Genomic DNA, 72,089 nt, shown 5'->3' with positions numbered 1-72,089 from the left:
AATATGTTTTATGTAAGATTGGTCGAATAAGAACACGGTTTAAAACATAACATGCTATATTTATTGCTTCAGCCTAAAAGTATTTTGATAAATTTTTATCTTGAAGCATAGTTCTAGCACATTCTTGCAAAGTTCTATTCTTTCTTTCAACAACTCCATTTTGTGGAGCCGCTCTAGGAAAAGAAAAGTTGTGAGATACACCATGTAAATCACAAAACTTTAGAAAAGATTCATTTTCAAATTCACCTCCATGATCACTACGAATTTTAATTATAGATGTAGATTTTTCATTTGTAATTCTTCTACAAAGTTTGGAAAATTCTGAAAAAGCATCATTTTTGCTTTTTAAAAAAATCACTCATGTAAATTGAGAATAATCATCTATTATAACAAAAGCATACTTGCTACTATTCAAACTTTGAATTCTAGACGGTCCAAATAGATCTAAATGTAAAAGTTCAAGAGGACGTTTTGTTGAAACTATATATTTTGCTTTAAAAGAACTCTTGATTTGTTTACCCCTTTGGCAAGCATCACATAAGTGGTCTTTCTTATATGGTATTCTAGGTAGGCCTCTTACAAGATCATTCTTGGATAACTTGGAAATAATTTTAAAATTAACATGTCCAAGTCTCTTGTGTCATAACCATTGAATTTCATTTGAAACAATAAGACATTTTTCATTAAAAGTGGGTAACTCATCTAGATATAGTTCATACACATTGTTCCTTCTTTTACCTTTAAAAAAGATCTTTTTAGATTGAAAATCAGAAATTAAGCATAAATCATTTTCAAAAGAAACATGAAAACCTTTATCACATAATTGACTAATAGATAATAAATTATGCATTAAACCATATACTAAAAGAACATTTTCTATCAAGAGAAATTTTGGATTACCAATATTACCAATACCTATTACTTTTCCCTTGTTATTGTCACTAAAGGTGATGGTTCCTCCATCCTTATTTTGGAGGGTGGAAAATAACTCTGGCCTTCCAGTCATATGTTTGAAACAAGCGCTGTCCAATATCCATTTGCTCCTTATTTTGTGTACCTACAACAAAATTAGAAGACAAAGCATTTGACCCCTTTCTATTTTCGGGTCCATGAGAGTTAGTCTTAGGAACCCATATCCATTTGGATTTTGGTTTCCTTTGATAATAAATATTTTTTTTATAAAAAGATTTAACATTTATAGAATAATCATGTCTAGGCTTATAAGCATTATAAGTTTCATGATTAAATACATTTCTAGAAAATTTAGCTCTTTGAACAAATGGTTGAGAATATTGTCTTTGATTTTTCACCACATAGTTTGGTCTATTTTGAGTATCAAAGAAGCTATATCCCAATCCGGTTTTATTAACCGTGCGTCTTTGAAAACCAAGAAGTCTTTTTAGATTCTCTTTTCCATTTGTGAATTTGGTTACAATAGAAAGAAGATCATTTGATTTTTCTTTTAGACAAATTATTTCTTTTTGTAAAAAATTGGTTCTAATTCCAATTTCTTTTATCTCAAAAGCTTGGCAAGAGTTTTCCTTCTTGAGATCTTCTATCTCTTGAAGTAACACTTTGTTTTGAGAGTCAATAGTTTAATTTTCAGTTTTTAACTCCTTGTTTTTAGAACTTAGACTTTTAAATTTAGCATATAAATCATTAAATGCTTCTAATAACTCATCATAGTCGAATTGACTTACCGAATATTCTTGTGCTACAAAGCACATGTTGGCGACTTCTTCATTTGATTCTTCATCGGAAGAGGAGTCACTATCATCCCAACATGCTTGAAATGCCTTTTTCTTCTTGAATTGGTCCTTGGGCTTGATTTTGAGAAGAGGACAATCTTTCTTGATATGTCATGCCTTTTTGCAGTTAAAGCACTTGACTTCATTTGGATTGGAAGAATCTGCTTTCTTTATCTTTCTTTAAAATCTTCCCTTTTTGATGAATCTTCTGAATTGCCTTGTAATGAGGGCAATATCTTCATCTTCATCTTCTTCTAAATTTTCTGAGTCAGAAGTAGCCTTAAAAGCAAAAGATTTCTTCTTAGGCTCTTCTTCTTGTCTGTCTTGAAGTTGGATCTCATATGCCATAAGGTTACCAACCAAATCTTCAAGAGTGAGAGTGTTAAGATCATTTGCTTCTTCAATAGCAATGGTTTTTCTCTCCCATTCAGGAGTTAAACACCTTAGGATCTTTATTACTAAATCCACTTGTGAATATTCTTTTCCAAGGGATTTCAGAGTGTTAGTTATATCGGTCATTCTTGTTACCATGTCCGATATAGATTCATTTTGCTTCATTTTAAACAATTCAAATTTATGAACTAAAAAAACAATTTTGGATTTCTTTACCTTTGACGTACCTTCGCGAGTCACGAGAAGAGTATGCCAGATTTCATTTGCTGTAGAGCATTGAGAAATGCGATTGAACTCTACCTTGTCAACGCCATAATATAATGCATTCATTGCCTTGGCATTTAGTGAAGCAGTCTTCTTTTCTTCATCGGTCCATCGACTGAAATCAGTTGATGGAGTTTGGTATTTATCTGAAACAACTCTCTAAATATCGAGATTCATAGATTGCAAGAATATTGTCATTCTCACTTTCCAGTATTCATAGTTTGTTCCGTCAAAGAGAGGATGACGAACATAGGAGCATCCTTCTTTGTACTGAGATGTTGTAGTTTCCATGCTAGATGATGATCAAATCAAAATAATAGCAAAACTGCTCTGATACCAAATGAAAGTGCAGTAGGATCGAGGCAACGAGCACTAGAGGGGGATGAATAGTGCTTTTAAAAATTGTCTGCTGAATATTGACGGATTTTGCAATTTGAAAAGCAAACACACAAAGAACACAATAATTTATCCTGGTTCGGTGTTTCCCGACCTATATCCAGTCCCCAAGCAAAACCCGCTTGAGATTTCCACTATCAACCTTGTGTAACTACAAGATCATACAGACCAAATCCGGTGCCACTTTCAGTAACACACCTACTGAAAGCAAACAACTCCTTTAAACCAAGGAGTCCTTCCTTTTACAGAAAATAAGTAACAACTTACAATACAACCTATAAGCCCTTCTTTTGAATGCAAATGTGATGTAATTGGCTTTTGAGGTTGTTGAAACACTCTACTCACGAATTCACTATCTCTCAAAGGAATTTGAGTGAAAAATTGAAGTAAAAAATATCAAGTTAGTGAGAAAATAAATACTTGAATGAATAGGAGTGAAAAGCAAGAAGTAATTCAATTGGATTTTATGTTTTTGAGTGTAAAATGCACTCATATTTATAATTAAAAGTTTTCATACGTTGAGGGTATGAAAGGGTGTCAAAACAGTCCATTTTGAATGATCAAAACGTTTAAAAAACGAAAAGACACACCTTTTTGAAGTTTTAGGAAAAACAACAAAATTAGTCGACTGGAACAGTAGTTAGTCGACTAATAGTTAGTTATTAGTAGACTGACAGTTATCGTCGGTCGACTGATCTGTTAATTAAGCCGTTTGAAAATCTGAACTTTTGAAACTTAGTCGACTAGAGATAAAATTAGTCGACTGATAATATCATCAGTAGACTGAAAAACCTTTCAGTCGACTGCTGCTAAAATCTTCTGAAAAACATATATTCTGTCCGATCGACTGATAAAAGCCTTAGTCAACTGCTGTTAAATTTTTCATAAAACACATGTTCTGTCCAATCGACTGATAAAACCTTCGGTCGACTAATTTGACAAAAATGACTTTTTAGAAAATATGGCGCGAAAGGATTAGTCGACTGGTGAGTCTATTGGTCGACTAATAAACACGAAAATTTAAGAAAAGAGTTTTCTAAAAAGATTTTCATGAGGGGTTCTTTTAGAAAAGTTTTTCTAAAGACTTTTTAGGTGAAATACAATCTAAATATGCACTCTAAGTAAGGCTCTTACAAGAATCTAAGACTTTTAATGAATTAAACATTTGCACACTAGTCTTCAAACATTCTTCATCGAATTCTTCAATGTTTTCATTGCCTTAGCTGAAATGCAGTTGATTTCACTTGCTCATCATCAAAACCTTGTACTTGAAGTATCATGTACGACTTTATTGTCGTAACAAGACCCTCTATTTATAGAGCATGGGACTCTAGTCCTCTATTAAGAAAAATGAGTCTCAATTGATGTCAACCTCTAACAAAAATAAATTTTACTAAATACAATAATTACAAAAACATATCTCAAAAACTCAAATTACAAAAAACTTATTTGAAAAATCATAACTTTGACTTATATATGCATATTTACTAATATACTAATTGGGATCACATTGAAAGATGATTATAGGTGTGACCTTAATATAATGTGTTCACATTAGTCACCATTATGAGCATCAAAAAAGATTTGTTCACCAAGTACACAGATATACGGTACCAATATATGTCACATTGATTGTCTAAGACCAAAGTTCGTACAACCAATCATATCTTAAAGGCTACTAATGAGTGTGTTTATCAATCATTACATTTTCATAGGGGTACATACCCTTACGCATATCAAATTGCTTAACTGGCAGAGATACAATGTCGAGTCTACTGCAAGCATGTGTGCCACATGATTCATAATTTTTTGTTGAGTCCTTGAATGATTTCTTTATATTAGTGTTGTGAGTAGGTGTATCTCTTGAAGGTTTCATCTTTAAAAAACATTACTATGCAAGACAAAGTAGATTTCTTTATATTTGTGGATTTTATCAAAAGTTATGCAAGACCATATAAAATATCCAATAGGTCCACACTCCTTGTCTTATTTCACCTCTACTATCTCATGTTGCTATGTAGTTTTCATAGCTTAAACTAATTTCCTATTCCTGCATTTAATAAATTTTGGTTTGTCAATTCAAGTAGTTGGCACACAGACATGTGGTTCAACTAATGTTCAACTTGTAAAGAGCTTGTTCGAACTCATAAAATAAATTTGGCAAAGCTGAACATGAACACTAGGTGATCAACTCGACTAAGTGGGTGCAGGCTCATTAAGTAGTAATAAACATATTTTAGATATGTTTTACATCACATAGTATATATATAGTGTTAAAAAAAGTGTTCAGCTTACAAGTCACAAGCAATATATTTAGAGCCCAAATCCTATTGGCTTCAGGTTGGAAGGGCTATTTTGTTTTTGGTTTTTTTTTTGGAGTAAATGAGCTTGATGGATCTAGAGTTCAAGTTATACTAAGTCTAACTTTGGGGTAATGTATTTTTTTCAACTGAAAAATGCAATCAGATGTTTCGGGTAGTATATATAAGTGGGGAATGAAACCTACTCACTAGAAAACCTACCAAACCTACCCACTAAGAAACATTTTATCAGATTTTCGGTATTTTTGAAATTCTGACCTTAAAGATGCGATTTATGTGCTTGTTTTTATAGGAATCAGTTCTTGGAACATTTGATTCCAACGCATTAATAGATTTTTATAAGGTTTCAAAAATCAATGGCCTATAATTTTCATAAATTTTTTAGACTATAAATACCAGTTTTTTCATCCAAAATACACGATCCAAGTGTAAATTTCTAGTAATTCAATCATGCTGAACACATCTGTAAGGTCAGAATTTCAAAAAAATATCAAAAATCTGATAAAATTTTTCTTAGTAGATAGGTTTGATAGGTTTTCTAGTGAGTAGGTTTTCATTTCCTTATAGAAGTAATCAAGAATAGTAACTCATAACAGGGTTACAGGGCTGTTATAACACAGCAAGGTTGTTTGATTGCATGTAAGCACTTTCCAATTCAAGCAACTTATTAAAGTTAACGCATACCATCCTAAAGAAATCAAGTTTGGTGATATTCCATTGTTACTTCTAAGGTGTTTAGTTCTTTTCCCATCACCTGAGATCATGTCTTCCCTGGTTTATTCTCGATGTACAATGTGATTTCAGTAGTAATATTTTATTTCTGTTAAAAAATGTAATCAGATGTCTAGGGTAGTATAAGTGATGAGAGTATTAATTCATTGTAAACCGCAAAGTTGTTTAATTGCATGTAAGCACTTTCTAAAGCACCTAGCTTGTTAAAGTTAAAGCGTATCATAATAAAGAAATCAAGTTTGGTGATATTCTATTGTTACTTGTAAGGTTTGTAGTCTTTTCCCTTTATTTTAAACACGTTTAGGGACTTCCTTTTCTATAACAAACAAGTTATAGACTTAATTTATTGCAACTTAGGTGCTTTCTAAGTAGTTTATTAGTTGATTTGAAGTTCCACCAAATGAGCTTCAGTGAAGATTTTAAGTATTGGTATGTGATTTTGCTTATTCTAAGCAATTTAGCAAATAAAAGTTTTATTAACATGTATGGAATCCTCCTATGTTTCTTCCATATGGTTGGTAAGATGTGAGGTTTTGTTGATTCTTGAATCTCGATGGACCAAGGAGATCAACTAAATAAACCTGTCTTTGGCATCGAGGGTATAACAATCCGACCATATATCTTATTCAATAAGTAGAACACATTATAAGTATGAATGGATTTTATGCTTGCTATGTTTACTATACGTCGGGGTTTGTAGAGTGCTAGTTCCCCATCTCAGGTCGACTCTTCTAATGCTAAATTTTTTTAAATTTGTCATTAAGCTCTCCTAGCTCTACTCTATTTTCTGCTCTTCTCTACTTTGTTGTTTTTTGTATTGTATTATTATTTGTTTTTGTTTACTTATTTCTGTTGTTCTCTTTTGATGCTTTTGTTTAGGTTGATCTCTTCTTTTCATATGACTTTAGATGTTTTGCTTTCTTCTCAACATTTTTTTGGTTTGTTTTGCCTAAATGAATCGTGAGCTAGCTTTGTGTTGGATGAAACGTATCTAGGTTTTTAGGGATATTGATAACATTATGTACATTGTTGAGGTGCTTTTCTTTTTCTTTTTCCTTAAAATGTGGCTTCAATACTCTTAACTAGGGTTGTTCCTTCTGTCAATCTTCCCTTTTTGTCCATTTGTTTGTCTAAACTTGTGTAGAAAGGGTGATTTCTGTTAGGATGATTCCTATGGTATTTTTTAATAGTATAAAATTGTCAGTGTTTCTTATTAGAGTGAGATTGAAAAAGATTGCATCCATGCATGTTCTCAAATTTTTTCACGAAGTCTGGGATTTTTTATTGGATTTATTAATTTTTGTAAATAAATTGAGTTTTTTTGGGTTATTAGCTAATGATAAAATAATGCATCACATCAATAGATTGAATTTATTTTTAGGTTTTTTTTTCAAATACCCATAAATATTAGGGATTTTAATTGTGTATTTGTTTTATATAAGTTTTATGCTATTTTGGTATTTGAATCCAATTCGAGATCCATATTCGGGGCAAAAAATCATGATTTTAGACATACATTCATAATTGTATTTGCTTTTGGTATTTTGATCGAATTCGAGATCCATATTCAGGGCAAAAAACCATGAATTTTGACATACATTGAGTCAATTCAAGAAAAATTTTCACATTTGTATATCAAAAATATGGTTTGTGTATTTGTTTTATATAAGTTTTGTTTTTTTGGTATTTAGATCCAATTAGAGATCCATATCTAAGGTTAAAATCCATAATAAACTTGTTAAAACATGGATAATGGTGGATGAATCGAGTACTACGATCCAAAATAAAGTAATCCAACCAGCTATTAATCAACCAACAAACATTTGGAACACAACTTTCGTGTATGGTCAAAACAAACTTTGGACATAGTACAACACGTACCAAACCCTATAGGTTCCACGTATGGTGATAAATAAGAAAACCAGATTAATACATGGATCCAGGTATAGTTTGTGAATTTTCATACCAAACCTGGGCCGACTCTAGTTCCGATTAAGACCCACAAATTTTCAATGTAAAAATGATACAAATATTATTTTATCAGGTATGGCCCCATCTGGTTCATATAGTTCTTATTAGTTTTCTCTTGTGGTGGGTCTGATTAGACCGGGGTCCAGACCCGATACCATACCCAAAAATCAGGGCCAGGTCTGGTTCCATCTGGGTCCGAACCAAACCCGACCCATTAATACCCCTAGTCACAAGATCAATCTTGTGATCAACTTTCATAAGAATCAAGGTAAAAACAATCACAACTTTGTAGTTTTCTCACGTTTCACTAACCTTGAGAAAGTGTTGTGATTGTGATTTACAATCATAGGATCTTGAGAAAATCCAAGAATTGCAGGGCATTCCAGACATGTCCTTAGTATATCGTGGTCTCTAATTTATTTAGTGATACTTGTTCTAATGATTTTATACATGCCATAGCAAAACTTGGCATAACTTCTCAATTATTGTGATTGGTTTGGTGATGAGAAGGAAAGATTTGGAATATGGCTGTATCTAGTTTTAAATTAGACATCAGCCCAGTCTATATTATCTTATGACCTAAAATAATATCAGCCATCTCATGCAAGTTATTGGCATAAAAATATTGATATACTCAAAACACATAATATAAGATTTGGTATATAACTAGAACTGTCAGCAGATCATGGATTACTGTAATTCCTTAGATATTTTTAGTGCCTTGTCCCACTATGTTTTCCAACTAGGGATGGCAGTGGGGCGGGGCGGGGGACAAGGTCTCCACCCCCGCCCCGCCTCCCTGGCGGGGATGGATTTTATCCTCCACCCCCGCCTTCGTCCCCGTTTCATGTCCTCCATCCCCGGTTCAAACGGGGATGAGGCGGGGCAGGGTGGGGATATTGCGGGGATGAGGCAGGGACGGGGCGGGGCGGGGAAAAGTGCACGTCCATCCCCGCCTCCACCCCCGGACGGGGATGGATTTTAACTTTCGTCCCCGCCTCCATCCCCGTTTCATACCCTTCATCCCCGGTCCAAACGGGGCGAGGCAGGGCGGGGCGGGGCCCCGCTTTCCCCCGGTCCACTGCCATCCCTATTTCCAACTGACCCCTCCAAAATTACCCTAAGGAGGTGCATAAAAAAAACGGTCATACTCAAACTGGGTCAGGACCATTGAAGCCCAGGCCCAGGCTATACTATTTGGATCAGCTTGAGTGGGCCCATGGGCTTCTTAGTTTGGTCCATAGAATCTGAGTTCCAGTAAATTCTTTTTTAGTTATTTCTGATTTGATCCCAGACCTGACTGAAGATTCAACACCCCGTGTCCATTTCTGTGAAAATAAATGAAATTTCACCCGGAGTAGTCTCGTTTTGGAAATATCTTGTCGGTTGGGGGTGCCAACGGATCAGACTATGCAAGACCATGGTTGATCTAAATCCAAATTGAGATCAAATATGATTGGTATCTGAAATTGATCCAATGAAGTATTCCAAAATTGGAGCCGAGTCAGAGGTTTCTCAAACAAGGGATCTCAAATCTACGGTTCTGAAATCCCGATATCCCTTGGTGACCAATAACCATGAGTAGATGCATGATGAAATGGTTCCTGCACTCTTGGATCGTGGCCCTATAAATGGATCCAAACGCTGAGTTGGATCAAGTGCATGTCGATCCTATCTCAGTCCTATCCCTGCCTTACCCAAAGGTTCTCCATATAACTAAACAGAAACCTACTAGAGGTGAGAACCATTTATTGGAGTTGGTTCTGCCCACCAAGACCTTTGCTTGACTTGGATCCAAATCTAGATCCAACTTTGAGGGACCTGAATCCAGACCCAAATCCATTTTGGTCCACAATTTGTCCATGGAAGATGAGAAGAGGGTATTAGGCTGTCCTTGGTACAAATAGGTTGGATCCTAGTTGGATCAGGACACAGTTCCCATTTGCAACCGATCCAACCCCAGCCTCGAGTATAAACATGGGGGAAATTGGGGTTTCGTTGATAAAATCCATCCTGGTTAGGGATGCAAACTCTAGGGATTTAGTTCAAATTACCAGATCCAACATAATCAGACCTGACTTAATCTGTTTTAGTGCTAGATTTAGATTCGGATGAAAGAGGCAGTTACCCAGATCCAATTACCTACTTAAGCTACCTGGATACGCTTTTTACATGGATTCTGATACAGATGTTACTCAAGATTCAGATTCGGATTCAGATTTAGATTAAAACACTAAACCCAAACCCAAAACCATTTATCTAACTGGATCTGAAATGGTCTACTAATCCCAAGCAAACAGTAATTTGTCAGTTTGATATCCAAATCAAGCATGAATGATCCCTTCGCGAGGAGTTGGACCTTGACAGGCAATTTTCCATTACCGATCGATCTGGTTGGTCTGGACCTTGGGCCGTGAAGACTTAGCCCCTGAAATCGGACCCATAACAGACTAGTTGGATCTGATGCATTTTTGCTGTGGTTTTCAAACTGGTGAATCTTGACTTTGGGCCAACAACTAAGACAATACCAAACACAGCCTCACTTAGCTAGCCAGCTGCCTGAGTGGATCGGCTCAGGTAGCATAAAGAGCGTTTGGACCCTGGGATGTAGGGATGTCAATGAATCAGATTTTATCTGACAGCAGACGGGATTCAATTTCTTGCATTTGGTAAGCCAAAAACATATTCCGATTATAATCGGATACTGATATGGTTTTGACTTTTTGTTACCGAATCCGACAAATATTCGAATTTGACAAATATCCAAATCCGTTTATAAGTAAAAAAAAAAAAAACAAAAACAAATCTGGTATCAGCTCTTCACCATCTGAATTGGAATTTGAATCCATTTTTCCAACATCGAATTAGTCAGATATGGTATTGGCTACATCCCATCCAAATCTGAACCGTTCACATCCCTATTGATATGCCGAACCAACCATTTTTTTACACGGATCAATGATGAAGGAGCGGAGCGATTCATATTCGGGTCCATTGAAGAATGGATCTAGGATTTGAAGGCACGAACCAATGTGTATGGCCACTGAACTGGTCCAATTAGGTTTTAAACCGGCTTGAATCCACCCCGAACCGGTGTACAATTGGTCTGAATAAAGTCTGATTCCATATCGTGGGACCATAACCCACAGGGTAGAACAAAATTGTAAGACATGAAAGTGAGGCCTGAAAGCAAGTCTTCTTCAACTCAGGTCAGGAGCAGAGTAATACATATTCAGGTCCACTTCCTTTGTTCGATAATTTGAGATTTATTTTATTTTAGTTTGGATATTTTCTTACTTAGGTCATTGTAATGGATATGAAATCTTAATAATTGATCCATATCTCCTTTTAGTAATTTAATAGAATTAGGGTTTGCTTTAGTAGATTAAATTCACTATAATTACAATTATTTCTTTATAAAATATAGGAAAAGCCTAGAAGGTTAGATAGTTCAGAGTTGATTTGGAATATTGAACTTAGTATTTCTCTGCTTTCTTTTGGTTTTTGTGAATTGGAATAGCTTAACATAAAGTTTTTTATGTGAATCAAGGATCTGATTTGCATCAATTTGACAGTGCGTTTTCCAGCACCACCAAAGTGATTTGGTTTGGTCAGATATCTGATGCCTAAGGCAGGCGGCATGGAGAAGAAGTGTGTTTAATTTAATGACCAAAATGGACCTGGATCATGTTGCATCAGGTCTGGGTCTGGAGTCAATGTTGGACTGCTGACTGGAGGAAGGGATGTCAAGTGATTGGATTTGGGTAAGATATCGGTTTGAATCTCATTCAATTTGTCTGGTTCAATAGAGCAAGCAACATCTGATTAATGATAGGATTCAGATTTAGTTTGTAATCTTGCATCAAAATCTAAATCAGTATCCGATGGATAATTCAAACCAACCAATAGAATATATCCAATTAGCTAGTTGGATCCAGATTCGATATGGCTTTTTAAGCTGACCCTTAATATGAATATGTATCCAATTAGTGCATATCTTATTAGGTAAGACTAGTGTTGTCAGTATCGATGCAAATCCGCCTGGATCTGTCGATTGGTATCATATCGCCCAACCTCCATTCAGCTGATTTTTAATATTTTAATATATTTTAAAACATGTTCATATTTAAACAATTTTTATTAATTTGTAAAGATTTTATATATTAAAAAAGTAAATATGGTTGATTCAACTTGATTATTCGGCTCAGAGTATGAACTAATTGTTATCAGTATACGGTGCGTATCGGCATGTATCGGCTGATATGCATCGTATCGGTAGAAATTCCATATGCTGCAGTCTTGAATCGGCTATTTCTTAATAAATGTAAAAAATATCAAAAAAGCTTTTTAATATTATTTTAAAATTATTTTAATGATTTTAACACATCACGTTATGATTGACACCATAAATTTTTATTACTTTTGGGCCGATAGAGAACAATTCAGTTGAGTATCGGTATTGGCCGATACAGCTCAATCGGTGGCCCAACGATTTAAGGCCCATACTGATACTGACAACATTGGTCTGAACCGGTCGATTCTCTTAATCATTTAGAAAATCGATTCAGGACCGATACCAATTTTGTAAACACTGGGTTGAATTCAGTAAACATCCAAACTGGATATGACCCGTTTACGTCCAGAAGCTGCCTTGCATGGTCAGGACTAGGGGTGTCAATAGGTCGGTTTTACCAGGACCAAACCCTATAGGATCCCGGTATGTTGACAAATAAGAAGACCCGATTAGGACCCGGGTCTGGATCCAAAGGTCCGATTAATAAATGAACCCGGGTATAGTTTGTGAAATTTTATGACAGACCCAGGCCTGACCCGAGTTCCGATTAAGACCCACATATTTTCAATGTAAAAATGATAAAAAAATTATTATTTTATCAGGTATGGTCCGGGTTTGGTTCATGTAGTTCTTATCGGGTCCGGGTATGGTTTCTCTTATAGTAGACCCGATTAGAGATGAGTTTAAACCTGATACCATACCCGAAAATCTAGTCAAAGTCTGGTTCAGCCTGGGTCCGAACCAAACCCGACCCATTGACACCCCTAGTCAGGACCAATGTCACAATTCACGAAATGGAATTTTCTTCTAAGTTAAAATTTTATGTTTTCTCATGGAAATCTCAAAAAGATGTTCAACACAAAGTTTAATAAAGTTTAAGTATAAAAGTATAAAGAACAATAATGGAAAATTGTTGGTATGCAAATAATATCATAACAAAAACCTAAAATATTTTGAAAATATCTAGAATTTATCAAGATTTTATAAATGTTTGGAAATATCATGATCAGTGTTGATCAGTATCGACAGATTCGTTTCGTATCAGCAAAAAATAGATACAATACAGGTTGATTCAGCATATTTTTAAATAAATTTTAAAAAGGGTTTAAGATATTTTTTATGTTTAAAATATATTTTTAATATTTTCCTGACATATGTCATCTGCTACTTAAAAATTGGCCAATTCAGCTTGTTTCGGTTCGGAAATCAAATTGGCCGATTCCTTGAATCATTTTAAAAATCGATTCTAGGTTCGATACGATTTTGACATCGGATCAATGTTAGAATCGCATTAGACCTTGAATTAGTTTTCAAAACCATTTAAGCCATATTCGATATGATTCTGACATCGGATCAATGTTAGAATCGCATTAGACCTTGAATTAGTTTTCAAAACCATTTAAGCCATATTCGATATGATTCTGACATCGGATCAACGTTAGAATCGCATTAGACCTTGAATTAGTTTTCAAAACCATTTAAGCTATGTTTGGGAGTTCGTGTTGGAGAGGAAATGAGAGGGGTGACGGGAGGGGGAGAAGAAAATGAAAGATCAAGTTGTAGTCCTGATGCAGGAGCAGAGCTGCGTGCAAGCCCGTTAAATAAGTGATCCATGATTCAATTAAATCCCTAGTTAGTATTTATGACTTAGATTTTTGTTTTGGGTTTGCTTTTATATTCGGATCTTATCTAAGATTCGTTGAAGGGTTAGGGTTTTATTTTTTATGTGAGAAGAATTAGGCAGAGAGTAGAGAGTTGATGAATAAAAATTATTATAGCTTTTTAGTTTATTCATTGTTTTTTTTTATTTTTTCATTGTTCTTGCTTTTGTAATGTAATTTGAGTAACATTTTCTCATAAATCGAGCCCTTTCAATTTATATCAAAGTGATATGAGAGTAAGATCTCGATTGTAACGATGTCATGAAGCCGTTGGGAGGTAACATGCCAAAAATTATGTTCGATGCCAAAGATTCGGTAATGAATTTACCGACATAGGTGATGTCCATAAAAGCGGTTAATGTTGATATCAATCAAAGCATTACGTTGATAAAAAAACTGATCGTTGAAATCAAAGAAGTGCATCCGGCATCTGATCAACGGTTTGTTATGAGGGTGTGGGGTGTGTTCTCCCCCGAAGATGGACTCTATGCTACAGTGCATGTTCGGGGGTCTCAATGAGCGCTACGTATGTAAGCACATGGGACTCGTATTCCTGTGTGTGTCGACATCACTTTGCACTTGAGTCCAGTGCGGTTGCAAATACTTAAGTACCCTTTCTTGCTATTTTTGCCATGAAACAATGGTTCAAGAAAATGACAAAAATGTCTTTCATTCAAAAAAAGAAAAATAACGGTTCAAAAAAAGGACAAAAATATCCTTTATCCAGAAAGTCGTGGATGATGTTAACTCTTCAAAGTTCAAACAACGAACCAAACATGAAACACTCTCTTTCTTTTCCGTTTAAACTTTTCGTCATCTTCTTCCTTCTCTGTGAAACACTATAAAACCCTCTCTCTCTCTAGATAAGAAATTAAAGGACACAAAGAGCCAACGATCCGATGGTGATCATCCTCCTCTTTCTGCTAGCAGTGGCCAGAATGCTGCCCTCATTCAGCGGACAACCGACTGCGGCGTACCCTCCACCGCCTTCGAGGGACACCTACAACAGAATCTTCCTCCAGTATAACTACAACGAAATCTTTTAAAGTGTAATCTGTCTACCCCTACGTCGGCAATACTTCCTATCAGGGCTCTGCCTTCCAGACCACCCTGACGCTGCTCAACACGGGTGTTCTCACCCTCAAGTCTTGGCGGGCATTCGGCAGGTTCTGGCACCGCGAGGTCCTCATCTCGACCTCCGGCGCCGTGCTCTCTGACAAGACCCACCTCCCCACCAATGTCGGGAATGGCACGTTCCTCTTCCACTTCCCCATCACGAACCTCAAGACTGCCATCGAGACGGTTGGTGACTACAACTTGACCACGGCGAAGATCGTGCTCAAGGGGGAGGTGTTCGACATTGCGATTTACGATTTACACATAGTAGCGATTTATGAAAATTGCGTAGCAAAAAAAAATGGCAAATCACTAAATTAAGTAGCGATTTACGAAAATCATGTAGAAAAAAAATGAAAAATTGCTAAATCGAGTAGTGATTTACGAAAATTTTGTAGCAAAAAAAAAACAAAAAATTGCGAGAAAGGGTGTTACGAAAACTTCGAGCAAGAAACAACCAAAGAAAACATGAGTGTCACGATCAAACAAAACACTTTATTGCTCTTTTTCGATAGTTACAAGAGAGAAAGAAAAAAAAGAATTTATACAAGGCCTAAAAAACTCTGAATCAAACTCCACAACTCATCATGTTGAACCATGTTACAGTCAGTGTACAGGTCAGTCGATGCTTGATGGAGCAATGTAGGATCGTCTGCTGGATGTACATATAGGCAGAAAGAGAAGGGAGAGAGAGAGAGAGTTGATGTTTATGGCCTTCTTAAGGGGAGATTCGTTTCTCGGATAATCCTGCAGTGCAGGGACAGATTCTTAAATAACCATCTTTGGGGTACTTAAGTCTTTGTAGCCGCTCTTTTTTCTAGAATCATCATTTTATGACATCAATGGAAGAAAAAGTACTTAAGTTTTTAATTATAACTGTATTGAACTCTGACGCTAACTGATGCTGACAAACATAGGAATACGAGCCACATGTGATTACATATGTGGCGTTCACTGGGACCCCGGCCGTCAGGGGGACCATATAACCTGCTTTGGTTTGTTATGGTGGAACAGTTGTTCGTTGTGTCCATGTGTCACGTCGGGCATTGAAATAGCAAGAGTGACCAGGAACCAGTGATCCACCACAGAAACATCATCAAATCTCTGTCAGGCGGTAGCACATCCATTGTTAGGGAACAACAGTCGTTGGCTGACACCTTTCCTGCATCATCGAAGCCGTAATCGCTTGAGGTAGGGGGAGAGGTGTTATCCCTACCCCGTCCTCATCCCCTCTTTAACAGACTGGGTAGGAGCCCACAACCTGTAGCCTCCCTTCTGTCGATCGACAGTCGTGCAGTACCTCTCGATGATAACTGCCCAACCGACAGGGGTGGCCGGTGGTGGCTCACAATGTCCCTACCTCCCTGACCTAGTGTGGATGGAGGCAATCGTGGTGGGAGCCCCCCCCCCCCCCCATCGACGGTCAACCACCATCTGGCGGGCATCCATGGGATGAGGCATCCGCCAAATGAGGCAGACCGGTGGGGCCAACCCTTGCCAACAGCAGCCCTCAGGCCATCGACTGTGGACGAGGGCCACCATCGACAAGTTTTCCCGTAAGAATGCTACTTGTGGGTTCCCTTCATGGCTGAGATTTCTCGTGACAAGGGAATCAGCCAAACCAGTTCCATGCGTCGGTTCAAAACAGGAACCGGGTCCCAACCCGGTTTTCACATTAAAAACATGGTTTCAAGCGTTATAGGTCTAGATGCGGGCATGTTTCCACTGGTTTTGACCCCTAACACCCCGGTTTCAAGTATCGTGGGTCTCGTACAGGGTGCCCAACCTCTGTATTGGGCCCAACCACCTTATCTTAGTCCTATGTTTCAGACCCAACCCAAGTTGAACCTTATCGAGCCTAGACGGAGCTCCAGTTTCAAACCGGATTGGGTTAAGATCATACCCAAACATATTTTGAATTTGGATGGGAGTTAAAACATATCTATCTCCCTCAAGCTTCAATCCACTGTCTGACCCAACTCATTTTGGGTCCAATAAATCATTGTATTTTCGATTTGATCGTAATCCAACTATATGTCTTAACTAAGTCAAAATTAACCTAAACTCAATTCAATCTCCTAAATGGGCTTACACCAACCATAATGCTATCAAAAACCCACCAATGCCCAACTCTTGAATTACTCGTTTGACCTAAGTAAAATAATTTTAGATATGATCAATTATATTTGGATCCAAAAGCCTTTATAGTTGGACCTCTCTACTTGGTCTCAAATATTGCAAGTGAATATATTTAACATTATGCTACACCGACCATGGGAGAGCAACCAGGTTCATATACTTTTTATATTTGGATCGTTGGCAACATAGATCTTGTCGTCAGTCAGTTTCTCTTGATCATTGCATCAATCTACACCCATTAGAGATGACGGCACCTTCGTAATTCTTAGAAGTTGCGTGAAACTAGAAGAAACGAAAGCGGATCAAGCTTGAGGCTGAGTCTTTTTTTTTTCAACCCGGAGTGAATAATGCAAGAGCAAAGCTACGTGCAAGCTAGGTTCACAAGCGATCTAGGATCCAATTGGTTCTATAGTTAGTATTTAAGACTTGGATTTATGTTTTGGGTTTGCTTTTATAGTCGGATGTTATTCAAGACTTCGTGTTTATTTTCTATAATTACTTATTATGTAGGAGGGATTAGGCATAGAGTTGATAAATAAAAATTATTATTTCTCTTGAGTTTATGCATTACTTTTGTTTTAATTGTTTTTTCTTTTGCAACATAATTTTAAAACAGTGAGATAGAGCTGAACAACGTCTAAAAGTAGGCAAAAGCCAAGTTTTAAAACAGTTTAAACCAGTGTTGTCAGTAGGGGTGGGCATAGGTCCAACCCTGCCCGCTAATGGACCAGGCCGACCGAGCTGTTGACCGGCTCGGTCATCAATGACGGGCCGGGCTGGGCCTATTATATATTATATAATATATAATATATAATATATAATATATTGTATGATGTATATTATTTATATAATGTATTATATTATATATTATGCATTATATATATTATATTATATATAATATATATGCTAACGGGCTGGACGGGGCCAGAGGTTCGGTTCAGGTTAACGGGGTGGACCAGGGCCAATTATACTGGCCCATGGTGGGCTGGGCCGGTTAGCACCCCTAGTTGTCTGTATCGGTGCGTATCGGCCTGAATCTGCCAATACGTATTGTAAATCATACTAACCTGATTCGACTATTTTTTACTAAATATAAAAATAGCTTAAAATTAATTTTTAAATATTTTTAAATATTATTTTAATAGCTTTAACACGTGTCACGTTCTAGTCGAACACTTAATAATTTTTAGTTATTTTTGGCCGATTCAGAACTATTCACTTGAAAATCCATATCGGTTCTTTCACCTGAATCGTTGGCCAAACTATACAGGTTCGATTCCGATACTGACATTGGTTTAAACCATTTCTTTTAAATGATAAAAAAAAAACGAATCTTGGTTTCATATCAATTTTTTTGCCCATACGATTCAAATGGGCCGATTCAGGACGACACCGAGAACATTGATTCGTGATATTTTTGGTATTGTCGTTGCCAGAACGAACCCGGGTCACGTCATACCCGGTCCAGGTCCAGTCTGAGTCAGGGGCACTACTACGGGTGTCAACGGGTCGAGTTTAACCAGGGACCGACCCGTAGCTTGGTGATAAATAAGAAGACACTGTTAGTTTATGGGTCGGACCTGAAGGATCCGATTAATACATGGATCCGGGTTTGGTTTGTGAAATTTTATATCTGACCTGGGCCCGACCCAAGTTCCGATTAAGATCCACAAATTTTCAATGTAAAAATGCTAAAAATTATTATTCTACCGGGTATGGTCTGGGTCTGGTTCATGTAGTCCTTATAGAATCTGGATATGGTTTCTCTTATGATAGGTCTGACTAAACCCGGGTCCGGATCCGGTACCATCATCTCAAATCTGGTTTGAGTTTGGTTTCACCTGGGTTCGAACCAAACCCGACCCGTTGACAACCTTAAGCACTACGACGTTGACGTTCCCCACCGAGTGACTGCGGCGCTACGCAACAAAAAACCGGCCCCAAGACCACGTACGGATGGCACGTCAGAGAACTCGTCATCCGGGCCCACCCGTACGCGGGGCCCTGGCCAAGCGCACGCCAGCAATCATCGTGGGTCCCACGAAGAACGATGCGTCACGTCTATCCTGTCCTTCGTCTGCCACGTCAACTGAGGCTGATATAGGCTGGACGCCACGTGATCAGATCACGTCAGCAACACTGTGCCGGGTGACTGGACGAAACAAGGGGTGTTTTGGTCATTTATGGTTAGGTCCGGACTCGAACGGCAGGCCCAAAGCTGGGGCTGCAATCGCGCTCAAAAGATTTGATTCGAATCTGGATCGGAATGATATCCAGTAAAGTAGACTTGATATCCAGATAGAAGATATATGTGATGGTACGCACTGGATCCTGTAAAAAAGAACGAAAAACAAAAGTTTTACACATAAAGAAAAATGTAGACAGATTGGATATAATCCGAATCAAAATATGATCCGGCATACAACATTGATCCAATTCCGTTCGGTGTAAACATTTTGTTCTTATTTTAAGAACCCGTTTCCAGGAAGATGTACAAGATTTGGATCAGATATCTGATCATACTCAATAAGTTTAGACCCATAAATGAAGCCTTGTTGGAGTTTCAATCGAACAGATAGGTTATAATCGTCTGACACATTATTACTGGATTTGAATGCTTATAATAAGATCTTAATGTAAACTAGGATCGGATTTGGATTTGCGAAACTTGATTTGTTTTGTACTTGGATCAGCATTTTAGGTCACATTTAATTCGAAACTGGATATGGATGTCAATAAGTCAAATTTTATCTGATATCTAACCGAATTCATTCTGTTTAGTTGCATTTGCTGAACCAAAACAATAGCGTATTATAATCGGATGTGGATATTTTTTATTTTTTACTACCAAGTCCCATAAATATCCGAATTTGATAGATATCCCAATACGATTTCATGCGTTATTTGAAAAGGTCTTAATTTTTTTTTTGTTTTTACCGGATCCAGTATTATCAAATTGGTTTTGGTTCAGGATTCAACTCTAACTGCCTGACCAAACCGGCAGAAAAATCCTGCTGAAACACCTTTAGCTGCGTAAAAAAGGTTGAGTACCAGACTTTTAGCAGCAGTTTTTGTCATCGTTAAAAGTTTCCGCGGGGGCTTTTGGCAGAGACAAAAATCACCTTTAGCGGCTACTTTTTTTTATGACGCGCGTCCGTTTTGGTCAGGCAACCACCACACCACTCACTGTATATATATATATATATATATATATATATATATATATATATATATATATACCGTACATTTTGGATCAAAATTCGAATCTAATAAAATCTGCCCCGTATCCGGTCCGCTTACAGTCCTTTTATTTGGAGGACTTGGAGTTTCCCAAATTGCCCCAGAGATACTGTTTGATCGTGCCATAAATGCAGCATGGACGGCGAATCTTAAGCGTCGGACTACGCTTCATTCTGTGTCAGTACGACTGTACGCGTCAATGCGCGTGCACCAAGGAATTACAGAGGGAGTACAAAACTGTACAAAGGGGCAGAAAGTTGCTTGGCTTTACGTTACCTCTGCACACATTCCAAATCGGTGCGTCATACGCATTATCACTATTTACAAAGTACACTCACTCACCCACCCACCCACCTTCTCTTTCTCTCTCGTGTTTCTGCACTTCACGTGTGTACTCTCACTTCCCCGAGCACCTTCTTGGTGCTGATGACCGATGAGGCTGCCAGTTGTAAGCGGGTCGGACACCATGTAATTGGATCTGGACCCGGTCAAGCTCACGATATTTGATTTGTTTTTTGGCTTTTTATTGACAAAACCTCAATAAAAATAAATAAAATCATAAGGTACCACATTTTTTTCATTTGACGTAGGATGATCACAGTTGGAAACTCATGAAAGGCTGATGGTTGAACATTTTTGTAAATATTCAAGACTTAAAAGTCATATTTTTTCATCAAAAAACATGATCCATGTGTGTTTAGAACACATCTTTACGATCAGATTTAAGGAAAACATGAGAAAAAATCCTTATAAAGCCCAGTTAGCATGGCGGTTATCAGCTACCATCGTCTCTTTATATATTTATTTATATTTTGATAAAAATTTTTAACATTTTAAGAATTAAAATATGCCAATATTTCTTGAGATTTAAAAAATTTAATTTATAGCAAAATTCTTTTTTGCTAAGAAAATTTCAAGAATGAGATTTGTGACTGGATTTCAACTACAGCTGGGTAACAGGCTGGGGTGGCCTATGGCCCAGGCCGAATGGGTCAAGCTTGGACCTAGCTTTTGAAAGGTCTGGGGTGGCCTATAGCTCAGACCAGCTCGCAAACTTTATATATCCTATGGCCCAGGCCAAATGGGTTAGGCTTGGACCTAGTTTTTTAATGGTCTGGGGTGGCCTATGGCTCAGGCCAACTCGCAAGCTTCATATATATATATATATATATATATATATATATATATATATATATATATATATATATATAACCCTTATCATCAAACATGTAAGATTTTCTAATTTTTTTATACGAATTGACTCTTGGATCTGATTTTAATACACAAGCAGGTTTATATAAGGTTTAAAAATTGATGGCCTAAGATTTTCTAAATATAAAAGATAAAACATAAAAAAACATAATCCAAGTTTTATTTCTCACTAAATTGACCACACATCTGTAAGGTCAGATTTAGGTAATACATAAGAAACCCCCCTAAAATGGTCAGTTGGCATGACGCTTAGCTAAAAAAGGGGTGAGCAGCTACCACCTTTTATATATATATATATATATATATATATATATATATATATATATATATATATATATATATATATATATATATATATATATATATATATATATATATATATATATATATATATATATATATATATATATATAATTAGGTCAAGTATGTGATTCAAAAGCTTGATCAATCTTGGATCCCATTTATTTGTTTGTATTTTTCAATTGTTATTGACAAAACCTATGCACTTAGTGTACGTTTGGAAGAGAGAAAAACTTCAATAGGAAAAAAAAGTTTTGCCCATGAGAGTGTTTGATATGAGAAGTTTTTTAAAAGAAAGTTTTTTGCTTGTATGTGTAGCATGAGAAAAATAGAGTAAAAAAAGTGAGATAGAGGAGGAGGGTGGTGGTGGGGAGATGGATGGTGGTGGTGAGATGGTGGGTGTGGTGGTAGTGGTGATGGTGTTGGTGAGATGAGTGGTGGGGTAAAAATAAATTTTCTCTTGGTTGAAAATATTCGTCCACCCATTTTATGAAAGAATGTTTTCTATAAAAAAAAATGTACTTTTTAAAAAAATTGTCTAAGCGAAAGAGTCTCCAGTTTGTAAAGGTTGGAAAATCCTTACAAATTTTCTATTTTGCTTCACTTTTTCTACATCTTTCTCACTTCCAAACATGCTCTTAAGAAAATAAATGTGAAATATTGTGAATATAAGAGGACTTATAACCTGGTCTGGCCCGACCCGACCCTAATTTGGCCCATGGCCCAAACGGGCTTGCCATGGGCTTTATATTAAACCCGAACTGGGTCTAAGCCAACCCAGTTGGTGAACGAGTCAGGCTTGACCAGGCCCATGGTCCGATCAAGCCGGTTCACTAACCGGGTCAGTCCCACCGGGCCCGCCTATTGTCCAGCCTTAACTTCTTCCTAAAAATGGCAAGTGAATTTTTGTAGACTATGCAGCCTTTCTTCAGGGATCTGATCTGGCCTAGGGTTAGAGAGAGAGAGGTCCCGGGCAGAAGGCGTTGTAAGGCTGACCCGGATCTCGGCCATGCCAGGGTGACGACAGCATGCGCCTTGGGGTTTCCAGTTTTCCTTCTGCAGGTGGGCCCCACCGTAACAATCCCTATCTCGGTTTTGGATCCACTAGATCACGATGGGTCCGAATCCAAATCAAAACATTGGACAGCGCACAGCTAGTCAGAATTTGGATCCGAATCTAAAATGTGCTGATATAAATCGAAATTTTAAATGGTAATACTGGAGCCGATAAGAAGGCATCGAAACCAAGTGTCTCACATGCAAAAAAACTACACACAGTGATCATTAAAAAAATGCGATCATTCAACTCCGAATCCAATCCAAATATCAATTTGAATCTTCTTTTCGAGATCCAAATCTTAAAATAGTACGTCAGATGTGAATCGGTTTGACCAAATATGACTCATGTGCATCCCTACGAAAACAAAGAAGAACAAGGCGGGGTAAGTTGATGTTAGGGTCTTGTGGCTAAAGATCCAAAATCGTGGTATGATATCTGTGGATTATGGATCCCGGTGCGAAGTAAGAAACCCAAGTCTGTAAGAATCTTTCTTGGTTTCATAGACAAATTTTTAATCTGACACTCATGTACTTGATCGGGGGTGTGGGGGGAAGGAGGAGAATGGATCGGGCATAGTGGATCTGGCGGTGACCCTCCAGGTTAGACCCGCTTTAATTAACTGGTGGTCATCACTCGGCCTCATTTCATGTCCAGTCATACGTAAAAGAGTGTACATGGATCATAGAATGCATACCATATTTGGGTCTGGATCCCAACATGGTTATAAGACTAAACCAAGATGGGCCTAGATATGAAAACTTGTATGGATAAGGGTCTAGATTTGGTCTTCCCTTTATAACTAAGTATGGTTCAAATTGATCAGATATGAACTGGATCATTCCACATCCAAATTTGAATAAGAATCCATACTGGAGTCAAGATGTGAATCATATTCAATGAGCTAGGGTTCAATCTAGGGCAGATCTCAAAACAGTGTCCCAGGCCCAGCCCAAGCAAGCCAATGCACAGGCTTCCCACATATCCATACTTTTTTCCTTTTCCTTTTTCCCCAGTAGTAAAAGGGAAAACCCCCTTATCAACAACCACAAATTTTCATGCCTTCCATTAATAAAACCCTTGAGGTCCTCCTCACCTACCCGAGAGCAGCATTGGTGAACAAAATGAACAAAAAAATAGACATAACACTAGTTATGTTGGTACCTATACCAAGTTCATGTTAGACATAACGGATCTGGATCCAACCCATTTAAGTGACCGAGTTTGACACTATTAGTGGGTCACATTTAGTGGACCACATAATGGGGAGATAGTGGGTGGCAGTTACGTACACAATTACCTATTCGTGACAATAGCCTACCCAAATTCCACATGCAGGTTTACGTGGTATAGGGTTCTACTCACCATCAACATAAGGCCTGAGGTCATCGTGGGCCCATAACCCATTGTTGGAATTACTTGCATCAACATACACAGAAGCGTACCTGAAAGTGTATTCGTTGATGCCACAGAATGTGCGTGCGGGTCCAGTTGTTACCGGGTCCGACTCAAATCCAATTCAAAGCTGGGTCTGACCAGGGTCAAGTTTAAACTGATTCTGACCTGGATCCAGTAGGGTCCAGGCACTATTTGGCCTGAACCGGATCAAGAACCTGATCCGGTCCCTTCTGGAACCGGTTCAGAGTCGTTTTTGACCGGTTCCTTCCAGTTTTTCACTGGTTTCGAGATGCTAAGACCCTATTTTCAAGAATCTAGAAAGGTACAGGGATTTTGGCTTCGATCATTGAGTTTTTATAAACTTTTGTTCATATTTAGTATCGGTTCATAAGATTTAGAACCGATTTGGACCCTTTGATGACCGGTTCGGGGCAGTTTCAGACAGGTTCAGAGTGTTTTCTGACCGGTTTCTTCTTGAGGACACTGGGTTTTACCCATATGAGTTTGTTTTAGTTTTTTTTTTCATGCTTTATAAAGTCTTTATTGTATAAAAGCATGACTTAAGCATATTAATTTATGTGTTCCATGTTGGTTAAGTCATTCATGATGGTTTTAAGCATGAATTATGACTAAGTTCATGATATTTATCATCAAAATTAGTTTATGCATATGAGTGAAAGCATGAACTTGTATTTTTTTTATATAAAGTGTATCTTGTCATGAATATACAAGCATTAATATGTGTGCATGAGTATATTCCATGATACGAATATATTTTTTGGTAAAATATCTTAATTGACTAACTTATGTTATCACCAAAGTGATCTGAGTCATGTCAATTAAGGATTCTTTAGACCGTATTAAGATTCGTTATTATGATTGTGTGTGAGTTTATGAAACATCGATTCTACACAAAGGTAGGTCGTTGTGTTTCAAATTCACACAGAATGTTATAGTAGATGTACTTTTCAGCTCATGAAACATGTTCGTACCTAAAGGTACAATGTTGAATTGCCTCTGGTTACATGATCTGCTAGTTTCAACAACTGAAGTCAATTTTTTGAGAATTGAAGAGACGAAACAACTATCAGTATTGTCGTTTCCACCAAAGTGGAACGATAATTACTCAATTATGCTTGTCTCAGAAAAGGTGAATAATAAGGGGTCTCATATTTACTTTTTCAATATAAATCTCATATAGAGCGATTTATCCCCCACTCATACGGAGAATAGAACAACCATTTTGAAGGTTGTCTATGAGAAGTGAGAGCGCTCAAAAGGATGTCCATGAGAAGTGGTAGTATTCAAATAATCTTAGCATGTTGCTTTTACAATCTTAAGTGGCTTAGAATATTTGAGGTGTTATCTCTCATTGCAGGGCAGTGGAAGAATTTCTGAAATCTATTGAGACATAAATTCTTGATTTTATACGAGATTTTATCTCAGGCCATTTGGATAAGAAACTTCATTATAGGTCTTGCTATTGTTGACTCTATTGAGAGACCACTAAAGATCTTTTGTGATAATGAAGTAGCCATGTTCTTTTTCAAATAACAATAAGAGCTCAATCTCGTGTCGACACATAGAGTTAAAATACTTTGTTGTTAATGAAATGACTGAGAATCATCTGGTATGTATTGATACAATTAAGACGAAGAAAATGATTGTGGATCCTCTTACTAAAGGGCTAGCATTGGGATTCTATTCCCAACATGTAAAGGGGATGAGTCCTTTTGATTCCTTCTTATGTATGACAATACATTATGTGATCACATTTGATTCTCTAAGACTTTGTAAATTGTTGATTTTGCATAAAGGATCTCACATATGAGTTAGAGAGAATAACAAAATAACAATATTAAATGGCCAAAAAGAAGAATAGGTAAGAGACCAACCTATTCATAAAGGTAATTTCAACATGCTTAAGCACTGAAGGTGAATTATAGTGTAATACATTGAAATATGACATTTCATAAATGAGTGTTCATCTTCATGACTCATATGATTCATCCTTGTGATAAAGGGTAGCATGTGAACCTACATGAAGAATTAAATCGAGATAACGGTAAAAACCTCAATTTAGTGTACTTTTGGCGTCAATGGGTCAAGTAGAAGAATGTTTGACATAACAGATCTGGATCCAACCCATTTAGGTGACCCGATTTGACACCATTAGTGGGGCACATTAGTGGACCACATAATGGGGAAATAGTGGGTGGTAGTTACGTACGTAACTGCCTCTTTTCTCAGTATATAAGGGGGGTGACTGCTACAAAAATGATGAGAGATTCGTGGCAATAGCCTACCCAAATTTCACATGCAGGTTTACGTGGTATTAGGGTCCTGCTCACCATCGACATAAGGCCTGGGCTCATCGTGGGCGTCAATCGGATGAGGAGAACGCCGAACACCCGCACACACATTTTGTGGCATCAACGAATACACTTTCAGGTATGCTTCTGTGTATGTTGATGCAAGTAATTCCAACAGTTCAATGTTTGTTTATCTTGTTCTTGGATTCTATGTTTTAAATGTCTATTGTTTGGTAACGATGTGCAGACAACTAAAACAGATACTGAGATTTCGATGGACAACTCGAGCTTTTCATCGGCAACCGTCAGTTGGAAAATCATGTAGGCGTACATACATTAAATTACACATTGTAAAACTATCTTAGGTTCTTGCCCGATTTATGTGATTTAATCTGGTTGGGCTATGTGATATCTCATATGGCATGATACATACCATGTGGAGAGACTTGCCCTGTCTACAATTCTGTAATGGATTGAATTAGAGACAAACTCTTAAATACATTAGCTTATGGTACTCAAACCTTATATAATGGCCTTCTCTCCATGCTCTCCATAAGTCAGAAAGAAAATCCAGTCTCTCTCTCATTAGGTCTAGAGAAAAAAAAATGGTCACATATACAGGTTTTGAAAGATGATACTATTAATGATCTATCGAAGCACCAACAAATTCAGGTACGCTTCTACATCAAGTTTGGTTTCTGTTTTTGTTTCAATGATTCAACGAGATTATGTAAATTGGTCATTTTAGTTTTTGGTGAATTTTTAAATCCAATAATTGGTATCAAAGCAATCTTGTTCTCATTGAATCATTGAAAATATAATTTTATTGTTGAATTTTTTCTTTTGGCAGTGCCAATCTTGTATGATCGGTGGCTGAGTTATTTTGTGTCAGCCGATTGGGTGGAAAGGGTCGTTCGACCCTTTTCTCTTAGGTGTACTGGATTGCACAGATCAGAAGGGCCGTCAGACCCTTTCCTTTTTTAGACCTCCAGATAGGAAGGCTTGTCGGGCCCTTTCCCTTTTCAGACCTCCAAACCGGAAGGGTCGTCGGGCCCTTCTCTTTCACCGACTGCTGGACGGTGGGAACAACAAACATATGTGTATTCAACGGCATCCGGGCCAATTTCGGCCATCGTCGGATATGTTGTGTTTGTCGGCTCCCCTCGAACCATTCATGACTGTCATCGCTTAAGGGTTCAATCGTTTGCCGGATTGTGAGAGCCTGCTGGCATCCGGCGCCATTTTATTTTGGGCCATTGTCGGAGGTAATCGATTTGCCGGCCACACAGAGCCATTTTTGGCAGCCATCGGTTGTTTGGTTTCGGTCGTTTGCTGAATTGCAAGAGCCCGCTGGCATCCAGGGTCATTTTGTTTTGGGCCCTCGTCGGAGGTAATCGGTTTGCCAGCATCCTGGGCTTGATTGATCCATCACTGACGACCGACGAGAGTCACAGTAGGGTTTTCGACACTCCGTCGAACAGGTTTTCAACGTCTAACGAATCGTTCGGGTAAGGCATTGGGTGCAAGCCGGTTCTGTCATGTGCTTTACCAAAGTAAACCTCCATGCACAGGACCAAATCGACTGTCCAGTTCTTGGTAGCCTGCCAAAAGTGCCCTTGGCCGGTTCGGTCTTTAGCTGGCCAACTCAGAGCCGGTTCAACTTTTAACTGATTGGTTTAGGGCTGGTTTGGCATTCATTGTAGCCTGGACTGGCTATTTTTGTTAGGATCGGGGCACAGCTGACCCAGTTTGATCCTTGTTTGAGCCGGTATAAAACTTTTGCTCAACAGATAATAAATTTTGAGTGTCGTCAGTCGTCACGCAAAAAGAGTCCATATCAAGTCAAGATCCTGTTTGGAATCATACTCACGGATATCAATTTTCTTTTCTCGATTTTATTGCTTTTCAATGTCTTAAAAAGACTCTACAATATCACAAAAAAAAAGAGCCTTCAAACAAGAATATTTCGTTAATATCACAATAACATCACAAAATTATAAAAAAAAATTTAATTTAGTTATTTTTGCTATTTTTCAAATTTATTATATTGTTTTCTCTAAAAAATCTATATTTTATTTTTTACATTTATCATAAATACTTGTTTTACAAATTTTCCTTTGGTATCGTTACAAGCTCGATAAATTGTGTCTGCGGAATCCCAACCACATAAGGATTGGTTCGTTCCGTATAAAATCAAGTCAAAACTGACCTGAATTATAACTGTCCGTGAGGGGACATGGATGCCATATTAAAATAGATAAAGAACACAACAGACATTCACCAAATCTCAATATTGGATAATCCGACTCTCGTGATTGGCTGCATGGCTACGACCTGGCCATTGGTCAGAAGGTTTTCTGTCACCTCCGGTTGAGGGTAAAAAGACAAAAGAAGACTGCAGATCATGATGGAAGACGAAAGTAGCCTTTGACTTCTCTAAACGACGAGGCGTTCCACCTGGGTTTAGGGGTGTCAACCGTTTGGATCTGGTTCGGACCCAGGTAATTAAATCCGAATCATGATATGACCCTGAGGTGGTGGTACCAAATCCAGACCTAAGTCCAATCGGGTCTGCCATAAAGAAACATACCAGCGTTTTTAATTATTTTACATGAACCAGATCCAGTCCAGACGTGACTAAATAGTAGTTTTTAATTATTTTACATTGAAAAATCAAGGATCTTAATCGGAACTTGGGTCAGACCAGGGTCTGGTATGAAATTTCACAAACTATACCCGACTTTATATACTAATTAATCACATTGGTTGGGTCAATCCGGATTCTAATCGAGCCTCCTCCTTTATTACCAATTCTAATCGAGCCACCTCCTTTATTTCACGAGAATTCAAGTATTTTTATATTTCTTCATTTTTATTGTAAAAATATCGGCAACAATAAGTGAACTAAAAAATGAAAGATAAGTTTTTATGCTAAGCAATAAAAACATATATAAAGAAACCACACGTTTTTTCATGAAAATAGCCATTGAAAACATAAATATCGTGATAAAAATTTGATATTTACAATTTAGTGAAAATGCAATGATATTGTGAAAATATTGCGAGAAATTACTGCTTAAAACATTTGCTCAAAATGTATCGTGATCTTTTTTATGAAATTTTGAAAAAATTGCTATATTTGTCACACTGATTTCGCAATCCGAAATGCTGAAAGTATGCACCACGGATAGCATATATATAATTCAACCTATTTGTAACGGATGTGATAGTACAATGCCGAACTTGGATTCAAATCAAAATCTGGTTCATTGAAACGGTTTTGGATTTGTTAAAGTTCATTTCATATTTGAATAAACCATGATACTGGATATATCCAATCCATCTTCATCCCTAAAGAGAAAAGGTGATGAGAGAAGCCCGGATGTGGATTGGTTGATGCTTCGCCAATTTTCAGGGATGATTTGAGATCCGGATCCATATCAGGCATGGTAGTGAAATTCCTGATTCGGTTAAAACATCTAAGCTCCTGTGGCACCGATCCATCCAAAACAGGCAAAACCTATTGCTTTGTACGTGGAGAGGAAGAATCAGGTATGGGTCGACTCCATGACCTGCATCCAATTATGTCAGATCACCCACCTCAATAGGAATAAACCGGAAAACATGTGTTTCAGATCCGAACCAGATTCCAAAACATACTATTTGAGCCATATAATATATATGGGTCAGGTCTCGTACTCATTTGAATCCCTATAAACAAATCAAACATAGGCTTGATCATGTATAACTCGAATCTGAATCTAGATTTTAAGCAACAAATCGTAATTCAAGTGAGACCCAATGGGCAGAGTTGACTCCAGATCCAAATTTTTATATTTTGATACTGGAGGAGGGTGAAAATTGCTGGACACAAGGGTGCGTTTGACTGAATCAGATAAAATCCTGCTTTGAATCATATAAAATATAAAAGATCGATGTAAATCCAGATCTAAATCCCAAGGCTGCGTTTGACTGGTCTAGATCTCAAACTGAGATTTTGAGATCCGAGCAATGGAGATACTGTGGATATCTTAATTAACCGACCCCCATTGGACGAAAAATCCTTTGGATCTCTTTCCCTTTTCCTTCATATGAGAGATTAGAGATCAGTGGATCTCTCATCCAGGATTTGGGTCCCTCGGATTCTGGCATCGGGACCATGCCACATCGGCAACCCCCATGCGACCTCATATCCTTGGATCTAAGAACCAAGGGTTTCAAACGGCCCGGAATGGCCAGGTTTGAGCTTGGGAAAAGTGTGGCCAAGGAAATAAGAGCCTAAACCTAGCCCATATTATGGTGCTATTTAAGGTACGGTCCTATTGAGATTCAAGCTTTATCAACTCAATCTAATCACATTGATGTGTTCAGCATGGTTTGTTTGCTAAGTATCAAACTTGAGATCGTATTATTTTGATTTAAAAAATGACAATCTTTTGATTAGTGAAATTTTAGTTCATTGTAGACCATTGAATTTTGAAGCCCTTAAAAAACCTGCTCACCTATCATAATCACATGATTCAAAACTCATTTTTTACCAAAACTCATTTGTAGATCAAGATCTGATTTTACACAAGAAATCTAAAAAATATAAAAGAATAAGGTGATTTATGCTTTATATATAGTTCCGTACCTCCAATAACACAAAATATTGGCCCTATTTAGAGTATGTAAATTTACTTAAAAAAATATTTAGGTTGATCGATCTTTAACACGAATTGCCTTATTTTATATGTAATCTTGTTTTAGGTATATTTTTTAAAATTATTAAAAAGTTTAAAATAATGCCTGTTTGTTTCATGTAGTTTTCATGTAAAATGCAGCCATGACTTTGCAGAAAGTCGTGTGAATTCCCGGAGCAATTCCATGAAACAAACGGAGCCCTGATCAGTCTGACTGACCCAAGTTCCAATTAAGATCGATTATTTTACAACGTCTGATATACGTTATATGGATAGATCTGGTTCTGTGGTTCGGTCGGACTCGGACCTGGACTCAAGTCGATACAGGCACCTCAAAGTTGGACCTGGGTCTGGACCCACTCCAGGCCGTGCGCGGCTTTGACCCGTTGAGACCTACCTTTCTTCTCTTCTTAATTACGAAATTACCCTTCTCTACTACAATGGTATTTTGATAATTTCGGGTGCTATAATGACGGTTGGGTCTTTGAAGTAGGGGTGGTGGGCATCGGCCCAGGCCCGTTTAGAACTCGACCTGCAGGGTTTTAAGTGCGGCCCAACCCAGAGATGGCCTGGCTAGTTTGTTAACGGGGCGGGTTTTAGCCCGGTTCTTAATTAGCTCGGGTTTGAAGAGCAGCTAGCTCATGACCTGGCCAATTGACCCAACGAGCCAATGTGAAGCGGGTAACGGGTTGGGTTGGGTTCTGCTCGACCCTAATCCATTTGTAAATAGTAATAATTAACTTCAACTTCTCAATTAATTACTTTTTAGTTTTTACAAAATTAATATAACTAATTAGGTAAATAATAATAGTTATCAAGTTATTATTATGCAATAGCTATTTTTAAAATTTTATATTATTACAAATTAATAAATAATCAGACCTACCGATAATCCGTGAGTCTCATGCCCGGCCATGTATACAACGGGCCGGGTTTTGGCTCAATACCTAACGGGTTCGAACCTAAAACCTTGGCCGAAACCGTCGGTTTGGACCATGGAGCCGCCCACCCCTACCAACGAGAGCAAGCAAAGCCATGCATTGGCTGGAGCGTTCTCGAAGTCCAAACCCATTAAAAACATCTCAGAAATGACACTCAATGTACCTGATTTTCATGGATGACGAAAATACCTCTAACCTACGTGGGCCTAAGAGAGGGGTCACGTAAGGGTATAGAAGTCTAATCGAATTTATTATAGGGGTTTTATTGTCATTTTATTAAATATCGAAACCCTAGCCCAATCTTGTCTACAGTAATGATTGACGAAGGGGCAGACCCTGAAACTCTGATTGATTTTCTTTCTACTCATAAAAAACTTCGCTTTTCACCATGCACACGCAATCTCCGTGGGGGCAATTAAGATCAACCAAAAAAATTTACATGATTACCCTTGATGTTTAACTAGAATTACTAATAAGCCCCTAGCAACCTGAGTAGAAAGAAAGAAGTGGCATACCTTCTAAGAGACAAGGGTATTTTAGTCCATTTCTGAAGTCAAAGAGAAACCTAGAATGCTGCACTCTCTATACTGACCTAGCCCGCTTAAGGCCTTGACTGAAATGCAACGTGCTCTACCAAAGCATCCCTTCCTTCTCAGTTGCACACTTTAGGGCAGGTTGGTCATTCTAGAAAGTTCTGAAATGACCAAGTTTTAGGGCACATATCCTCTTCTTTAATATATGCATTTTGCTTTAGGCCTTTAACTAAATCACCACGATAGTTAAGTACGTAGCAAACGTATTAATGTTTCTTGTTTTAGGAGCATGTCATATGAACCATTGGATTCACAAATTCAATGGTCATGATCCTACCAATTTTTTTTCGGTATTCAACTACAGAACTCGGGGTGATCCCCCACTTGTAAGTTTGGACCTAAATGAGTTGATCAAGCTGAATGGCTAAATATGCATTGGATCACACACCTATACTGCAGCTGATCTGCAGATAAACAAGATCCAACGGTCAAAGTTTATGGGAAAACCAAGTTTGTCATTAAAAGAGAGCTGGTACGTACAATTTAAGGCATGGTAGACCCAAGGGGATGGAGGTTCTAATCTTGAGGCGGGGTGGGGGGTGGAGACCTTGTCCCCCGCCCCGCCCCGCCCCACCCCACTGCCATCCCTAAGAGTGACACTGCTAAATTTAGTTGAACTTGGAGAGAGACATAAGTGGTCCAATATAGTTGCACCCTAACCAAACAGAGAGAACTATGCCCACAATGGGGCCATGGGCAAAATCTTAGTAGGACTATATAAATCATGCATGGTTCATTTTTAGTTTGGTCATGAAAAGTACCAATAAGTCACTTTTACCAGTTTATTCCTTACACCTAAATATAGATATGAAGTCAATGTGAGAAATTTATATATAGCCGTCTAAGATATGACGTTATACATCTAACCACCTGTGCTATCTAAAATTATGAAAAATGCATATCTTATCCAGAATTTACTCAAAGAGTTCAAAGGGGAGCCTTTCTTATGTCCATTAAATCAAAACTAATAATTAACTATTCCCATACAATTAAAAGTACGATAGTTTTTGCCTTTTTCTGCTTATAAAAACTCTTTCATTCTCTCCACCATGAAAAGGAGGGATCGAAGGTCTCTTGAAGCTCTCATCATGGGCAGTGCACTAAAAAAACCCCACGATGGTGTGCTCTCTCTCTCTTTGCAAAATTAATTGTTATTTTTTAATTATGTAAAAAAGTTAAGTGTTAATCATAATTAAATGGGCATAACTAAACTCAAGCACTTACGTGAACACTCTATAGATGATCCACTATTTTTAATTTTTAATTAAAAGTAGAGACGGTTAGACGAAAATCAACATACCTTAGGTGGCTATATGCAAATTTCTCAACACTTTTTGAATCGTTCCAAGGGGATGGGGTTGAAGTTCAACGGCCCAAAACCCAATATGGTGCAGTCATACAGCCAGTTGATAAGAAAAGAACCTTACAATGAAGTTTGTACTAGCAGCACCAACTTAACCTATCAGAAAGTAGTAACTGAACCCATATTGATTGTATGCAAACAACATGACCTTTCCTATGATTTGTCAGGCATCCAATCTATTGAAATTGAATGCACAACACAGCAAGAAATTGTACTACTGACGACCACGGGGGTGGCCCTAGCTAGTGGTAGCAGGCCCAAGATAAGGCGCTGACCCTTTCATTCCAGGTTCGACTCCTATCGAGTGTGTAGGGCTGAAGTGTTGGTGACCCCACCTGGAGATGAAAAAAAAAGTAGTAATGAGAAGACTACAATATCATTCCCATCCATGAAACTTGAACACTATTAAATGGGCGTATTTAATTTGCTTTTTTCTTGACACTCTGGTGATTCATGCACTAGGAAAGCAAAGAGGGAACCGGTGGAAAAGAATTATGATATAGAAGGGTTCGCTGCATACACACACAAAAGGAAGCGCTGTTGACTATAAAAGGAGAAACTGTTCATTGCCCCTGTGATTCATGCATCCTGGATTTGGTGTATACTTTGAAATGTTTGTTTTCAGGCAAGTTATTCCATTGCCTCCTTATGTCTTCGGCAGTTCTCTCGGCATCCAAACCAGCACCCTGCAGGCCTTTTCCAGCAAACCCCACAAAGTATATCCCATTATCTCCCTTCCAACTATATGGAAATGGTGATTTGAACTTGCCATTCTCTGATAAAGAATTGCAGTCCTATCCAAAACACACGATACATGAGATGGAGGATACATGAGTATTAAAGAAAGCAATAATAAAACCACACACGCGCACACACACACACAATATATATATATATATATATATATATATATATATATATATATATATATATATATATATATATATATATATATATATATATATATATATATATATATATATATATATATATATATATATATATATATATATATATATAGGGAAGGGGGACTGTCCAACCAAAGGAGGGTTCAAAATCTACAATCGATGAGAATTGCTAGCGTTCCATATCCAATGATCAAGTTTTTCATCGATCAGACTTTACATATTGGATTTTTATCATTCATTTAGTAAGCAACATGTTTTGGATTATGAATTTTCGATGTTTAGATGTGTTTTTTAAAGCACTAAAAAATCAATGGCCCACAATAATTTGTATTGTAAAGTTTTAAATGCATTGTGAGCTGTCAATTCTTCACATGCAGAAAAACATGGGTATTAAGGTGGAAATCATAGTTTCAAGCTTCATCAACTCAATCTGACCGGAAAGCTTTTTGCTAAGGATCAAACCTTGGATCGTGTTATTTCGATCCAAACATGATTTTTTTAGTGATGAAATTTGAGTGCGTTATGCACCGTTCATTTTTGAAGCCCTTAAAATACCTTTTTATTTGTCATAATCATATTATTCAAAACTCATTTTTTACATCCATAAGATTTAATTAAAAAAAAATCTAAAACCTATAATTTAAAGCTCAATAGTTATGATTTGGTGCCTTCAATAAAATTCCACACACACACACACACACACACACACACATATATATATATATCCTTTTGCATGAAAGGAGGAAAGTCTTTAAAGGGTAGTAAATTAGCAATGATAATCATGAAATAGAATAACACTATTACGCCAACCTTGAGCCAGGAGGAAAGGTTGGTTTTGTATCCAGTTGCTAGAATGATTGAATGGAATTCCAGTTCACTTCCATCGACAAATTTAGCTCCATTGAAAGTCAATGTATCAATTTCCGACATCATCTGTCTCATGGAAACAAATCCAAAGTCCATATATCAATTAACAAAAATGAAAAGAAAAAGAAGTAAAGGACATGATCCAGTATAGGTCACCAAAAGCAACAACTAAAATATTGATTACAATGATTGGCTTATGTGATTTCAAGTACCTTATAATAATACCCAAGTACAAAACCGATTGATATCATATGAAAAAGTTGGGGCACCAACTAGTATACATCCACTATCTAGAGATAGAGTAGAAGACAACTAGTGGTTTCCAATGGAGAAAACAACTTGAAGCCCTCCAAAAACAAAGAGAAACTAAAAAGAATGACTAAATAAAGGAAAGAAGCTCCACTAGAAGCTGAGAGAGAGAGAGAGAGAGAGAGAGAGAGAGAGAGAGAGAGAGAGAGAGAGAGAGAGAGAGAGAGAGAGACCTTGATCTTCCCACTCTTTATCTTAGAGATTGCTCCAACATCTAAGACAGGAGTCTTTCCTGTTTTATTTTTCAACTCCAACGGCCCTATTTCTGGCCTTCTCAACCCGTATTTTTCAGTGTCACCCACCATCCTCTCAGATAAGAAAACCAAAATCATGTCCACTAATCTCAATGGCAACCATCTCAACAACCCCATTGTCATACAATATGTTGAAATCCCAAACATGTCCCTTGGTAGCACATGCACCTGAATGAAATCAAAGGAAAACCACAGTTAGTTCAATCAACAACAATAATTAATCAACATAACAATGCCTATAACAATGACTATGATACATTTCATTGTAAAAATCCTGCATTCATTCAGAAAATAAAGATTTTTCCAATACTATTTTTCCTTTTGATGACTAAATACCCACAAAACATCGACAACAATCATGGTATATAACATATTTTGAGCTCTTTTGCTGAAATTCAGATGTGAGATAGTACTCTTTTTTTTTTATAGTCTTGAGATAGTACTCTTACGAGGTTGCTTTAAAGGGAGGAAAAAAAGCTTTTGAAAAGAAAAGAAAAGAAAAAGAAATACCAACAGCAGTAACCATCATAAGTACTAGAAGTAATAATAATGACAATCAAAGGCAACCTTTTTAACGTTTTTTTCTTAAAATAAATCCCAACATTAGTACTTTAAAAGACCCTTTTCCTCCTTTTCACTTTAAAATTAATTAAAGGTACTCTCTTCTCTTGAAAAAAAAACAACTCTGGAACTAGAAGTACTTCAAGTTTTCTGATATCTATCGATCCAAAAACTCCAACCCAACCCTCTTCTTTCTATTATACCACAAGAAGCAGCGAAATACCAACTAATAAACAGCAAAGAAACAATGGCACCAATCTTTTTAATTTTAAATCTAAACAAAAGTACCCTCATTTCTTCCAAACAAACAAAAACCAACAAAAGCAATTGTGGGAGTACTTCCAAGTTTTCTGATTTCTTGATTATCTTTTCACCAAAAAACTCCAAACAAACCCCAACTTCAATCTCCCTCCTAGGTGTCTCCCCTACCAATAAACAAGAGCAAAAAAAACATTGACAACAAAACCAATCAACAATATAATTGAAAAAAATGTCATTTTCTTCATAAAGCACTTACACCACTCCTGACTACCATAAAAGGCTTGGCGCCATGCTCACAAAGGTCCAGGCACACTTCCATCCCAGAATTACCACACCCCACAACCAGAACACTCTTCCCCTGCAGCCCCTCCCCATTCCTGTATCTGCTGGAGTGCACCACCGTGCCCCGGAAGGCCTCCCGGCCGGCGAAATCCGGGATGGCGGGCTCGGCGTTCTCGCCGGTGGCGGAGACCACCCACCTGCACAGGTACTCCAATTCGCCCGCCATGACCACCACCCGCCAGAGGCCAGCGGCGGCGTCGAAGGAGGCGGATTCGACTCGCTGGCGGAAGCGCGGCCGTATGCGGAAGCGGCGGGCGTAGGCGTCTAGATAGGAGAGGAGTTGGTGCCTGGTGGGGTAGGTGGGGAAATCGGCGGGGAAGGGCATGAAGGGGAGGTGACAGAGGGTCTTGGGGAGGTGCATCTTGAGGCGGTCGTAGGTGTGGTGGCGCCAGAGGGAGGCGGTGGAGGACTCCTTCTCGAGGAGGAGGAAGGGCAGGCCATGGCGGCGGAGGCAGGCGGCGGTGGCGAGGCCGGAGGGGCCGGCGCCGACGATTATGGGGCCGTTTACGTAGACGCAGAGCGGCCGGCGATGGTGGTGGTTCGGGTAGGTTGGGAATTTGGAGAATGGTGGTGGGTTTTGTTGGGAAGACCCTGATGGGTGGTGGTGGAGCTTTTCTTGTGTGCTTTCTTCCTCCTTGGAGAGTTCTTCCCCACACTGGCACTCCATTTCTCTCTCTCTAGAATCTAGTCACTAAGATATTTAAAAGAGCTCAACTCTGTTTCTGTCTCTAACACCCTTTTAAAAAGAATCCAATCGCTCTCTCTCTCTCTCTCTCTCGAGTCTAGTCTGTAAGATACCTTAAAAGAACTCAACTTTCTTTGTAACAGTGTAATACTCCCTTTTTAATTGTGGTGGGGTGAGGAGGGAAGATGCATTGGGTGTGGGAGGAAGAGACTGGAGGAGTTCAATGAGGGATAAAAAAGGAAAGTTTGCTGTTGCCAAGTGAAACCACCAACATGGGTTTTGTATTGAATTGATGAAGCTGTCCTTTGTAGTTTGGATTTGGGGATGAAAATGCTTCGGGTTGTAAATAGTATAAGGTCCGAACATATTAATCTGGCCTTGGATGGACAATGTTCATGGTTCTCTATGTGGGACTGACTCAGCTATGTTGATTAGCAGAGTACCTGGACGGTTCTGGGTTATATTGGGGTCAAACCCTAGTCGTTTATCTTTTCTCTTAAAATCAGTTTGTTTAATCCATTTTATTGGATCAAGTAATATATGGTCTCATTTTTTATCTGGATCTTGAGCTTTATTATAGGACTCAAGTTGAATTCAGATTTGAAACCTAACTCACCTTTCAAAAGTTGAAACCAGTATTGGATCTATCCTATCCTTAAGCATATTCATCATATTTTTAACTCCATTATTTATGAGGGGTGTAACTAGGTTCGGTCAGGTAGGTCTCATCAAATCCATTCTAAATCAAGACTAAAAACTGCACAAAAACCTACCCAATACGAGTTGGGTTTGGGCTCTTCTTTGGTATGATTTTGAGTCTTTAACATATTTATTGGGTCGAGTTTTAATTAGATTCATTTTTCACATCACATTTAAAATTAGACCTAAACAAACCCGAACTGGTATAAAAAAGGATTAGAGGTTGGGTATTAGAAATGTTAAATGAGTCAGATTTCCTATCAATTGAACCAAATATGATCCACATTATAGATCCATATACTATATATCCAAATTCATATGGGATTGAAAAAAGTACATATGGGATATGAATGGTTAAATATTGGTAAGAATTGAAAAAAAAAGTGAATTGATTTAATCTAAACTTTTTTTTTAAAAGGCAGGCTGACCCCTACCATATATCTCTTAAATCCCATGTGGCAGAAGGATTCAAACCTGCTTCAGCTTAGTACAAGACCGAAGCAGGTTATATGTGCACCCCCCGAACGGGCAAGTGGGTGTTCACGGGTCCGAATGAGCACCATGTATGTAAGTACGTGCAGCTCATATCCACATGTTTGTCAACGTCATTTAGTGTCGTAGTTCGGTGCAATTGCAAAGATTTAAGTACCCTTTCTGCCATTGGTGTCATAAAACGATGATTCTAGAAAAAGAGCAGTAGCAAAGACTTAAGTACCCCAAAGATGGTTATTTAAGACCCAGTTCATGCACTGCAGGATTATCCAAGAAAGGAATCCCCCTAAAGAAGGCCATGAACATCAACCCTCTCCCTCTCTCCCTTCTCTTTCTGCCTCTGTGCACATCCAACAGACGATCCTATACTGCCTCATCAAGCATCTACTGACCTGCACACTGACTGTAACATGGTTCAACTTGATGAGTTGTGGAGCCTGATTCAGAGTTTTTGCCCTTACAGGAGGGGAGATCCGGGGGCTCCTCGTGGCGCAGGTCCCTCTTGTAACTGTAAAAAAAGAGCAATAAAGTTTTGGGCCTTATATAAATTTTGTTGGGGCCTTGTATAAATTCTTTCTTTTCTTTTCCTCTTGTAACTATCGATAAAGAGCAATAAAGTTTTTCCTCTGGGCGGCCATGGTTTTTTACTCCCTCTTGGATTTGAGAGAAAGTTTTTTCATGTAAATCTGTGTGTCGTGTTTTATTTGATCATTTTTGTTTATTGTTTCCTTCGGTTGTTTCATGCTCGCAATTTTCGTAACACCTTTTCCTATCATTGGTGTCATGAAATGATGATTCTAGAAAAGGATAATTTTTTTTCGATACGCGATTTTCCCTTTTTTTGCAACATGATTTAGCGATTTACAAACATCGCGTAGCGATTTGAGTTTTTTTTTCTGCTACGCTATTTTCGTAAATCGCTACTCGATTTAGCAATTTTCTATTTTTTTTTTCGCTATGCGATTTTCATAAATCGCTACTCAATTTAGCGATTTTTTATTTTTTTTTGCTACGTGCTTTTCGTAATTTTTTTTTTGCTACGGCAAATCGCTACTCGATTTAGCGATTTTCTGCTGTTTTTTTTGCTACGTGATTTTCGTAATTCGCTACTCGATTTAGCAATTTTCTATTTTTTTTTTGCTACACAATTTTCGTAAATCATTACTCGATATAACGATTTACGAAAATCGCGTAGCGATTTGCCATTTTTTTCGCTACTCGATTTAGCGATTTGCCATTTTTTTTTGCTACGCGATTTTCGTAAATCGCTATTGTGTGTAAATCGTAAATTGTGATGTTGAACTCTGCCCCCCTTGAGCACGATCTTCGTCGTGATCAGGCTGTAGTGGCCAGTCGTCTCGATGACAGCTAGTCTTGAGGTTTGTGATGGAGAAACCGGAGAGGAATGTGCCATTCCTAACGTTGGCGGGAAGGTGGGTCTTGTCAGAGAGCACGATGCTGGAGGTCGAGATGAGAACCTCGCGGTGCTAGAACCCGACGAATGCCCGCCAGGACTTGAGGGTGTGAATGCCCCTGTTGAGCAGCGTCAGGGTGGCCTAGAAGGCATAGCCTTGATCAAAAGTATTGCCGACGTAGGGGTAGATGGATTGTACTTTGAAAGACTCCGTTATAAGTGTACTGGAGGAAGATTCCGTTGTAGGTGTCCCTCGAAGGCGGCGAAGGGGCCGCCGCAGTCGGTTGCTCGCTGGACAAGGGCAAGATGACGACAGAAAGTTCAAATAGAAAAGAAAGAGAGAGCGCTTCAGGTTTGTTTCGTTGTTTGGACTTTGAAGAGTTAACATCATCCTTGACTTTTTGGATGGAAGAAATTTTTATCTTTTTCTCGAATCGTCATTTCTCTTTTTTTTGAATGAAGGACATTTTTATCATTTTCTTGAACCATTGATCGTTTCATGGCGAGAATAGCAAGAAAGGGTGCTTAAGTCTTTGCAATCACACTGGACTCTGATGCTAAGTGATGTCGACACACACGAAAATACGAGCCCCACATGCTTATATACGAGGTGCTCATTTGGACCCCGAACACGAACAATGCATGTTCGGGGAGAACACACAACACCCTCCCGTACAAGACCCCACTTACCACATGGGATACCACCTTAATCTAAAGCTAATTTACCTTTTCCCCATAGAAGTAGGCACATTTTACATATTTTCTATGAATCCACTACTTGATTGACTCACATGATGATTAGATCCTAGATGTTTGAATACAGTGAACTAGATCCATAATAGGATTTATTCTTCAAAAAATCAGGCCCACAGCTGCTGTCAAGCTCGAGGTGTCAATGGGTCGGATCCGGTTTGGACCCAGGTGAGTTTAAATCTGGAACTGACTTTGAGGTGCTAGTACCGAGACCGATCTGGTATGCCATAGGAAAAACCGTAACCAGGTCCTACAAGGATTACATTAACCAGACCTGATATATACTCAGTAAAATAATAATTTTTTTTTTATCTTTTTTATATTGAAAAATCACGTCTCTTAATCAGAACATGGGTCAGACCCGGGCCTGGTGTATACTTTCAAACCATAGCCCCTTCCATATACTAATCGGACCTGTTGGATCTGACCCAGTTCCTAATCGGTTCTTTATCACCAAACCCTAACCCTATATGGTTTGGTACGGGTTGGGTCTGGGTCAAACCCGATAGAATTGACCGAACCCGTGCCCAACCTATTTTCCTACCAATCTTCTTGAAACAACCATATATGGAAATGTTGTAGTTGGTGGTGAGCTAATGACATAAGTTCGACCTCTTATTGAAATCACTTCTGGTTTTCAGAAATGTTGCTCATTAGAACAGTCAGACCTGGATCAGGAGTTGTGTCAGACGCGGGTCAGGTCAGGTATGTCTGAACCAGTCTGGCCTGTGACGTAAATTCAGAATGGCTAAAATTGGCTTGCTTCCTGTATGTTGCAAATCATAGTCATGAATATATCTCATCCCGGGAAAAGCTTAGTGCAACGAAAATCTTGCGTTATTTTCAGAAAAAATAAGAATACATAAAAATATAAAATACATACGACTATATTGTAAACATCGAAATGATATAAAAATTCTGCAGTAACCGTTAATTTTAACATGTTAGTGATGTGTTAAAAATACAGTATATTCGAAATTGGTAATTTTTTTTTTTAAATATCATGTTGTTAACAGAGAAATAATGGCAATTGAAATATCAAGTTAATTTCAAAATATACGTGATATTTGTGACTTATATATGCTGCAAAATATGATACTCTGTCCTAAAGCATTTCCCTGTCTTTCTCCAATCTCTTAAACCATTTTCATTGTATTTAAAATCCTAATCCTCTCATAAAATATGAGAATAAACCAATGTTGGTATCGGTCCTGAATCGTTACCGATTCTCAAGTGAATCGTTTTGAATGGGATAAAAATTAATTAAAAAATATTTTGTGTCAAATCAGAATGTGACACATGTTAAAACCATTCAAATAATATTAAAAATAAATTTTTTTGCATTTATTCAAAATAGCCGATTCAGGTTAGTATCGTATACAGGCCGATACTGACAGCATTGGAATAAACTGTGCCCCTTAAATTTGAGGCCAGTATACATCTACTCTTACCACTTCTCCACTGGCTCAGTAACTCACCCCAGTTAGACTTGTCTGGCAGGAGCAGTTAGTGCAGGTCACCTTGTGTTGGGACGTTGCAAGTTTGAATCCCATTGGTATCATTGTATAACTGGTAAGGGTATGCCTAACCACAGCTTTTTCTCTGTAAAAAAAAAAACTTACCCCAGTTAGATTCAAATTCACGTTTAAGCCAATCATCATCCTTTTCCTTTCCTTTAATTAAATTTAAGTTAAGCCCTTGAGGGCCTAGCCTTCTTAATTAAAGGTGACCCTAGTTTGTGATCTGACATGGGATGATCAAGGTTCGAAACTCATTGGGGGTGGGCATCCCTTGCCACAAGGTTGAAACTGGGTATGCTTCCTGGGTGGCAGGGGCCAGGCCTTCAGAGTTTTTACCAATCGAAGGTCTGCCAATATGCAGTAGTCAGTACTGATGGGGGGAAGGCTTTCAACTTGGCCTCACCAAAAAGTTTAATTTTAAGCAAAGGCATCTATTGTTGACCCAAGAAAAAAAAAAATTGGGATAGATTAAGATGTAGCATTTTGGAGGATAATATAACACCAACTTGTCTTAGCTTTATGGGTAAGTGGCAAACACTATCTCATGAGCTAAGCCATTAGGATTGAGGACTCTGCCTTCTTGCTCAGAGGCAACTGTGGTTTGTCACTTGACACTGGATGATCATGATTTAGAGGCGTTTTGTGCCGCAAACTTGAATTCTTCGTTCGCGGCTGAGAGAGCTTTAAGAGTTTTACCAATCAAAGGCATGCCAATGTGCAGTCAATGATAGGGTTTTTTTTAAACTTGGCTTAACTAAAAATATTAATTTTAAACTAAATTAGCAGCTATGGTTAACCCAGTAATAAAAAACATGGGATAAATTAGGATACAACAGCATTTTGGAGGATAATGTAATAAACCAACTTGTCTTAGCTTTATGAATAAGTGACAAACACCATCTAATGAGCTAAGCCTGCTAGGGCTCTGCCATCTTAATTAGAGGTGACCATGGTTTTGTTTTTCTTTTTTTGATATTTATATGGAAAAACCAGCAGCTTCAGGAGCAGAGACCTAGCAGTGTTGGCTTTACCTGCCCTACTTACTATCACTGTTCTGGCAGCATAAAACTCTGTGGGCTTACCCCTTGACTCCATTGTCAACTAATATGAGAAGATGATCAAGGTCTTGAGGCATCTCTTGCCATAATGTTGAAACTAAGTATGCCACCTAGCAGGCAAGGGGAACTTATGAGTTTTCACCAATCCAGCCTACCAATGTGCAGAAAGTGATGAGGGCCTTTTTAAATTTGTCCCTGTAAAAAAAAAAATGTAATTCTAAGCATAGTGACAAACTTTTTTTATCCGCAATTTCTCGTTTTTCAAAAACTCGCGAGAAATTGACAAAATTCCATAAAATCTTGCATTTTTTTTCGGCAAAATCTCAGCAATAAAAAAATAAATTTAAAAATATAAAAAATTAATTTTTATAATAAAATATTAATAAAACTAAAAATACACAATTTCTTTGAGATAAATAGTCGTTTAAAACGTAAATATCGTGTTTAAATCACGGTATTTATGTTTTTTTCATAAATCTCGTGATAATTTGAAAATCTCGCGAAAAATTGCCGTTTTAAACTTTCAGGCAATTTCTCGCGAGATTTTTCTTGCGATATTTGTCACTATGATTCTAAGATCAACTATTATTTACCCATACACAAAACAAAGGATAAATTAGGATATAGCATTTTGGAAGATAATGTAATCAATGAACGTGTCTCTTAGCTTTATGGCCGCAAGGTTGAAAACTGGATATACTTTGTGGTGGTGGGTATAGGGACTTTAAGGAGTTGTTTGTTTCATTCACACGGATAAGAAAAGACCCCATGATGGAAACACCATCCCATGTGTGAAAAATGAATATGTAAATCCATTTACAATTAGGGGGTGGCCAACGGACCGGGCGGCCTGATGGGCCAAGCTGAACCGGTCTGTAATGAGCCGGGTTTGGGTCAAGTTTTTAGGCCTGGGACCATTAGCTACAGGGCCAAAACCCAGCCCGTTATATACATGGGCTAGGCTCGGGTCAGCCCATGGGCTATCAGGTTAATTAATTTTTTTAGTAATATAAAAATTTAAAAATTAGATAGTTGCGTAGTAACTTTTGGTAAATATTGCTATTTACTCAATTTGTTGCATTAATTTTATGAAAACTAAAAAGATAATTAGTTGGGTACGTGAAACATAGTTAATTATTAGTATTTACCTAAGTAATTGCACTAATTTTATGAAAAATAAAAAGACAATTTTATGAAAATGCTGGTTTATTTAAGAATTAAGTTTTCTGGCATTTTTTCTCTCCATCTCTTTATCTCCTTCACCAAGCAAACTGCAACTCCTCCATAATCAAGTTTGGTTATGGATTCACCAAAAGAGTTGGATGATAATACTACTTTTAGTGAAAGATGGTAAATGTGTTGTGGTTTGTAATTTTAATTCTAATATCTGCAATCATTTTTAAATATTTTTGCAGGTTATGTGGCATAATGGGTTAAACCATATTAGTGGATTGAATAAACCATACTGTGTTACATAGGAACGTTAAAATTCAAGATCATGCTTTATGTTATTTTGGAAAATTGATGTTGATTTATTTGTTCAAATGCTATGCCATGAACGAAATATTTTATTATGAACTTTTTATTTGGATACTTTGAAGATTATTAGATGTGAAATTCTGAAATTTTTTATTTAATACATTTTTTTGGTATTCCAAGAATTAATTTATGAACTTTGTTTGAAAATAACCTACAAATGGGTTTGGGCCATGCTGAATTGACCCACTAAACATTTGCCTATTAGGCTGGGCCATGGTCTGCACTTCAAACCCGAGCCCACTAAAAATTTTAAATGTAAAAATGATAAAAAATAGTATTTTACCGGGAATGTCCTGGGTATGGTTCATGTAGTTCTTATTGGGTCCATGTAAGGTGTCGCTTATGGTGGGTCCGATTAGTCTCTGGTTGTGACACGAAACCATACCCGAAAATCGGGGCCAGGCCTGGTTTCACCTAGATCCGAACCAAACCCGACCTGTTGACACCCCTAGTCAGCAGAAGTGCCACTTCCTAGCAAAAAATCGGCTTAAAACACGTTTTTTTCAATAAAATTTTGAAAAAACAAAACTCCATCTTAAAAAAACTGCAAAAAAAATCGTTCTTTTGAAAGAAATGTCTGGAACACAAAAAACTACATGAAAAAGAATGCTTTTCAGAAAAAACTCAGCTATTCATCCTATTGTATGTGATCTCGGGTTCGGATCACACTTATTTTTTAATTTAAATCCACTAGTCCATGCACCCTAATTTGATTTTGAAGGAAAAATCTCATATACATGTCCCTTTTTTAAACCCGTCTTATAAAACTAAAACCGAATTGAGCCCATCAATGAAAAACTAAAAAAACAAATGGAACTCCATATCTTTCCAAAAAATCAGCAAACAAAAAATCTTTTGAGAGAGGTGTCTAGAACACGAAAATCTATATTTAGAAAAAATTAAAAAAACAGTTACGGATCCTATTTTATCGCATCCTGGGATTCAGATCAACACTGATATTTGAATTTAAATCCAATAGTTCTTGTACCCTGGCTTTCAAGGAAAAATCTCATAATATATATATATATATATATATATATATATATATATATATATATATATATATATATATATATATATATATATATATATATATATATATATATATATATATATATATATATATATGTGTGTGTGTGTGTGTGTGTGTGTGTGTGTGTGTCTGTTTTTCACCCCATTTTGTAAAATTAAAATTGAATTAAGCCCGTCTGTACAATGTTATCAGTATCAGTGTGTATTCGGTAGAAATTCGATATGCTGCAAGCCTGAATCGGCTCTTTTTTGATAAATGTAAAAAAAAATACCAAAAAAAAATTAATATTATTTTAATGATTTTAACATGTGTGTCACGTTATGATTGATACATAATAATTTATTATTATTTTTGGACTGAACGATTCTATTTAGTATCGGTATAGGCTGATACAGCTGCATCGGTGGCCAAACGATTCAGGGCCGATACTGATACTGACAACGTTGGTATTAGGGATGGCAGTGGACCGGAAAGCAGGGGCCAGCCCCGCCTTGCCCCGTTTGGACTGGGGATGAAGGGTATGAAATGGGGATGGAGGCGGGGACAAAGGTTAAAATCCATCCCCGTCCGGGGATGGAGGCAGGGATGGACGTACACTTTTCCCCGCCCCGCCCCATCCCCGCCCCGACACTTTTCCCTACAATAGCCCTGCCTGGCCCTGCCTCATCCCCATTCGAACCGGGGATGGAGGACGTGAAACAGGGATGAAGGCAGGGGTGAAGGTTCAAATCCATCCCAGCCGGGGATGGAGGTTCTAATCTTGAGGCGGGGCGGGGGTGGAGACCTTGTCCCCCGCCCTGCCCCGCCCCACTACCATCCCTAGTTGGTATTGCCCACCATTTTTTTAAACTTTTTCTTTTGGCATTTCTTTGGTTGATCATTTTCAACCCAAAACCTTTTAAATCATGTATTCAATATTTTACCATTTTTTTGCCGTTCACGTATTGCTAACTTTGGTCCCATTAATAGATGCTCAGAATGCATCTCTCAGGATTTGGTTTGGTTCTACCTCGAGTGGATACTAGGTCATGAATGGTTGGCCACAAATAAAATAGGCGTGTAATAGGATCGAATATGGCCCATTTTGGTTTGACATAATTCGGATTGGACTTTATTGGGTTTGGAGCATTTAGTAAATGGATTAAGTTTGAGTTCAATTCAGTTTCAACTAGGATTTCATTTACAAAATTGGTTGGATTGCGTTCAACCTGTTAGAAAATTTGTGTGGGTCTACGTACATCGAACCACACATTATAGACTGTTTTAGGTTCAGCCCCGGTTTATATGATCTAATCTGGTTGGGCTATATGATGTCTCATATGGTATGGTAAACTATGTAAAGAGACCTGTTTTGTCTACAATTCTGTAATGGGCTGAATTAAAGACAGACTCCTAATTGGATACACATTAAATTGGATACACATTAGGTTATGGTCCCCAAACCTTATATAATGACCTTCTCTTTGATGCTCTCCATAACCATCCAGAGATTCAGTCTCTCTCATAAGGTTTAGAGAAAGGAATATGACCACGTATACAGGTTTTAGAAAATCATACCCGTCAACGATCTACCAGAGCACTTAAGGATTCAGGTATGCTTCCATTTTTTGTTTCAACAATTTAGCGAGAATTTGTATTACGATCCTGTTTAGTTTTCGATGAATTTATAAATCCAACAATTGGTATCAAAGCGCGTGTTTCCGTTGAATCGTTGAATATTAAATTTGTATTGCATATTTTTTATTGGTGGTGCTGATCCAGTGTGATCGATGGTTGAGTGTTTCTGTGGCACCCGGTTGGATGGAAAGGGTCATTCGGCCCATTCCCTTTGGTAACATTGGATTTCACAGACAGGGAAGGGCAGTTGGGCCCTTCTCTTTCCAGAACATCAGACCGGGAAGTGTCGTCAGGCCCTTCTCTCTTTCCTTTTGTGATTGGGCGGAAGGGAAGGGTCGTCGGGCCTTTTCTTTGCTGATGGTAAATCGGTCAGAAGGGCTATTTGGCCCTTCACTGACTTACCTTCTCCCGATCAGATGGTGAACGGTAGGGGGGATCTCCCCACTTCGGATCTTCGAATGACAATTTTTTTCCTCTGCTCATCAACCGAAACAAGTCATCATTTAATCCAGGCGCCATCGTGTCCTGCGGCCTCTCCAACCCATTACTGACCTTCACCGGCATCAGGGGTCGAACCCGACCATCACCAAAAAGATTCGGATTGCCGAACGGTGAGTATGGCAGATGCACGTTTGAAAGCTATCTTACTGGCATTCGGGGCCCGATTTCGGCCATCGCCAAATGCACTCAGTTCGCCAGCTCCCCTTATACCATTCTTGGTCGTCTTTGCTTCTGGGTTCGATCATCCGCCAGAGTGTGCCTGTCGGCTAGCATCTAGGCCAGATTCTGTCATTACCAGGCCTCTTGCAAGGGCCGATGACAGTCGACATCTGTATCCACCCTCTACCAATGATGTCTTGTCCATCAGATGAATCGTTTGGGAAGGTTTCTTGTACAGGGATGGTTAAGCAATGTCTCAGCTAATTTGGTTTCCTATACAGAGACAGTTTAGCAGTGTTTGAGCTGATTCAGTTACTTGTATAAGGACAATTCAACAGTGCCTTAGCTGGTTTGGTTACCTATACAGGGGCGGTTCAACAACCAATCTCTGGCCGGTTCAGCCTTTAGCTGATCGACCGAGGCTCGGTTCGGCCTTCAGTCGAATGGACCAGAGTTAGCTTGATATTCATCCGAGCTCGGATCGGCCAATTTATTGGATCGGGGATAGCTGACCTGGTTTGGCTGCGGGGACTGAACCAGGTTATGTGTTATCTTTGTGTGGGCTAGGCCTCTTCAGACCCGACCCCATGACTTGATGCTTGCACTAGGTAAGGGTGTTTTGGGTCTGACCCATGTTGAGTCAGACCAATTTTGACTGTGCGTATGACTTATAAAAAAAAGTGAGGATTTTATAAGGCTTTTGGCATGCATTAGGGGTCACTTTGGTGGGCCAATTTTTTGGTTACTTTTTGGCTCATGTATATTATTACACTTTCTTTATTTTCACATGCATATATTAACATATTTGAACGTTGGTATTATTTGGAATTTCAGGTCTAATATTCTAAATTGAATTAGTTGAATCGATATGTTGCCAAAGTAACCTCTGTTGTATGGATTAATTTATTTTTGATATATATATATATATATATATATATATATATATATATATATATATATATATATATATATATATATATATATATATATATATATATATTTGTGGTTCATGCGAATAGTGATCGACTCAAAGAAAGATTACTATTTGGCCGAATCCAAATATATATTTTTAGTAATAAATATGGGACAATTGTATAATTTTCTATGTGAATAACGAGTCAGTCCAAAGAAAGACTCATTGTTTGATAGGACTAATTGCTCATGTTTGATTACTGTATTGAAAGTACCACTTACAAGTTGATATTTATGTCCAAAGACTAAATGTCAATGTTGTGTTGGGTATCTTGTGATGAGGTTTACCACTGTTTAAATATATTTTTTTCATGTCAATGCATGTGAAAATATATGTTAATCGTGAGTTTGTTTGTTCTTAATTTAGTTAATACCTATGCTTCTGTGATATCTGCAAACATTAATTTCATCCCTCTTTTGAGCGGTTCTAATTTTAAAAACTGAAAAGAAAATATAATGATTGTTCTTGGATGTATGGATTTGGATCTTACACTATGAGAATATCAACCCCCTTCTCTTATGGATAAGAGTTTCACTGAGGATAAAACGAACTCTGAGTGGTGTGATCAATCTAATCGCATGAGTCTCATGATCATAAAATGTGCAATTCCTGAATCCTTCAGTGGCACCATATCCAAAGAGGTGAATGCCAAACATTTTCTTGAAGAAATTGAAAAGCATTTTGCGAAAAACAAAAATACTGAAACAAATACTCTTCTTTCGATCCTTGTCTCAATGAGGTATAAAGGTAAAGGAAATATTAGGGAGTACATTATGAAGATATCTCATCTTGCTTCAAAATTCAAGGTACTAAAGTTAGAGTTGTCTGAGGGCTTACTCGTGTACTTGATTTTAATATCCTTTCTTGTAAAATACGATCAGTTACAACGGTTAGAAGAAAAAATGGACTCCTAGTGAGCTCATTTCTCACTGTGTGTAAGAAGAGGATAGGATGAAGCAAGAGAAGACTGAGAGTGCTCATTTGACAGTAACCTCTAAGGATGAGTTTAAGAATAAAAAAAGGACTAAAGAAGCTGTAGTTGACCCTCAATCGTAGAAAAAACAGAAAAGACATCACGACCCAAAGTCTAATTGTTTTTTGTGTAAAGGAAAGGGTCACATAAAGAAGGACTATACCAAATATCATGCCTGACGTGAGAAGTTGGTTTGTTCTAAAGTTAATTTAACTTCTATACCCGAGCACACTTGGTTGGTGAATGGATTCTAGTGCTACCACTCACATAAGTGTGTCTATGTAGGGTTGCCTAAGTTGTTGGGTTTGATAAGACAATATTTTTTAGCTTATAAAGATATAATATGTTATTATAAGGTTACGTATATGGCCCAAGTGAGAGATTGTTAAAAAAATTGTGTGAGCCTACATATGTTGAAACACACATTATAGACTGTCTTAGGTGTCTTAGGTTCCTGTCCAGTTTATATGATCTAATCCGGTTGGGCTATATAATGTCTCATATGGTATGATACACTATGTGAAGGGACATGTTCTGTCTATAATTCTGTAATGGGTTGAATTAAAGACAAACTCCTAATTGGATACACATTAGGTTATGATCCCCAAACCTTATATAATGACCCTCTCTTTTAGGTTCCCCATAACCATCAAGAGATTTAGTCTCTCTCATAAGGTTTAGAGAAAAGAATAGGATCATGTATACAGGTTCTGAAAGATCATACTCATCAACGATCTATCAGAGCGCTTATGTATTCAAGTATGCTTTCTCATCATGTTATATTTCTATTTTTCGTTTCAACGATTAGCAAGAATACATATTATGATCCTCTTTAGTTTTTGGTAGATTTATAAATCCAACACAATCACCTTATAGTTTTGGCTTGTATAGATCAATTGAATGAATAAGCTCCTAAAAGCGGGCTACATCCAATCTTATTTGGGTAAAATATGGTTTGTAGTATGGATGTAAATAGGTCGAGTTAAAGTTTGGATCTAATTGGAGCATGGTTAATTGAACTCAGTCTCGAACGTAAAATGCTCCTAATAGGATACATATTTACGTATAATCATGTTGGATTTTATGTTGGACTTGCGTTCGAATAAGGATTTGGATTCTGAAATACTCTAGTTGAATTTGGGTGCGATTAGTACTCTAATATGTATCTCTATGAATTCAACTAAATGGACTCGGATTTGGTTGGATACCAACCCATACCAGAACCATTTACATCTCTAGTCTGGAGATTGGTGGCTAGGAACAAGGTTAGATATGTCTAATGAGAAAGAAGGTTTGTGAAGAATGGACCGGATCTATCCTGGTTTAGGTATGACCGCCAATTAATATAGGTTTTAGTCAGGTTGTAAACAAGTACGGGTGTGACCCGATCCCGATAAGCAATGGGTTCTATAGGTCCTGGATTTGGTATGAAATAAGGAAGACCAATTAAGAATTCGGTCAAAACTATAGGGCCCAATTAATATATGGACAGGGTATGGTTTATAAAATTCCATATACCAGACGTGCATCCGGCGAGAGTTCTGATTAAGGTCCATAAATTTTCTATGTAAAAGATATAAAAAATATTATTTTAGCGGGTACGAGCTAGGTCTGGTTTATCTAATCTTAATCCTATGGTTTTACCTACGGTAAGTCTGGTTGAACCCAATCGGGATCTGGTACCAACACCTCTTAGTCGGATTCTAATCCAGACCCACCCATTTTTGCTGGGGTCCGACCCGTTGACACCGAGATAAAATTTTGTGTCAAAATCAACTTAATTTCTCCCTGGTTAGCGGGCGTTTGGATACCTCAAGCACCATATCCAACTTTGGATTCGGATCTGGCATAGGCCCCAAGCTGGATCTGCAATTGACTCCAACAGAGGATATGAGATATTCATTTACTAGTCCGTTGAGATGAAGACGCCGGATCAAACCCCGGCCGCGTAAGACATGGTTGTCGTGGGTCCCTTCTCGTCATTTTCCTCACTTGGGCAAGGGTTCCTCATCATCAAAAAGAAAAAAAAATCGTCATGCAATGATATAGATCTTAAACGTGATTCAACATGAACTTTCATGGTTTCTATTGACCTTTCAAAAATATTAGATAGTAATAATGATGGATTAACATTTGATGCTATTTTAGGAACGGATTATTGAGCTGAAAATCATGGGTTCAAATTTTTTAACTCAATCTGACTACATAGATGTGGTCTATTTTTTTAAGGACCAAACTTTGGATGGAATTATTTTGATCTAAGCATATGATCTTTTGAGAAGTGTATTGTGGGCTGTTGATTTTTGAAGCCCTTAAAAACATGCTTACATGTCACAATCACATTACTCAAAACTCATTTTCTACTAAACAACCCTTATAGATCACATCCATTAATGTCCAATATATGAAAAGAATGTGATTTGCACTCGATAGTTTCGTGCCTCAATAACACCAAATATTAACTCAATAATAATAACTACCAAAAATGACGTAGATGGTACTCACTTTTGGCACTATTCATTGTTTTGGCCTAGACTAAAAAATTGTCAAACATGGCCAATTCACAATGCCAAACATGGTAACTTGATTTTTTGTTGACAGTTTTACTTTTTGTCACCTAACAAATTAGACTCCTTGGTCATGTGATTGAAAAATCAGGCACCATGTCAGCTGTTGCCTAGAAAAATAATCAGGCATCATGTAAGTTGTCGCCTAAAAGATCAGATGCTTAAATTTTTAGTTGACAAAGAGCAAAAGTGTCGAGTAAACAATAAATTGGCAATTTTCGTTATATTCTCTAACTTGCGGTTAGCAATGGTATTTTCAATACAAGTAGGCCATCTACGTCATTATCATTATCCGTAATACCTATCACTATTATCTATTATGTAAAATAATCATGGCTACTTTTGCTACTCATGCAAGAAAAAAGAAGAGTTATACGCCCAAGGAAGTATATGCATAATGGCCAATGCTGCTATAGTATCCAACATCCTACTTAGTAATGCATGGTTATTAAGAAGCAAGGAGTTGCCCTCAGGGAGGTTTTGCGCAGTGGGGTGGGGGTGGTCGAGGTTTGATTCTTGTGGGCTCCACAGCATAGGTCGGGTGGGGGGTGGGGGGGGGGGTGAGGGTCCTAGCCTTAAGAGTTTTATGCTTCTCGGTAGACAATCACAGGTATGGCAGGCTGAGCTAGCAAGACCAAATCTTACTATCCAAATGCAGTTTCTTCGAGTTATTAAAAAAGAAGAAGGAAGATTAGGTAAACTTAGGGTGCATTTAATCGCCTCTTAGATCTCAGATCTTAGGATCTCAAAAACACAGATCTTTTGTCTGACTATGATCAGAGAGTATGAGATATTTCGTTTGCAAAACCAAGGATTAATTGAGCATAAGATGCTGTTTAATTTGCCCTTGAAAGCTCTTTTATTGCAAAGGTTTATTGTTAAGTGTCACTCTCCATTCATGCTTACATGGGCTTTCACTTTGACAAACTTTTAACACCAGCATGGCTAGGTGAGAAGGCAAAAGGCTTTTACAGGAGGGTTGCCAACAACTTAGATCTCGGTCAGGTACTTGACCAACCAGAATCCATATAACTAAAATAAGAATTGGATAAACAAAATCTCAGATTTTGGGTTTTCTTTCTATATCTGGTTCGGTATGGGTTTGTGCTTAGGATGTGTAAGATATTGCACCCAACCGATATTGGGTAGTTCACCTGACCCGGATTTTTCTTCTATGATAAAAAAGTTGGAAAATTGTGAAATTCTTTTTTTTTTAATGAAAATAAAAATCCTATTTAGAGAAAGGATAGTAACTTGGGCACTACACTGTCTTGGGGATGAATCATCACATTAAGCACATGAAGAAGGCAGACATAAGATTGTTTATGTTAAAACTATGGATTCATCCATTTCAGATTGGATCCAAACACAAATGAATCCAGTTGATCCACGGGCTAAAGCAAAAGATGATAAGAAGATTATCTCTCCAGAGGTGGCGCCACCCAAGGATAAAGATGAAAAGATCCCTTCTAGATAAAGCGCTACCCTATCAAGATAGAAAATATATCCATTGTAACCATGAGAAGAATCTTCCAGCAAAGGCGTCACCCACTCAAGATGAGAAGAATCTTCCAGCAAAGGCGTCACCCACTCAAGATAGAAAGCCTATCATATGTAACTGAAAATCGTAATTGTAGGAGGTTAGTTTTGGAAAGATCCTCTAGACTCCCAAAGTCGTGTAATCATTCCTCTCTTTAAAATAGTGGGTAACTCAGACATAGATAATGTAGAGTGTGTGAGAATCTATTGTGGACGTAGGTGATATTTCACTGAATCACATTAATCATGGTGTCTCTGTCTTCTAATTTTCTTGTGTTTGATCTTGGATCATGTGTGGTTCACTTTCATGGTAATAGAGCCTGCAACAAGTACGGCAGTCTCGTGTGTCCGCAAAGCTTCTCATTGCTTAATATCAATGGCTGGAACGACGTTAGCATCTTCCTCTCAAATAAGTTCTGTTGTTCTACCCATCTTACCTGCCCCAACAAGCTTACAACAGTTTTTCAAAACAAACTTGAATTTCAATAATTTTCTGCTTTGGGAGTCTCAGTTTACTCCCCTTCTGCTCTCATACGACCTCTATGGATTCATAGATGGGAAAACACAAGTTATTAATTCAGAGTTTCTGATCTGGTTGAGGCATGATCAGCTTCTTCTGAAATGGATCATTTCATTCCTATCTGAATCTGTGCATGCTCAAATTGTTGGACTTAAGTCCTCATACGAAGTATGGAGTACTCTAAAAAATATATATGCTGCTCAATCCCGTTCTAAGGTCATGCAGTTCAAGGAACAACTGCATAGTTTGAGGAAAGGCACTAAAACTATTAGTGAATATTTTTAGAGAGCCAAAATGCTCTCTCATCAGTTAGACATGGCCTCACGGCCAGTTCCTACACCTCGTGAGAGTCTTGCCTAAAGAATATTCAGCATTTAAAACATCGATCTCCACCCATAGTGAATTGGTGTCCATTGAAGAACTTCATAACCTATTGCTGATTGAAGAGGCTCATCTTATAGATGTTGATTATGACGAATCTGTTTCTGGTCCAACAACAAACTAAACACTAGTGTACAATCAAGAAACTATCAAAATAATAAGAGAGGTTTCTCTTATTAAAGGGGTAGATGTCGATATAGAGAAAAGCAACAAGGATGACAAGATCAAACTAAGCAAACTCGGGGCACTATCGTGTGCCAATACTGTGAAAAACTTGATTACACAGCCAGGTGATGCTTTCAGATAACTCACAATTTTCTAAATAACTCAAATAGTCCCTGTGAATCACCATCTCCTCAAGCATACCAAACTTCAGCCAACACATTGGATGGGGGCAACTGATACCCAGATTCAGGCACCTCCCGCTATGTTACACATGATTTAAACTCTCTCTCTCTGCACTTTGTTGAGATAACAAAAAGCAAAAAGAAGAGATACACAGAGTCACAACGCATGTACGTGGTTCAGCCAATGTGGCCTACATCCACGAAGAAACCCCAAATCACTCTTTATTTTGTTATGTTTTCTGGTTACACAGTATATTGGTTAAATAGCCAACGAAAAGCTATGCAATAACCACAATACAAAAGGTAACAACCTCCCAAAATAGAAGGAGCCCAGGATAGAGAACACTTGCTAAAAATAAGGGGCGTGACCCTTATCCACAACGATGCCAACAAACTCCCCCTCAAGTTGGTAGGCAGATATCAATCTGTCCCAACTTGCTTATGATATCCAGATGTCTTCCTTTTCCTAAAGCTTTAGTAAAAACATCGGCCAATTGGTCACGACTTCTGACATGAGGAGTTTTGATAACTTGAGCCTGAATTTTTTCATGAACAAAATGACAATCGAGCTCAATGTGTTTTGTTCGCTCGTGAAAAACTGGGTTAGCTCCAATATGGATGGCAGCTTGATTATCGCATCTTAATTCCATAGGTTCATTGACATTAATTCCCATGTCTGATAGCAGAGATTTGATCCAGATGAGTTCGCACGCTCCAAGGGCTATAGACCGATATTCGGCTTCAGCACTTGATCTAGCTACAACACTCTGTTTTTTGCTACGCCATGTTACCAGGTTACCTCCAAAAAACACACAATATCCAGATGTAGAACGTCTATCATTTGGGTCACCAGCCCAATCAACATCTGTATAACCAACAACATTCAAATCTGCATTTCTTTTCATCAAAATTCCTTTTCCCATTGTTCCTTTTAGGTATTTGAGAATTTTATAAGCAGCATCAAGATGTGGTTCTTTAGGGTCATGCATGAATTGACTTATCAAGTTGACTGCAAATGTAATATCTGGCCGAGTAACCATGAGATAAATGAGACACCCAACCAATCTTTGGAATTCACCAATGTCGGCTACTGGTTTTCCATCATATGTCCTTAACTTGCTGCTGGAATCTACAGGGGTGTCTACAGGTTTGGCGCCAAGCATCCCTGTATCCTGAAGAAGGTCAAAAATATACTTTCTTTGGCAGATAAAGATTCATTTACTTGAGTGAGCAACCTCTAAACCGAGGAAGTACCTGAGAGTTCCTAGGTCTTTTATCTCGAATTTATGATGAAGTCTCCTTTTGACTTGTTCAATCAAGGCTTTATCATTTCCTATCATGATTATATCATCAACATATATGAGAATAATGGTAGTTTTAGATCTCTGAATAGACACAAACATGGTATAATCAACAGAACTTCTTTTAAAACCCATCTCACATGGAGCTCTGCTTAACTTAGCAAACCAGGCTCGAGGAGATTGCTTCATCCCATAAAGCGCCTTTTTTAATTTGCACGCTACCTTTTCCTGGTCTTGGACCTGATATCCTGGAGGCAATTCCATATATATTTCCTCCTTAAGATCTCTGTGAAGAAAGACATTTTTAACATCGGATTGGAACATTCTCCAGTTCTTATTTGCGGCTATTGATAAAAAAATTCTTATAGAATTCATTTTAGCTACGGGAGCAAACGTTTCATTATAGTCTATTCCTTCTATTTGAGTGTAACCTTTTGCAACCAATCTGGATTTATACCTTTCAATGGTACCATCACTGTTGTACTTGATCTTATAGATCCAACAACATCTGACAAGTTTTTTTCCTTCAGGGCGATTGACGATTTCCCAAGTACCATTTTTTTTCAGAGCCTGAATTTCTTCTTCCATAGCTTTTCTCCACTCTGGGTTGAGATTGGCTTCTTGAAACGTGTTGGGTTCACGGTGAGCATAAACACTTAAGGCATAGGAGATATAAGATGATGAAAGGCCTTTAAGGGAGAGATAATTTTGGATGGGGTGTGTTGTAGGGTGAGTGGTTGAAGATGAAGCCAAATAGGTATAAAAGTCATTCAACCGCTCAGGAAGTCTGAAAATGCGACTGGATCTTCTAGTGGGAGCCACAATATCAGTTGAGGTTGATTCATGAGAAATCGGTTCATCAGCAATGCTTAAGTCTGACTCGATTTGGGTGTTGGGAGTCAAATTAGGTAAGGTTTGTAATTCAATAGACTCATAGTTTTGGACATTTGGAAGGGTCAATTCGCATCCCTTTCCCTTCCCATCCTCCCCCTGCGGATGAACCTCATTGTCAAGGGTAACCGGCTCATGAAAAAAACATTCATTTTCAAAAAAATGAACATCTCTGGAGATATACATTTTGTTTTGATGCGGATCAAAACATCGGTAACCTTTTTTAACTGTAGAGTAGCCCAAGAAAACACATTTGACTGACCTGGGTTCGAGTTTGTCTCTGTCTTTAGCTTGAAGGTGAACAAAAACTTTGTATCCGAAAACCCGCAAATGAGAAATAGATATGGGCTTATTGTAGACTACTTCCAGTGGCACACGTCCTTCAATAGCAGAGCTGGGCAAACGATTTGAAATGTAGCATGCTATTACAATAGCCTCAAACCAGTATTCTTTTGGTATATTTTTTTCAAACATAATTGCTCTGGAAATATTCAGTAACTGACGATTTTTTCGTTCTGCGACTCCATTTTTTTGTGGGGTCCCAGCACAAGAGTTTTGAGGTAAGATCCCATGTTTTGAAAAAAAAATCTCTCATGTTAGTATTGACAAACTCACCCCCATTATCAGATCGCATAATCTTGATTTTCTTATCAAATTGGGTGAAGACAAGCTGATAAAAATCTGAAAAAACACTTGAAACTTCACTTTTATTTTTAAGAAAATAAATCCATGTTGCCCGTGAGTGATCATCAATAAATGTAACAAAATAGTTGTACCCCAAATGTGAAGGCACTGAGGCAGGTCCCCAGACATCAGAATGTATCAAATGAAACATAAAATCAGACCTACTATGAGACTTAGAGAACGTTAGTTGAGTTGCTTTGGCATACTCGCATGCGTCACATGCATTTGAAATAACAGGTAAATGCGGTGATAACTGATTTTGAACTTGTATGAAGGATGACCTAATCTAGTGTGCCACAACCTGCTCAACTCATTGGCGTTGTATGCAACAAGAGCTTGAGCATCACTATCTAAAAAATATAGGCCATCGTGTTGCCGCCCTTTACCAATCACTTTCTACGTCCTTTGATCTTGAAAAACCACATTATCAGCAGAAAACATAGCAACACAATCATGACTCCTGGTGATACGACTAACAGATAATAGACTAGCTGGAAATGTTGGAATATAAAGCACTTTTGACTTAGCATAGTTATCAAAAAAATAGGTCGAACTGATTCCTTCTACCGGGACAGTGCTTCCATCGGCAATGCATACGGTTTTCTTAGTAGTGTACCGAATGTCATGAAGTCGTGATCCTTGTCCTGTCATGTGGTCGGACGCTCCAGTGTCCACAGTCCATTTTCCAGGTAACATATTTGAGGTAAAGCAGTGAGAGATACCTGACGTGTTTTCACATGTTGATTCTGGCATTTCCACTTGATGTCCCTTATTTAGTTGTTGCAGAATGTTGGTAAGATCGACAATGGATACAACGTTGGCAGCATAGGGGCTTCTTGGATTAGTGAGTCCAGGGGCTTTAGGTGGTCTACCGTGAAGCTCTCAGCACCTGTCTTTAGTATGGCCAGACTTCTTACAATAAGTGCACCGAAAATTGTGCTTTTTCGAACTATCTTTCAGGTTAATACCAGCAGTGGTAGATGATGGTTGAAAGGCTTTGAATGCCATTTTTTTAGTTGTGACTTCAATGACTTGTGATGAAGAATTCATTATTTTTCGTCTGGTCTCCTCACGTTGAATGATAGAACACACCGTGTTAAAAGTAGACAATGGTGTTGATATGAGCATTTGACTTCTCAGAGATTCATATTCTGGCTTGAGATCTGCCAACAACTTGAAAATCCGATCTTCCTTTATACATTTTTTAATGACCTCTAGATCAGTGGTGATTGGACGATATTGGGCAAGCTCGTCCCATAAGCCTCTGAGAGTCCCTAAATAAGTGTGGAAGGGTTTTTCTTGCTGAGTGAGAAGGGAAATTTCTTTCTGAATTTGAAAAATGCATGCAAGATTATTTTGTTCACCGTATACATCACGTATATTTTCCCATATTTCTTGGGCAGTTTCTACGAAAAAGAATCCTTTAGCAATACTAGGATCCATGGAATTAAGAAGCCACGACATTACCAAATGATTAGCCGACTCCCATTCGTCATATCCAACGTTATCTTGTGCTGGACAAGGTATTTTTCCTGTTATGTGTCCCAACTTTCCTTTGCCACTGAGAAATAGGCTAGCAACTTTGGACCAACTAAGATAATTTGTTCCATTTAATGGAACAGTAGTAATTTTGAGAGAGGGGTTCTGATCGTGGATTATCAGTTTCATATTTCTAAGGCTTTGAGGTGATGCATCCATGATGGCACACTCAGAAAGACTAATAAAACAAAAAACAAGGGCCGAGCAGGATCAGAAAGAACATGGATACCTTGTGAAACAGGTGCTGATGGCAGTCCACTGCAATACTGAAGCAATCAATTGTGCAATGATGCGCAGGATAAAAAAAAGGCTCTTATGAGTGCTGATGCAAATAATAGTCCACCGTAAGGCTCAAGCAGTTAGTTGTGCAGACATACACATGATCAAAGAAGGGGCTCTGATACCATGTTGAGATAACAAAAAGCAAAAATAAGAGATACACAGAGTCACAACGCATGTACGTGGTTCAGCCAATGTGGCCTACATCCACGGAGAAACCCCAAATCACTCTTTATTTTGTTATGTTTTCTGGTTACACAGTATATTGGTTAAATAGCCAACGAAAGGCTATGCGATAACCACAATACAGAAGGTAACAACCTCCCAAAACAGAAGGAGCCCAGGATAGAGAAGACTTGCTAAAAATAAGGGGCGTGACCCTTATCCACAACGATGCCAACACACTCTCCATATGATGGAAAGGACACAATCAAGATATGTGATAGTACAAGTTTGAAAATACATCATATTGGCTTCTCTCAATTATTGTCTTCTCTTAATTATTTGTTGTCGGTTCAAAGTTTATATTTAAAGATGCTTTACATGTATTTCATTACTCAAAATTTGCTTTCAGTGAATACGTTTGCCCGTGATAATAACATGTTTGAATTTCATCTTGAATATTATTGTGTTAAGGATCCTGCATCAGAGAAAGAGATCATTCAAGGGAAGAGCAGTGATGATCTTTATCAAATAAAATTTCCTGCGTTAGAGGTAAATAAAAATGGCAATAAAGTGAAAGCTACATTAGTAGACGAAATGACAGCCTTAAATCAATGGCACGATAGACTGGGTCACCCTACAGTTCGTATCATGCAGAAGATTGTGCATTGGTTTGGTCTTCCCTATTATCATAAAATTGAAAATAGTGTGTGCTATGCATGTCAACAAGGAAAAAGCCATGCACTTCCCTTTATTGCATCTTCACATAAAATTTTTGAACCATTAGAACTTATTTATTCAAATGTGTGGGGCCTTGCTCCAGTTATTAGTTTGGATCATTATTGATATTACGTACATTTTGTTGATGCATTTTAAATATTCATATGGGTATATATGCTAACCCATAAATATGATATTGCTAGTGTTGTTTCGTATTTTCAAAGCCAAGGTTGAAAAACTTTTTGAAAGGAAAATAAAGTCATTGCTAGGTGGTGCTATAGAAAGAAAGCATCATCATATCGTGGATACAAGGCTAAGTCCACTACAAGAAATTTGTGGATTAGCGACGAGCGTAATCCATCGCAAATCTATCGCTGAACAGTTTAGCGATAGATTAGAGACAAATAACTTTCATCGCAATTTCCTAGTCACTAATTAGCGACATAAAATATATGTCGCTACTTTGTGATGAATTAGCAAATGCCATGATTCATAGCAAGGCCATCGTTAATTCACAGAGATTTGGTTTTGCAACAGATACAAATCTGTCGCTAATTTCATCGCTATTGTAGCGACAGAATTACAACGGATTATAATCCGTCGCAAAATATCGATCGATTCAGTTTTCTAACAGATAATATCCGTTCCCAATTCATCGCTAAATTGGAGGCCAATACTAATTAGCGACGGATAATATTCGTCGCTAATTCATTGCAAAAAAAATAAAATTTAAAAAATTGTTTGAAATATAAATATCAAGAAAAAATTTCTCGTTATACAATTTATATATCCTGTGTATAAAAAATAAAATACACATAAAAAATACATATACAAAGCAGCTGAAACGAATTTAACACAAGATACAAGGTGAAAAAATTTATTGATCCACTATAATCCTCGCTAAGTTCTAATTATTTACAAGTGAACATTTACAAAGAGTTTCTTTTGAAACAACAAGAATGTACAACAAATTCAACACATGAATCTAATCATCACCAAGATTCTGAGCATCATCTTCTTCATTGTCTCGATCTGTTCCTTCATCCATGCCTCTGTTAGCTCCTCTACGTTGATTATCTCCAGCATCCTATAAGAGAAAAGAAAGTTTAGTATTGATAAATAAAATATAATAAAATAATATATATGCAATACACCTAATCTAAGGCAATCAAAGTAACATGAATGAATTACACATAGACTAGATAACAATAAAGTGAAAGACATTAACAAAATTCATATATATGTTCTAAGGCTGATAGAGAAAAATTCATAGTGATTCAATCATGCAGATGTGTTCTAAGGTTGTCAAAAAAATATCATAGTGATTCAAGCATGCATATATGTCTATTATTCACACCGTTTTAACCATGGCTACCAGTCATCAATGGCATGTAAAACAATTAGATGTCCAAAATGCTTTTCTACATTATGATCTTCACGAAGTATTTTATATGAAGCAACCTCATGGCTTTAAAGATCTGCACTGCCCCAATCATGTCTATCATCCTCGAAAAACTTTTTATAGCACCTAGAGCATGGTACCAACATCTTAACAATACACTTTTTGATATGGGATTTATGAAGTCTCACACGGACATGTCCTTGTTTATTTTGCAAAAAGGATCTCTTACTACTTTTTTATTAGTATACATGAATGATATTCTAGTAATTAATTCCCGCTCATTCATCACTAATCTTGTGTCCAACTTCAGTGGCACCTTTGCAGTCAAGGATCTAGGCAATCGCTATTGCCACGTCCTGTGGTCTAATGCACTTCCAACAGAAATACATCATGGATCTCCTTAGTCGGGCTGAGATGGCTAGGCCTAAACCCACACAAATTCTTTTTCTGCACTCCATGGTTTTCTCTATCAAATCTGGACCTAGCTTTCACAATCCAACTTTGTAAAGAAGTATTGTTAGGGCTATCCAATATCTCACTCTCTTTAGACCTGATTTGATATATGGTGTTAACAAGGTTTGCCAATTTATGACTTGTCCTACAGTAGAGCATTGAACAATGATCAAACAAATTCTTGATATGTCAAGCAAACCATTTAATTTGTGGTTCTTATTCAACCTACCAATGATCTTTTTTTGTTTTCCTACTTAGATGTTGATTGGGCGAGATGATCACAAATCAACTAAAGGTTACATTGTTTATCTTAGTCCAAACTTACTTTCTTGGAGCTCCAAAAAGCAACCCATGGTTGCTCAATCCAACACAGAGGTTGAATATTGTGCAGTGGCTAATGTTGTGGTAGAACTTGTTTGGGTCCAATATCTTCTTCAATAGCTTAGAATCTCTCACAAGTCTTTGCTTATTCTTTGGTGCGATAATATGAGTGCTACCTACATGGCAGCTCATCCTATCTTTCATCAACATAATAAACATGTGGAGATTAATGTCCATTTTGTACGGCATCACATCCGCAACAAGCAGTTAGTTGTTCGCCATATTTCCTCTCATGACCAGATCGATGACATTCTTACTAAACCACTGTCTACTGCCCACTTTCATGAGCTTTGCTTCAAACTCAATGTTCACCTTAGACCATTGAGTTTGAGGGGGAATGTTAAGGCTATTGATTCATCCATTTCAGATCAGATCCAAACACAAATGGATCCAATTGATCCATGGGCTAAAGCCAAAGATGATAAGAAGATTATCTCTCCAGAGGTGGCGCCACCCAATGATAAAGATGAAAAGATCCTTCTCGATAAAGCACTACCCTTTCAAGATAGAAAATCTATCCATTTTAATCATGAGAAGAATCTTCCAGCAAAGATGTCACCCACTCAAGATAGAAAGCTTGTCATATGTAACCTTGTTCATATAACTTTCAATTGTAATTGTAGGAGGTTAGTTTTGGAAAGATCCTCTAGACTCCCAAAGTCGTGTAATCATTCCTCTCTTTAAAATAGTGGGTAACTCAGACAGAGAAAATGTAAAGTATGTGAGAATCTATTGTGGATGTAGGTGATATTTCACTGAACCACATTAATCATGGTGTCTCTATCTTCTAATTTTCTTATGTGTGTTTGATCTCCTATCACGTGTAATTCACTTTAAGTTTACACTTTTAGGAGCTCAAAATTGATACACGAATTGCCATTGAGAATAAATGCCCTAATGAAAACCGTGCTATTTAGAGTTTACATTAATTGAGCATATCTATTTTAGATTTTAGTCCTTCTAGGTCTGCGGTCTTTTTTCGAGCTTACTCACCACCTTGATAGGAGGCATAGAGCTAATAGATGTCGAATAATTGGAACCAACTTCATTAATCGATTGAACAAAGATGTGAGTCCTTCTCCTAAATATGGTACCTGTAGAGCTCTTCAAAGAACATGAACCAAGTTCACACAGTGTTCCTAGCACTTTTCTCTAGAAGAGGTGTTCAAGAAGGTAGAGCCACAGTGATGGTGGTTGTTCTTGATTAGAACAACAACAGATGAAGCCAAAGGCCCTAGAGATTTGTCATTCCCCACTGGACCCGCTTGCAAGCTGGAGCCAGTAGCCAACTGAATTGTTGGCGGGGCCCTGCAACATAATCTTATGGGTACGTGAGGTCTCAAATGTGAGTGTTACTTGGGAGAGGCAATCACATTCCCATCCAGCATGGACAAAGAAGAGAGAGACTTAGCAGAAGCTGAAAGCACTATACAGACCCTTGCAAAATGTACACACACTCTTGAACTAGTAAAGTTGTTTGTGGTCACAAACTAGGCCCAAAGCCATTTAGCAATGCTTGTGAAAATGCCCGTCGTCCAAAACTCAATATTGAGCCCATGGAGGTGCAGCCAAAGTGGTGACAATCATTCATTCTTGAAGAAAGGTGGTGCCCCAGAAGTCCATAGTTGAACCTGAATTGATGCACCAAAGAAGTTCAAAGAAGGAGATCATTTCAAAGTTCAAGAGTTACCAGAAAATCTCTATTTTTAAGCACAGAGAAAGAATATCTTCCCAGGAGTCTCCAAACAGAATCTAATCCTGAGAATAAAGTCTCTGCATTAAAACTCTTACCGGAGACCTATCCGACAAGAGTATATTGTATAGCATGCACACATGCATCTCTAAATTCTCGTGACACATGAACCTCCAACCTGCCATCCACAAGAGAAGGTGGTGGATCGAAGCAGGTTATATGCCCCCCCCCCTAAAGACGGTCGTTAGCTACATCTCGTGTTCGGGGGTCCTAATGAGCGTCATGTATGTAAGCACGTGCGGCTCATATTCCCATGTTTGTCAACATCAGTTAGCGTCGAAGTTCGGTGCGGTTGCAAAAACTTAAGTATCCTTTCCTTCACTGGTGCCATAAAATGACAATTCTAGAAAAAGAACGGTTGCAAAGACTTAAGTACCCCGAAGATGGTTATTTAAGACTCAGTCACTGCACTGCAGAATTATTCGAGAAAGGAACCCCCTTAAAGAAGGCCATAAACATCAACCCTCTCTCTCTCTCCTTTCTCTTTTTGTCTCTCCATCAAGCACCAATTGATCACCCGCACACTGACTGTAGAATGGTTCAACTTGATAAGTTATGGGGCCTGATTCAGAGTTTTTGCCCTTATAAGAGGGGGTTCGGGGGCTCCCCCGGCGTGGGTCTCTCAGAACAAAATATTTTTTGGGCCTTGTATAAATTCATTTTTTTCTCTCTCTTGTAACTGTCAAAAAAGAGCAATAAAGTGTTTTTTTTATCGTGACGCTCGTATGTTGCCTTCGGTTGTTTCTTGCTCGAGGTTTTTGTAACACCCTTTCCCACAAATTTTTGTTTTTTTTACTATGCGATTTTCGTAAATCACTACTCAATTTAGCGATTTCTCATTTTTTTCGCTACGCAATTTTCGTAAATCTCTACTCGATTTAGCGATTTACTGAAATTGCATAGTGATTTTGCCATTTATTTTTGCTATGAGATTTTCATAAATTGCTACAAAAATCGCATAGCAATTTACCATTTATTTTCGCTACGAGATTTTCACAAATCGCTACTCGATATAGCGATTTATGAAAATTGCATAGCTATTTGCCATTGATTTGGCAGGGAGGTGGGTCCTGTCGGAGAGCACGGCATCGGAGGTCGACATGAGGACCTCGCGGTGCCAGAACCCGATGAATGCCCTCCAAGACTTGAGGGTGTGAATGTCCATGTTGAGCAGCGTCAGGGTGCCCTGGAAGGCATAGCCCTGATCAAGAGTATTGCCGACGTAGGGGTAGACAGATTGTACTTTGAAAGACTCTGTTGTAGCTGTACTGGAGGAAGATTCTGTTGTAGGTATCCCTCGAAGGCGGCGGATCGGGGCCGCCGCAATCGGTTGCCCGCTGAACGAGGGCAGCATTTCGGCCACTGCTAGTAGAAAGATGACAACGATCACCATCGAATAGCTGACTCTTTGCCTCCTTTAATACAATGTTTGGCAGAGAAGGAAGAAGAAGAAGAAGATGATGATGATGATGACGGAAAGTTCAAACGGAAAAGAAAGAGAGAGCGTTTTAGGTTTGTTTCGCTGTTTGGACTTTGAAGAGTTAACATCATCCTCGACTTTCTGGATGGAGGATATTTTTGTCCTTTTTTTGAACGGTTGTTTTCTTTTTTTTTAAATGAAGGACATTTTTGTTATTTTCTTGAACCGTCGTTTCATGGCGAGAATAGCAAGAAAGGAGTCTTTGCAACCGCACCAGACTCCGATGCTAATTGATACTGACAAACATGGGGATACGAGCCCCATGTGCCATGCTATGTAGCTAACAACCGTCTTCAGGGAAGAACACACACCACCCTCTCGTGGTGGATGGTTAGTTGTGTCAGCAATGAGATGTTCCCAGGGTTTGAAAGACCCCGAAAGAGAGCAGGAGGGGAGGACTCATGAAAAAATGTAGGACGAGAAGAGAGAGATTTGACTTTAAGTTCAATAGAAAGGGACCATGGATTACAAGGCAAAGATATTTGAGAGTGAGAAAAATAGGGGTTTGTGACAACCCAAGAGGATGTGGGAGCAGAGTGGGGATAATTCATATGAGATTGGAAACAAGGTAGGGGAAGGAAAGGAGAGAGCAAGGTACAAACAACTTTCAACATGGAAAAGTTTGCCTTGTGAAAGGAATCCTCATAGAGAAGGCAAGAAATAACTATCTCACATCCTCAAAGGGGAACCTTGTGAGATTCTTACTTGAAGCAAATGCATGAGAATCAAGCAAACATCAACCTGCACTTGTTAGTAAGAATGTGAAAGGCTATAATGTCACAAAGACACATCGACACTATGACGTGTGACACAGATTCGACTGGCAAGTTCGTTTTTTTTTTTTGAAAGATAAAACACGAGGACATGAATTTTTTTATTTTTTTAATCCATAAAAAACTATTCTTTTATAATTTTATATTAAAAATAATACTTAAAATCATTAAAAACTATTAAAATATTGGTCATACGTGTCAGTATTTATGTGTCCGCTCGTGTCATGGGGACACACCACCAAAATGGTGTGTCCTTGTGACATAGGTGAAAGGCCAAAAACATTTATCCCGATGCCATTTTTTTATAGAGAAAGTTGGGGTTAGGCAGACCCTTACCAGTTATACAATTATACCATTGGGATTCGAACTTGCAACATCCCCAACAAAAGGTGATGTGCACTAACTGCTCTTGCCAGCCCAATTGGTGTTTTGTTATTTTATAGGCTAAAGATATGATGTATTTGAGATTTTCTTTTTTGATATTTAACATAGAGAAACCTTGTCCAGGTGGAGGGGTTTAGGAGAGAACGACGTTCTGCCATATAACCACCCTCGAGCAGCTGCCGCTCACACCCACCAGGTGGCTTGCTGCTATGTTCTTGTGGCAAGGGATGTGCACCCCGAGTATTGAACTCTTGACATCCTTCACCGTGAACTCCTCATGGGTTCTAAATTACCTAAGGCATGTGTAGTTGGACATGGGCCGGTGCGGCCTAACATTTGACATGATATATAGAACATGAACCCAACAGGTCATTCAATATATAGAAGTAAGAAAAGTTTGTATTAGAGGAGATGATTTTTTTAACATGACAAGAAACCCTCACTAAAAATTAGGTCCACTTAATGGGCTAATTCCCCTCCAAGGTAAACCTCAGGTGGCGCTCACCGACGTCCAAATCCTTATGGAGCCCACCAGTTAAAGGCACCCTCAAACGAGAGCAGATCAAGTGATCTGCCAAATCACTTGATTTGGCATCCTCACTATCCACAATGTACATAGGGGTAGCAATCGGGTCGGATTGGTGGGTTGGCGTGTCAGCATACCTCAACCCGAACCTGACCCGTTTATTAAACGGGTTGGCTGTGGCAAACACTAACCCGACCCATTTAATAAACGGGTAACCCGACATGACCCGCCAACCCGTTTAATAAATGGGTTGGGTCCGGAAAACGGGTTGGCGGGTAGCGGGCGGGTTGGATGACAGGTTGGCGGCTTGGCAGGTCGGGTTGGTGGGTTGACCCGCCCGCCTAACCCGTTTATTAAACGGGTCAGCCGGGTTGGCATACTCCCAACCCGAACCCGACCCGTTTAATAAACGGGTTAGGCGGGTTGACCCATTTATTAAACGGGTTGGCTTAAGCCCAACCCGAACCCGCCTAAGAGGCGGGCGGGTCAGGTTGGCTGGTCGTGTCAGGTTTTGCCACCCCTAAATGTACATAAGGACAATTCCTTGTGGGATGAAGCACGGTGAAGATGTCTTAAAGTGATTTGACAGACCGGGAATTAAACCTAGGACGCAGGGGAAAGAGAACATGGATTTCTTAAATTAACTCATTTTATGCTCAAGCTCAGTTTGTTTATTAACACATGATTGAGCTAAGCTCAAGCAATTTAGAGTAGGGGTGGCAATCGTGTTGGGTTGGCGGGTCGACCCGACGGGTTGGCGGGTCAGCATACCTTAACCCGAACCCGACCCATTTATTAAACGGGTCGGCTGTGGCAAACATGAACCCGACACGACCCGCCAACCCATTTAATAAATGGGTTGGGTAAACGGGTTCTCAGGTTCGCGGGTCGACGGGTTGATGGGTCGGGTTGGCGGGTTGACCCACCCACCTAATCCGTTTATTAAACGGGTCAGCCGGGTTGGCGGGTTGGCATACCCCCAACCCGAACCCGACCTGTTTAATAAACGGGTTACATGGGTCGACCCGTTTATTAAACGGGTTGACTTAAGCCCAACCCGAACCCGCCTAAGAGGCGGGTTGTGTCAGGTTTTGCCACCCCTAATTTAGAGTGTATGTAAATGAGAGGGCTCAATTTATGAGAAAAAGCTACGTTACGCTACTCCTGAATTTATGCTATGAAAGCATAAATTATGGAAAATTGAAAAAAATAATGCACAAACTCAAGAAAATAACAATTTCAAGGTATTCTTCATCTTTTCATTGTCCCTAATCCCTCTCACGTAACAAGTTTTATAAAAAAAAATAAAACCCTAACTCTACTATTGATCTTTGATAAGATCCAAATAAAAAAGCAAACCCTAAACATAAATCCAAATCTTAAATACTAATTGCGAATCCATTTGAATCCTGTATCGCTTATGAAACCAATTTGCATGCAGCTCCTCTCCTGCATCATTCTCCCTGGGTTAAAAGAAGACTCAGCCTCGGATCTGGTCCGCTTTGGTTTCTTCTAATTTCATTCCACTTTGTGGGTTTGGGGTCCACAATGTGGAATTGGATAGTTGCCCTGCTCCAAAAACTTTGTGGACCAAGCAGGATCTGCTCCATTTTGTATCTGGATGCCCAAAATATTCTTTCCAAATCATCCATAGTCTTCGATTGCATCATTTTGTTGATATAGATCAAATAGTTCTAGTTTTAGTTTGATCCACTACGAAGAAGTCGTGAGGGGATAAACTGGATCTCTTGTTTCGTCAACCTAGGCTCTACATACTATTGATAATGCAGTCCAAACGAGCTTAAGAACCAACTCAGTGGACTTGGATATTAATCAGGGTCCCCCAAGTTGGGAACCAATAACTCAGCTTTCAAAACCAGTGGATTTTGGGTTTAGATATGAGAATGGGACCAAGATCAAGTGGGTGGGCACAATACAGAGGTTGAGCACCCTGGACCATACCCATAGTACCCGGAACCGGGGCATTAGGGGTAGAAACTAGCAAAAATATGCTCGAATCTGGACCCATAACGCCCAGAATCAGGTTCTTAATATGAAAACTGGATTGAGACCCGATTCCTGTTTCGAACCGACTGATGGAACTGGTTTGGCCAGTTCCTCTATCACGAGTAATCCAACCCGTGGAGGGAACCCACAGGTAGGGTTCTTATGGGGAAACCGGCCAGCGGTGGCCCTCGTCCACAGTCATTGGCATGGGTTGCCCCCGCTGGCCTAGCTAATTCGAAGGATGCCCACCGGACTGTGGCTGGCCAAAGATGGGGGATCCCACCATGGCTGCCTCCATCCACGCTAGGCCGGGAGGCCGGAGTGTTGTCAGCCACCACCGGCCACCCCCGCCAGTTGGGCGGGTTCCCACCAGCTAGTATTCCCCAACGATCAGCCGACAGAAGGGTGGCTGCTACCAATGGGCCCCTGCCCTGCCCTGCCCAAAAAAGAGGGGATGAGGACGGGGGAGGGACGACAAGTGCCTTTCCCTCTCCTCCCTATATCTCAGGCGATTGTAGGTCCGATGATGCAAGCAAGGTGTCAGCCAACAATCGTTGTTCCCCAACGATGGACGCGCTATCGCCTGACAGGGATCTGATGCTACTTCCGTAGTGGATCGCTGGTTCCTCGTCGCTCTTGCTATTTCGATGCTTGACGTACCACATAAGCTCCTCAAACAATCGTTCCAGCTACCAAACAGCTGATCAAACCGCTGATCGGATGCCTGTTGCACTTCTTTGATTTCAACGATTGATTTCCTGATCGACAAAATGCTTCGATTGATGTCAACATTTACCCCTTTTAGCGGCATCACCTCTGCCGGTAAATCCATCGTCGAATTTTTTCCTTGGCCACGATTTATGTCATGACCACTTCCTGACATCATCACAAGATTGAGATCTTGCTTTAATTCTACTTTGATGTAAATCGAGAGGGCTCGATTTATGAG

At 38.5% G+C, this 72,089-nt stretch overlaps 1 protein-coding gene across 1 annotated transcript; it reads right to left on the bottom strand.

Moving 5' to 3' along the window:
- Positions 1-14,651: 14,651 nt before the first annotated feature.
- LOC149827751 (indole-3-pyruvate monooxygenase YUCCA1-like) lies at positions 14,652-38,302 on the bottom strand. Its single transcript, XM_090018569.1, has 6 exons — positions 37,550-38,302; positions 36,391-36,639; positions 35,852-35,974; positions 34,776-34,927; positions 14,843-15,068; positions 14,652-14,780 (listed from the first exon to the last, which is right to left on the bottom strand). The coding sequence occupies exons 1-6, from the start codon at positions 38,300-38,302 to the stop codon at positions 14,652-14,654; spliced, it is 1,632 nt and encodes a 543-aa protein (XP_089874695.1).
- Between the last annotated feature and the right edge of the window lie 33,787 nt (positions 38,303-72,089).

The sequence above is a fragment of the Nuphar pumila genome, chromosome 10 (assembly GCF_984573655.1).
Source record: "Nuphar pumila chromosome 10, dmNupPumi1.hap1.1, whole genome shotgun sequence".
Taxonomy (NCBI): Eukaryota; Viridiplantae; Streptophyta; class Magnoliopsida; order Nymphaeales; family Nymphaeaceae; genus Nuphar; species Nuphar pumila.
The sequence above is the reverse complement of the archived record's forward strand: the minus strand, read 5'-3'. Positions and strand labels throughout refer to the sequence as shown.

Coding starts and splice junctions, on each gene's coding strand:
- LOC149827751 (XM_090018569.1), bottom strand. CDS start 38,302: ATGGAGTGCCAGTGTGGGGAAGAACTCTCCAAGGAGGAAGAAAGCACA. Junction 35,975..36,390: donor TAAAGAGTGGGAAGATCAAG/GTCTCTCTCTCT, acceptor TCCATGAGACAG/ATGATGTCGGAAATTGATAC. Junction 15,069..34,775: donor ACTGCCGAAGACATAAGGAG/GCAATGGAATAA, acceptor TCTCGATGGCAG/TCTTGAGGTTCGTGATGGGG.